At 43.9% G+C, this 72,089-nt stretch overlaps 1 protein-coding gene across 1 annotated transcript; it reads right to left on the bottom strand.

The window, feature by feature from the left end:
* Window positions 1-37,793: 37,793 nt before the first annotated feature.
* Window positions 37,794-68,204, bottom strand: DCPS (decapping enzyme, scavenger). Its single transcript, XM_077457818.1, has 6 exons — window positions 67,987-68,204; window positions 61,010-61,178; window positions 54,207-54,352; window positions 50,583-50,696; window positions 45,951-46,061; window positions 37,794-41,368 (listed from the first exon to the last, which is right to left on the bottom strand). The coding sequence occupies exons 1-6, from the start codon at window positions 68,167-68,169 to the stop codon at window positions 41,102-41,104; spliced, it is 990 nt and encodes a 329-aa protein (XP_077313944.1). The 5' UTR covers window positions 68,170-68,204; the 3' UTR covers window positions 37,794-41,101.
* Between the last annotated feature and the right edge of the window lie 3,885 nt (window positions 68,205-72,089).

The raw sequence follows: 72,089 nt of genomic DNA, 5'->3' as shown, positions 1-72,089 counted from the left end.
GAGGGTAAAGGTGATGGACTGGCCCAGCATGTCTTCAGACCTAAACCCTATTGAGCATCTTCTCAAATGGAAGGTGGAGGAGCACAAGGTCTCTAACATCTAACATCCACCAACTCTGTGATGTCCTGATGAGTGGAAGAGAACTCCAGTTGCAACCTTTTAAGCTCTCGTGAACTCCATGGGCAAGAGGGTTAAGGCAGTGCTGGAAAATAATGGTGGCCACACAAAATATTGGGCGCATTAATGGCTGTTTGTTGAGTTATTTTGAGGGGATAGCAAATTTACACTGTTATACAAGTTGTACACTCACTACTTTACATTGTAGCAAAGTATAATTTCTTCAGTGTTGTCACATGAAAAGATATAATAAAATATTTACAAAAATGTGAGGGGTGTACTCACTTGTGTGAGATACCGTATATCTTTTACATATATTTTTCAACAAGCCCTTACGGTTATTAGTGGTTGTCATGTTTTCTGCAAACTCTGTTTGTATGTATACCACAGTGGACATATTTAAACTAGCAATCATGTTGATAATAATTCATTATAAATATTTTTTTCTTTTTGATTTTATTCTATAATTTTTTTCACTTTTTATATTCCTCAATTTGATCCCTATATAATTATCCTACTAATGGACTTAAGCATGCTAACAGCGTGTAACAGTACCATTAATGCTAGCACTATCACCCAATTATCCCCACATCCAGCAACAAGTGACCAGCAGAAGATCCAGCGCTGACATTGGTCAGCTGCAAGCTGTAGTCACAAGTATCGCCCCCTCTCCAACCCCCATAAAACCCACACCTAAGATGGCTGCTCCATATGCCTGATGAAGGAACAGACATGCTCCGAAAGCGAGCTCGACCATGCCACCAGTCCATCACTGCTGACACACTTTTTGTGTGACCCTCTTCAGCCTTGGGTATCACCGAAGCCGACAGGAACTGTTGACCACCACCGCTGCCCAGCTGGACCTCAGGAACCCAAGCTACTTATGCCATGCACAATTTATCTCACCAAAATATGAGTTGATATTACTGTGGTGCCCCTCCTCTCTCTCTCATACAATTTTGTTTACATCTTCTTATTTTGTATTCTAAAATTTTAAAACAAACATATTGAACAAGAAAAAAGTATGCATTTTTTTAGAAAAGCTGCAGATTTTTAAATATTGAATATAAACATTTTTATTCACCCAAAAAGTTTAATTTAGCTTTTTCCACATTTTTAAAAACTTCTTTAGCAGTGGTTCATCCTCCCGTAGTGGGTAGATCAGAATTTGGGTTTAATAATAGTAAGAGTCCCTCTCTAGATTCTGGATCGCAAGTAATTGAGCATTTCCCACAGAGATTCCAGGTGTATCGTAGCTCAGCGTGGTGAAATGTAAGTGCAGGGGGTAGCATTTGGAATGAAAGTGCAGAAATATCCAGAGCTGGTTTCCCTGGAGACTAAAAAAACTTCAGAACAGCTTCCTAAAATGCAAAGGCTCTTCTTTTTCACATACCAATGATCAACCATTTGTTAAATACCAATTAAGATCAATGTATTTAATAACAAAATTGTGTAAGATTACAAGAAAATACTATAATACAGAATATAAAACAGTATTGAAGAGTATAATTATGTCCTTGAAATAAAAATAATATATTTGTGTAGGAATAGGAGCATGTATGCATGATTTTCGTGAGTCTTTGTGTAAGTGTCCTTCTTAGCTTGCAAAAGTTTTTCTTTTGTCTCTATCACGAACAGCTTCTTGTTTTATATTTTAATACAAATCCAAAAGTTAAAAATTATACATCAAATTAATCCCTTAAAAACAGACTTTAGCTCAACAGGATGAGCAAATTGTACAAGTGAAGAAAACTGGGTACTCAGAGAAGTCTATCAGTCAACGCAAAAACAAGGGACTCTTTTGATGTACAATTTTTAACTTTTGGATTTGTAATAAAATAGAAAATTTTATTTTATTTGTGTTTGTTGCTATTGAATATTTGTATAACACTGATTGGGCATATATTAAGTCCCATGTGTTGGATAGTATTTTTCTCAATTTTTGCTAGTCCTGCGACCTCCCCCTCCCTCTCCCAGGTGCTGGCTTTGCAGTCTTAGAAAACTGATTATATCCTAGAGTATAATTACCTTGAAGTGTCTAGTAATGCTAAGGAAGATGGAAGTTAATCTATATGCTTGCTTAAAACCACAATGCAAGCATATAAAGTACTCAAAAAGTTTATATACCAACACATGCATACCCAATGCAAAATTCTTTCTCGTATTAATATCTTAATCAAGAAATATTAAAGTATAAACCTCATATGCTTAACTTATATATTTTCACATAAACTTTAAAGTCTATTTATTTTGCTTTGCCCAATTTAGAACAAATAAAAATAGAACGCAAAATATCTTTTTAGGTCAACACATTCACACATTTGAGTATTGTTAATAAGCTGATATTATATATAAGAATAAGAAGGCTTCTAAGATTTTCTTCTTAAAATGATTGATTCAACTAATTTTAATAATTTTATTATCCTAATATATTTTACCTCAATGACAATGTCACAAATATATCGCATTTATTCACATTTGATTTGGATAGATTTTCAATCTTGATTCCATATAGGGAAAAGTAAACTTGATAAACGTATTTTTTGTTTCGTATACCATAAAATATTTTTATATTATTATATTATTATTTTTTCTCCTTTCACCAAATAATCAACCCCCACCCCCTTAATGTACATTAATACCTTAATATACACTAATACATGTAAAAATTTTGTTTTCACAAACAAAGATTTTGAATCACTCCCAGCAGTTTTCAATGGACTTACTTCTGTAAAATTAGAGACATGTGTATCTGTTTTCTCTACTGAGGCCTTTGTCATATCAGACTGTAATACTGTAGCTGATTCAAACATGTGCCATTGAATTTTCCATGGTCAATTCATGATTGTCCTTCTTGGTTGGATTTAAATAAACAATTACATTTCTACAATGACTGTAAGATGCTGTTTCAAAGATTACTTCAATAATCCTGAAGATGCCCCATTGGGTTAAACATGTCGAGCTGGGTACATGGACGCTGACGTCCTGTCTGGTGACATCACGTCCAGTTAGTGGAACGCATTCTGGTTCCAGGGGACCAGCACAGCGGCACCCCTTATGAATTTGTGTTCTGGAAATACTGAGTCCTGACTGAAGGCACAAATATATGTGAGTGCATATATGTGGGGAATATTTTTTAAAGGGGGCAAATAGTTTTAATTAAGATTGGTGCACAATGAATTTGTTGTAGTGCCCTTGCATATACCATTGAGGTACCTTTGGCTCTGGGGACTGGACTTGAGGAGGCTGGTACTGTACTTTCTTGGAGGAAGGTTGGTGATATTCAATATAAGAGCGAGTACGGCAGTGTTAATTCTAGAGACCACAGGTTCTACTGAGTGCGTTTGATGTTTGTCGTTTCACACAAAGAAGATTTATCTTAACATTGGAGGACTCTATATGTTCCTTTTGGATAGGAATTGTATTATTTTATGTCTAGTGAATGTATTGGACAAATCACAAAATATTGCACTAATAAGAATTACACTTTTGTTATTATTCAAAAAGTTAGCATTAATTTATATGTATTTTTCAATTTTTTTATTAATTTATTTATTTAAAATATACTTTTAGGAGCAATGTTTCCATAGCACTCTGGCCTAGAATATTTTGATAAAATCATAATTATAGACTCATGGGGGGAATTGTACTAAAACTGCGCACACAGAATCTGGTGCAGTTGTGCATAGTAACAAACCAGCTTCTAGATTGTTATATCAAAGCTTACTCTAACTGAACAAACTGAAGTTATAAGCTGATCGGTTACTGTGCACAGCTGCACCAAAGTCTGTGTGCACCAGCTTTAGTAAGATTACCCCATGGACTACACCAGGGATATGCAATTAGGGGACCTCCAGCTGTTGCAAAACTACAAGTACCATCATGTCTCTGCCTATCGGTGTCATGCTTATGGCTGAAAGAGTCTTGCTATGTCTCATGGGACTTGTAGTCTTGCAACAACTGGAGGTGCGATAATTGCATATCCCTTGACTACACTATAACCGATATCCAAACCGGGGGTAATTTGGTAAACATATAGGTGTCTTGCTGAAAAGGTAAAAGCAAATTTGTACTGACAACATCTAGCTAATGTTATAGAAGGATGACTATAAGAGATCTCCAGTACAAATGTGACTTGATGTCAGGATAATTAGAAACAACTGGGTAGTTGTTTGTCATGCATTTACTCAGTGTTCTGAAATTAAACTGATAAAGAAATGATCAGCTTTTTTGATAGGCCAAATTCTGTTATTTACTACTAATTTTGTTTTTCTCAAAAATCCCTGCAGTAAGAACTCCTGTATAATGGTTGAAACTGGACCAAATGATTATAATAGTAACCCATATTGGCCCTTCAATTTAGGATCCCTGACTTAAGTGTCAACTTCAATATCTTTAAACAAAACTGCCTAATTTTTGCTTTGACAATTCAAAATTGTCATCAATATCTGGCCAATTTTGGGTTAAGTATTTTTCAGTAATTGTACACATACTTCCAACATTAGTGTACATAGAATGATCAAAATACACTAATTTGGGGCTGGGTGGGTCTTTCTAAAAAAATTTATTTCCCAAATCAATAATCCAATTTAGTTTACTATTTACATCTATGCCAAAAATATTCTCTAAGCCATGACAAAACCAGATGTCAGTGTCAGCTTTCATAAGCCCGGGTATCTCAAACATCACATTTGAAAACCTTTCTAGCAGTAGAATTACCTTTCTCATTAAAACCAATTATATTGCACTTAGGAGAATTAGGATTCACAGGTAATTTTTGTTTCGGTAAACTCAACTCTGCTCCCATATCTATTATACATTTTATTTTTCTACTGTTGATCTGCTGATTGGCTAGTTTAATTTGCAGTCTAACTGTATCAATAAAATATGCAGCATCTTCAAAGCTTTACTTCTGAACAGCCATTGCAAGAGAAGTTGGGTCTAAAATGTTATATTTCTTTACAAACCTGTAATCATGGCAGATGGATTTTCTGAAACTCCCATAATCATTCTTTATTCCTATTCAAACTTTTTTCATAAACACACTTGAAATTTTTAAATGATTGGGAATATCTGGAGTGATATTTTTTTCTCCAGTATGAAAATTGATTAACTCATTTAATCTATCTGACTCTGTGAAATGTATTGTCTGTCCTTCATTAGTTACTATTGGTGATTTGAATTGCTGGCAGTATTGACATGGCCGCCATGCCTTAAAGCATACATTTTTCTGCTAATTTATCAAGTTGAACGTATCTGTATGCGATTCAAACTCTTCTGCATTATGAAAAACATTCTCACTCTCATCATAAGGGGGAATCTCTTTACCAATTCTCATGAGCCGATCAAGAATTTTAAGATTAAGTTCTACTGATATGTTGATTAATTTTTTCTTAAGCGTATTCTCATCCTGCAAATTATCTTCTGTGAACTGAATGATTGGTACAAAAGCCTTTTGTTTAATCGACCCTGGCTAGTTGCTTCTTTAGAGTCAACAGAAATTCCCTTTACATAATTCTATAATTCAGACAACTGAATATTTTTTATTTGAATTTACTGGAACTCTGTCTTACTACACAAGCAGTATTCTTAGTAGGAATCTCAAAAATCATAGAGTTAAAATCCTTAACTAACTACATCACATTCTTTTTGTTAAAGTTTGGTAACGTAAACCTAGATTTTTCTATCTTAATATTACCCTGTAAGCATTCATTATACATGTATCGCCAAAGCTAACCATCCTTTGCATAACTAGACAGATTTTTTAATTCTTATTGACATTCTCTAGACCAGCCTTTTTCAAGCAGGGTGCCTTGGCAAAATGCCTAAAAATTGCCAAAAAATGTATACAAGACAGCAGGTGTCTTTTAGTTACACAAAGCACAGGTTTTTAGTGTGCACCATTTCAACCTTCCAGCCACCAGCGTCCTAACAACCAGCGATGTCATCAGTGTTGATAAAAAGGGTGTTGATCACTTGCATATCATCGTTTGTTTGCTCCTCTCCGTCAACACTGGGGTCACATTAGCTGAGTGATAGAGAGAAACCGAGGGAGAGGAGAAACACTGAAATAATAGTCAGTACCAGTGTGCAAAACTGTATTTGCTTTGGAAGAATAAATTACCTCTAATGTTGGGTGTCCTGCAAGTGTCAATGCTGCTGCATTATGTAAAACTATTAGAATAGTTTTTTTACACTTTATAAAATATGGTTGTAAAGACCCAAAATTGTTTACCTTCATGCATAGAATGCATGAAGGTAAAAAATTCTTCTGTGTGCAGCAGCCCCTTCCAGCACCCCTTATACTCACCTGAGCCCCATCTTGATCCAATCATGTGCAGGAGAGAAGCGGATCTCCTGGGTCTCTTCCTCCTCATTGGCTGAGACAGCAACAGGAGCCATTGAGGAGAAAGCAGGGGCAGGGGTTAGCCAAATGTGAATTGACACACAGAACAGAGGTTTGGGAGCGAGTCTGCTTAGGTGCTGAACTGCCTGACACCCTGACTAGGTATCTCCACCAAACTACAGCTTCATCCACTCCGGAACCAGAATATAGAAAATTTACCCCAAGCATCAAACAGAGCAAATGTAAGAGTAAAACATAAAACTATATAAATACCTGAATGGGACTTATACCTTTAACCTATCGGATATATACCATTTTATTTTAAATTCTAGCCAAATCTTCCATTTTTGCGTGATATAATTATTACTCCTCTCTTCCAACCTACAACCTAGGCACTCCATCCTGTACGTCTCTTCAACAGCATCCACCCATTCCCATATTGCGGGTGCTTCTGTCTCCTGCCAGTTTTTAGGAATTCATTTTTTTTTGGCATTTGATAAATGCGGGACTAACGACGCCTTATACTGTTTTACCCTACCCTGTATACCATGGAACAGTACTACCCAAGGATCTGCAGCCACCTCAATTTTAGTTATCTCTTTAATGTGCAATAAAATTTTAATCCGATACTTTTTAATCTTCGGGCATCCCCACCACAGGTGGGCCATAGTACCCGTCTCCTTACAACTGCGCCAGCGATCCCCTGCGCTATCTGGGTAGAATTTACGCTTCCGGTCTGGCGTATACCACTTTGCCATGCATTAATAATTCATCTCTGCCGTCTTGGAGTCTAATGCCAACCCATGGACCAATTTGAACATTTTACCTAACGTTAAATTATCTTTGTGTGTATCCAATTCCCTTTCCCATCTTTTGACGAATGGTGGGACACCTAGCCCCTCCCCCGACAGCAGCAACTTATACCACCTTGAGACGATCCCCTTAGAATTTTCAGTTGTACATAGTTGTTCTAGGGGTGTTAATTCTCCCCCCGTTCGGATCGGCTGTGGAAGTTTTTTTACAAAGAGGGATAGCTGGGTGTATCTCCACCCGTCAATCACCATCATGTCTGTTTTTTTTGTTTTTTCGTGCAATGGTGCTAAACCTACCTCAGTAATTACATCTTTTAACTGTGCTTCTGTCTTCACCCAATTGCCTCCTATCTCCTTACAACCTATTAAAAAATATTCATTTTCCTTTAGTGCTATAAGAGGCAAATTATATTTCCCATTTATTTGCTTATATACCTTATCCCATATCTTAAGTGTATTACGTGTTATATTATTTCCATCTAGGACCACTGTCCTCTTGTGGGGGATTCCAAACTTGCTTTCCTAATCGTGCCTTACAACTAACGTGTTCTAAATTTACCCACCCTTTTTCCGTGTTATCCCTTTTAGTCCATTCAGTCGTTCTTGACAAGACGACTGCATTATAATATAATTGAACGTCTGGCAACGCCAACCCACCCCTTATTTTTGGTTGTCGCATGGTGGCTAGTGCTAATCTGGGTTTTTTATTCTTCCATATAAATTTCGTTAGTATCGATTTCAATTTCGCGAGGTAGACCTGCGGAAGTGCTATCGGCAACATCTGAAACTTATACTGGATTTTCGGAAATATTATCATCTTTACCGTATTTATGCGTCCTAGCCACGATAGTGGTCTATTTCCACATCTTTTGCATTCCGTTTGGATTTCATGTAGTAGTGGTGTATAATTGATTCTATACAATTTCTTCTCGGATTTGGCCAATTTAATACCCAAATACTTAAGTTCCTTCCGCCATTTCCTCTGAAGCATTTGTTCTTCGACTGGTGTTAATATTTAATATCTCGGATTTGAGCCGATTTATTTAAATATTTGAAAGGTCGCCATACTGTTCTAGCATCTTAACTAAATTGGGCATACTGTTCTTTGGATTACTAATATAAAATAATATATCGCCCGCAAATGCTGCGAGTTTGTGTTCCTTCATCCCAGTTTTCACCCCTAATATGTCTGGGTTTTCCGGGATAGATGCAAGGAGAGGTTCCAGTGACAGTACAAACAGGAGGGGTGGCAACGGATACCCCTGTCTTGTTCCCCTTTTCATTTCGAAATAGGTCGATTCCAACCCGTTAACTTTTATCCGTGCCATTGGTTGTTGATATAAGATTTTCATCCTCTGCAACATTTTCGGGCCTATTCCCATACTCTCTATCGTCTGAAACATGAACCCCTAGTCTACTCTGTCGAAGGCCTTTTCGGCATCTGTCGACAGAAGCAGACTGGGGATCCCCTCCCCCTCCCATCCTCTGGTGAAGGAAAAGTGTTCTTAACCCATTATCTCTTCCTTCCCTGCCTGGGACAAATCCTACCTGGTCTGGATGAATCAGAGTCGTCATCAAATCCCTAATGCGCCCGGGTAAGACCTTTGCATAGAGTTTTGTATCCACATTAAGCAGGGAGATCGGCCTAAAACTCGAGCATTGTGTTGGATCTTTCCCCTCTTTCTGGATTAGGGTAATTGTAGCTAGTAAGGCTTCTCTGCTCATTTTATACTCTTCCCCCAACCCGTTCATGTATCGACATATTTTTGGGATCAAGCTTTCTTTAAATCTTTTATAGTAGAACATTGTAAACCCATCTGGTCCGGGAGATTTTCCCGGAGTTGATGCAAGCAGTGCCCTATTAATTTCTTCTTCCGTTATAGGCTGCTCGAGAGTCTCCCTATCTTGGATACTTATTTTGGGAAGTCTAGCTTTTTTTTAGAAAAGTACAGATGTTCTTTTCTCTAAATTTGTCTTGTATCCCTGGGGGTCTATCTGCGTAAATCCCCTCAAAGTATTTCCTAAATGTCTCCGCTATTTCTTGTCTTGTATAGACCATAGTACCTTCCTTATTTAACATTTTTCCAATAAAATTTGTAGGTTTTTTTTTGTGGAGCATCTTAGCTAGGAATTTGCTCGTCTTATCCCACCATCGGTATCGCTCCCGAGCCACCCCTTTAAAAGCCCTATTAGTTTCTTGTTCCAGCAGGCCCTTCAGTTCTTCCCTCTACTCCGCTAGTTTGTTATATAGCGCCTCTTTTTGATTCTGACCTTTTTTATGTTCTTGCTCTAGTTTATGGATCTCCTCCATTAATACTTTAATGTTCTCAGCCTGCGCTTTTTTTCTTTTTGCCCCTAAGGAAATCAAAATTCCCCTAATATAAGCTTTATGTGCATCCCATAATGTATGCCCTGCTATCCCCGTCGTTTCATTTATTGCAAAGTACTGATCGATTTCTCTACCTATTTTGGCCTTGCCTTCGTTGTCTCGGATCAAATCTTCATTGATCCACCACGGCCCCGGTCTAATCCTGCTCCCCGGAATTTTTATTTTCATTTTAACTGGGGCGTGGTCCGAAAGAGTGATCACTCCTATAGCAGCTTCCAACACACAATCTAGTATTCCATGATCTATAAAAATATAATCGATACGTGAGTAGGTTCCGTGAACTGTAAAGTAGAACGAGTAGTCTAGGGCCTTTGGGTTCATAATCCTCCAACCGTCCACCAGTTGGCTAGCGTATAATTTTTTCTCAATTTTTTTCAGCTGTTCATTTCTAACCCTCTGTGCCCCATTGTCCATTCTCGGGTTCAGACAGAAATTTATGTCTCCCATCATAATCACGTATCCATTTTTGAACTCCATCAAATTTTTTATTATTTCATTTAGGTAGCCGATGGGATTACTGTTGGGGGCATAAATATTGGCTATTGTACAATCCATCTCATCTAATTTACCTTTTAGAAACAGATATCTCCTTTCTGCATCACTCGTTCTATCTACTAGTTGGAACCTAATTTTTTTCGAGAATCCTATTGCTACCCCTCTACTTCTTGTAGATATCGTATCGCTATAATACCAGGTCGGGAAATTCTTGGAATATAGTCGAATGTTTGATGCCAGGGAGATATGTGTCTCTTGCAATGCAACAACATCTGCGTCGTATCTTTTTAACTCCGCAAGGATCTTGTGCCTCTTTGTTGGCATATTAAATCCTTTTACATTGTATGTAATAAACATGATCCCTGTCATTTAGATTTTTTTTTGTACCCTACTCGGCTAAGGCGGTTTCCTCTCACATCCAGGTACTTTCCTAAGTTACTAATGTGGTCTACAATTAATCCCTTTAACTCCTTCCTCTCCCTCCCTCTATCCCCCCCTCAATTCCACCCTCCTTCCCTCACCTCTCCCCCCCCAATCCCACCACCCCTTCCCTGTGGTCCAATCTCGACCCTTGATTGGGTAAAGGTTTTGTATTCCCATACCATCCTCCTAATCTATTTGTTTTGGGGTCCTGAGCTACTTTACCAGTGCCTCTACTCATTCCCCCCGAAGGGGGGAGAGTGAACACTTATCCTGTCTCCACTGCGATCTCCAATTTCCCTCCGGCCGCCATCCCTCCCCCTCCCCCACTCCTCCCTTGCCCAAGCCCACCCTCTACTAACTGTATTACTCTCCTTCTTTGCTAGTCCAACCCGGAAGAACCAGTATACGCAAGGCAAGCTTATTGCAAAAATCCACTAGATCTTCCTGAAATATCAGCCTTGCCGTTCTGCTGTCTTTAGCCCCTAATAGACAAGCCGGGAACCCCCAATTATATTTCACATTCCGGGCTCTCATCTCCGTCAGCAGAGGTTGTAATAATCACCTCCTAGCTAACGTCTTGGCCGATATATCACAGAAGATTTGCACCTCTATTCCGTTGTACTGTAGAGGATTTCTCCCCCTTAGCTTTTTCCATAACACAGCTTTTTCTCCGTAAAAGGTGAAACTCACAATTATATCCCGTGGTCTTTCTGCGCCTGGGGGTCTTGCTTTACCCATTCTGTGTATCCTGTCGATTTTTGGGGCTTCTTCCATCTCCTCGCACCAGCACTGAGAAAATATGGTTTCAAAAATTTTCTAAGATCTTCCCCTTTTGCCTCCGGTATCGACCTGATCCTTAGATTTTTTTCTTCTATTCGGGTTCTCCTGGTCTTGTTTCATCTATTTTACTACTTTCCATCTCACTATCTGTTGTTATATCAGCACTAGATTGGTGGGCCACCCCCTCTTTATATCTATCCGAGCCTTTTTTCTTTGCCAATGCTGGCTGATGTTTCTTCCCTACTCCAGGATTTTTAGGGCTTACTCCTTGTGTCATATATTATTGGATCGCGCTATCCGTTACTTTCTCCTTCTGATTTTTTGGGGCCCCACTTTTAGTGGTTTTATTTGTTGATTTGCTCATGATGTTCTTACCAGAAAGTTTTTTATGTCTCCCCAGTTTTTTTTCCTTTTTCTTCCTCAAAATTATATTGTAAGCCGGCCCCCACTCTCCGTCTCGGGGCTTCTTCACACAAAATAGGTAATCCCCAGCTCCAAGACTATTAGAGATTTATTTCGCTCACCACTCCTAGAAGGGTAGGTCTATTACCATTCAATCCGGCTGCTCACTATTCGTCTCACACACATTAGGGAAAAGTTTTTTTTCTCTATGGGTGTCTTCCTGTCATAAAATGCTGCCTTTTCCCGGTGGTACCAATCTAAGGCGAGGCTATCTCATCTCAATTCTCCTATGAGAACTCCTATACCTATAAATTTGATTATTCCAGTATGACGTAACCATATATAGGAGTTACTTAATGTTACAAACGTCCAGCCCTTTAGGAGACCTGTGTGAGCCCTTTACATTTATATAAAGTAGATTCCCATACCGCCCCGCTTTGTGAGCTTTGCAAATGCCTTACTTTTAAAATATTTCACCAAAATCTGGCTGAATTCATTCCCGTATTGACTTCCTGTAGCAATATCAGCCAGAAATGGTATTTAAATGCACCGCATTTTTAAGAAGATTAGCAAGAGAATTACCCTATAGATATAGGACAAAACAATTCCCATCCAGCAGGACTGGTAAGCACTTTCAACAGTTACAGCACTAAGCCATTCCTATATTTATGCCTTGGATTGCACTTGTAGTTGTATGGGTAGGTATTACCAGCGAGATTCGGTCATCATAGACCTGTCTGTAGCTTTTCCCCAGTATATTTCACCCAGGTGTCAAGACAGTCTAATTTAGCTCTTATGAATATTACCAAACAGTACAGCCTACCCTTATCTATTTTTCAAGCAATGATGTTCATTTACATTTCTGTCAAAATATAATATTTCCTGTTAGGGATACTCTCCAGCCGCAAATTAGATATACAAGCACTTCTTCCCTGCTAGAGGGTCCCTATATGCATAGATGACATAGTCCCAATACAGCAGCCAAGGTATTATAGCTCAGGCACTTAGCAGATAATTGTTACCCTCCTTCAGCGTGTTCACCCTTGTTCAGCCACCTCGTGCAGTCTCACCAGGATTCCAATACAATTCCTTAGTTTAAAGCCATGTTTTGTAGTCAGGATCCCTGAACCGAGATCGGCATTTAGATTTTACACCTGGAGTTCCTTTAATCAATTCTTGCCGGTCTCGATCTTGTGCTATTTTTCTTGCTCTGGAAATATTCCATTCTCTATATTCTCTCTTTCTCAGCCTATCCAATATCACTCCACACTCATGGTCAAAAGCCACAGGTGTGGAACAATTTCTCTATGCTCTCAAACTCTTCTAATGGAATGGATCTAATTGCATGCATAGGATGACAACTAGAGATTTACTGTAATTAACCTCTAGCTGAGATCATTTGCCAGAGCATTGAAATATTTGAACTCCCACCATAATAAATAAATGTGGTTGTGCATATGGCACCAATAATAACCAATATTAGAAACTAGGAGAGGAAAAGGAACATAAAGATAATAGAGTACATAGAAGAAAGAGAAAAGATGCTCTAGAAGAGGGCAGTGAAAACATTCCAACCAAGAATGAGAGAGTCTAGAGGAGGAGGAGCCACATCAAGCAGCTAAGACCTGCTTGAATGCATCACATTTTGGACAATACTGCGCACCTGCATTCAAAAAGGTTGACTGGACATGTCCAGAAGATGTGCAGATAACATCCAGGTGTTCCAGCATATTTCCAACAAGTTGCAGGGATAGTGGAATATACAGTAGATTAGAGAGGGTACGATAGCATCTTGTATCAATTATGTATCCTGGCTCTTGATACTTATTGCTAATGGAAGACTTATATGACAGTGTGGGTATCTTGAAACATTCTCCTAGTGTTAATGTGACTTGGAGATCTGTCTCCAATTTATGCAAAAAGGGAAGGGTGGTCTTTGAGGATACCTGCAAAAGAAGTTGGTACGTCCATGAAAGAGTGTGGAGTCACAGCCCAGACCAGTTACATTGTTGTTTAAAGGCTATCAGATCTCACTCAAATCAGTTCTCCTCAGGTAGGTAATTTGCAAGGGACGCAAGGAGGTAAACGTTGCTGCAGAAGACATGTGCAATGGGTTATACCATTTGCAAGCAAATATATAATAATAGGCGCTGTATGTGCAGAACTGAAAAATTTGTTTCAGGTCGTTTCGGAAAGATTAAAATATATATACAGTATATTTAAAGGGTTAGTTCATCTTCATTGAAAAATGTATAGTGCATCCATGCTGGCTTCAGTACACTCTAGGTCAAGGTTTCTCAATCAGGGTTCCGTGGAACCCAAGGTTTCCTCCAATGGTTGCTAGGGGTTCCTCAAACAATAACCATTTTTTTCCTCTCAGATAAGTTTCCAGTGATACCAATGATCTTTTTAGCTACCTGTAGGGGGAAATTCTTCCCCAAGACCACAAATGTAAGGAGCACACTTCCACTGACCATCCCACTGATGTATCATGAGTTGTAGATATAGCAATTTTTAGCAGGGGTTCCCTGACAACGAAAGGTTATTTCAAGGGTTCCTCCGTGTTGAAAAAGTTGAGAAAGTCTGCTCTAGGTTGATGTTCAGTGAAGCAGAATTTTTACACAAGAAAATCCTATATCTGTAGGCTGTGACTCAAAATGGAACGTTACCCAATAGGGGAAGTTCCACTTGTTTGCCTCCCCCCAAACCCCCCTCCACATTTGGCATTTTTTTGGGGGAGTGGGCCTTGGCTTTGACACGTACCCATTCCCACATCTGGTCAGATGTGCCGCACCGATCTGAGGTGGAAGGCCGGTCTCCCCTCTTTCCCTCTGCAGTCTTATGGGACACATCACAGGTCCCAGAAGATTGATCGTTCAAAAGGCACAGCACGATTTGCGCATACTCAGTAGGAAACCAGCTGTAAAGCCACAAGGCCTCACTGCCCATTTCCCTTACTTGAAATGCCATTGCCTACACCCAAAGCAGACTGAAAAATCGGTTTGGGTGAGGACATCTCTGGATCCCTGGACAGGTAGGTATGCTTATATTAAAAGTCAGCAGCTACAGTATTTGTAGCTGCTGATTGTACATTTTTTGGGGGGAGCCAATAGCTCCTCTTTAAGTAGTGTTGGGCTTTAAAACCTCTAGCTTGTGGAATCATTGTAGTCCTCTATATAATTCAGGAAGGATGGATAATTGAGGTGCTCACACGAGCAAGATACATGACTACACGTGAGCAAGATACATGAGCATTCCAGGTCATACGAGCATCCAACCATGGAATGCACACGCTTTCCTCAGCCTTTTAGCACCCCCACCACACCCACGCAGGCATGCTATTGGGCACATTATATTAAAGTGACATTAAAGCTTTATTTTTCTTTTGTTTATTAAAATAACAAACATGCTATACTTGACTGCTCTATGCAATGGTTTTGCACAGAGCAGCTCCCGTCCCCTTTCTCCAGGGCCCCCCGCTGATGCTTCTGGCTTCTCCTCCCCACCCAAGGCCCCCTTGGTAAGACACTTTTCATGGGGTCACCTGTGTGTGCTTGCTCTCAAGCCACCCTGTCTGCATCTATTGACACAGAGTGGGTGGCTTGGCCCTGACGCCTGATCGCTCTTCACAGCATTTGATTGACAGCATTAGGAGCCAATGGCTCCAGTTGCTATCAATCTGCCCAATGAGGAGGGAGAGGGAGAAGTTGCTGCTCTCATGCACATCACTGGATTAGATTGGGCTCAGGTAAGAAAAAGGGGAAGGGGGTTAGAGGGATCCTGCAGCATATAAGGTTCTTCACCTTAATAGATAGAATGCATTAAAGCGATAGTAAACTGTTTGTCTGTAAGACAAATGCATAATGTGCTAGTATGCATTGCATGCTAGCACATTATGTGAGACGGCACGCTGTGACCTCTGACAGGGCTTCCATATTCATCCAGTCTTCCTTCTGGGTTCAAGGCCTTGCGGGAGCCCTAATTTACAGCATGAGCTCTGAAGGTCCAGCACAGTATATCGGACCTTAATGCCCCATACACACCATCAGATTTTCTGCAGATTTTTTCCTTCAGGTTTACCAAAACCATGTAGTACAAGGGCCTGCTTGATTGCATACAAATTGAAGCTCCTAAGGTTTGACCTCATATTATATGGTTTTGGTAAATCTGAAGGAAAAACTCAGCAGAAAATGAAAACTGATAGTGTGTATGGGGCTTTAGAGTACATGTGTCGGTGACGTCACCGGCTGCATGCAGTGTGAATTTCTCCTACACAGTGCAAATTTAGGAGATATTCACTGTACCTACAGGTAAGCTTTATTATAGCATATGTCTTGCATTTATAATCAGTTTAATTGCTTCAAAAGTTTTCTTTTTGGATTAACCCTTTAGCACAGATAGTAATAAAAACTGACAAGCATTCTAATCCCTCTATCCAGGGCCATCTTTAATATTGATTGGACCCTGGGCAAAACTTTTCTTGGGCCCCCCCCCCCAATGCAATTTCACTCTCCACCTGCTCTGAAACATACAATAATTAACAGCTAGACTTAAAATCAGTTTACTGTATCAGATCAGACAGCAATTGTGATTGGTTGCTGGGGGGACAGCATATCATTACTGTTTACTGACTGGTTGCTAGAGGTTACAGCACACATTATGGCTCACTGATTAGTTGCCAGAGGTTACAGCAAATGATTTATGCTTGTTAACTGGTTGCTAGAAATTACTGTACAGTAATACTGCTCACTGATTGGTTGCTAGAGATTACAGCCCAGCTGCCCCTTTTACCCTGCCTTAAAGACGGCCCTGCCTCTATCCAAAACGTAAAAAAAAAAGTTTTGCCTTTAGTTAAGTCTTTTACTGTCTTCGAAGTATGTCATATGTCAGAAGCAGTGGGTTTACACATGGCATCCAGTTGGATGGAATCCGGTAGCTGTACATCCATTCAATGACCGCCCCAAGAAAAATTTAAAGTCAGCAGCTACAAATACTGCAGCTGATGACTTTTAATATTAGGACACTTACAAGTCCAGGGAGCCATTGAAGTCGGCACTACAGCTGATCTTTGGATCGGCTGTCAGGGAACCCGACAGTGATGCCTTTCGGCTTCACAGCCGGCTCTGTACTGCACAAAGCGCACTGCTCTTTCTAGTTGGTCTGGCTGCAGAGGCGGGAAGTGGGGAACGGTACCTGTCAAAAACAGGTACCTGTTCCCCCCTCCCCCCTGAAAGGTGCCAAATGTGGCATCAAGGGGGGGGGGGAGATGGTTAAGCGGAAGTTACACCTTTGAGTGGAACTCTGCTTTAAAGTGGTGTTGCCACCAAAAAATAAAAAGCTGCTTAAAATTCGTTTAAAAAAATAAATAAAAAATAATTGGCAAAAAAACAATTTTTACTCACCTCTAAATACCTGTTGCTAGGAGGTCCCTCGTAGTCTGCCTTCTTCCTTTCCCGGGCTGGTGACATCACTTCCCCTCGCGCCGCACATTCACCTGGGACCTGTCACGTGTCCCAGGTGACTGTACGGTGTATCACGGCGCCCTGCGCCGCTCGCGCATGCGCAGTGGGTGCACGGCTGTGAAGACACAGCCGGGTGCCCACAGTATGCATGACGGCGCCGTGAGCGGAGCGGGGAACGAGGGGGGGCTTCGTTCCCCCGCATCGCTGGACCCTGGGACAGGTAAGTGTCCGATTATTAAAAGTCAGCAGCTGCAGTATTTGTAACTGCTGACTTAATTTTTTTTTTAGGGGGTACCCCAATTTAACTATTAAGAACCTGTAAGTGAGAAGGATTTCCTCACTTTTGGTTTCTACTGTCACTTTCCCAGGTAAGATAATGAAGCGCAATCTGCGGTCTAATAGACCCCTGATGTCCCATTGAAGAGAACCAGTAAAAAAAGAGTGACAGCAATAGTTCTAGGTGCATTATTCATAGTTAATTCTAAATTGTTGACCTGTTGGGGCTTTTATAGCAGGGTCTTTGGAAAACTGTGTGTACCAAAGTTTGTTTCTGTTTAATGTGGGCATACAATTTTATGGCAAGACATTGGGTATCTATTTACTTGGCACAACTTCATCTTTTATTATTTAAAAATTGGGTAAAGTTTGCATTTGTGTGCACTGATGCTAACGCTACTACATTTTTTTTTCCAGTAAACCATTGCGCTAATTTCATGGATCATAAAAAATTTAAATTACCACCATTTTATTCTCTAGGGTATGTGCCTTCAGAAAATGTTTACTGTTTGGGGGTTTTAACTAATCCTCAGGCCTAAAATAATTTTTTTAAACGTGTGCAAAAACTTAGAAGCTGAGAAGATGATTTTGGCTCTGAGAGTTTGAGAACACTGAGCCGCTGGCACAAATCTTTATGGCGATATGCATGGAGGGGACGGGGGAGGGGTTGGGGAACGGGGACAGTGACAATCTGTCACCTTGTGAAGATCTTCAAAGGTAACCACTCTAAAGAAATGTTAGGTAATTGAACAGGAGAGAAAAATGAAAGCGCAGCACACATAATAATACCTCTCTGTGTGTGATCTTTGCTAGCTTCTACGGAGGTTCATCAATCTGCATCTTCAGAAGTCTCCCATCTTTGGCTCTTTGTTCAGGCAGAAAATCTGATCCTGCTATTAGTGAACAGATCATCATAAGTAGCTGATAAGGACAAACCCAGCAGTTCCAAGCAACACAAACATCCAGGATAAAACAGAAGAACCATTTAACCTCTCCAAGAAAGTCTGGTGATTACATGAGTTCACAGACGTTCTCCATAGAGCTGAAAAAAAAAGACCCAGCAGACCATTAGTATCAAATGTACCAAATAATTATTGTGAAGTTAAAGGTTTAATATTTTTATGCATCAACAGTAGTAATTTTTCTGTGCAAAAGCAGATCTTTTACCTCTTTTGTTCATTTTTATGCAACAAGACGCTTGCCTTTTGCTACATGAAAGCGCATTTTACTTATTAATCCAATTCTTTCCTTGGGTGGTTAGTTCACATTTACACTTTGCAGTTTAATGAGGGATAGATGAAGGGAAACTCTGTTCACTCATATACACTATGCATCTACACGTGTGCATTACTATTGGCACTGCATGCACACAATTGTAAATCCAGCTGATGAACTTCAGCTTCATTAAAGCTAAAGCTTAGGTATGGCAGTTTTTAGTGTTACATTTTGAACTAATGTAAATATGTATATTGTATACCTGTGCGATCCTTGTGGAAGGTACAAATCATTTTAGTTGGCACCACTATTACAGCTATTGTCACTAGCTTCTGCTTCCTTCGCTGTGACCTCAGTGCCCTGTCTCTCCATCTTGTACAATCAGAAAACATTGCAGTTTTTCCTGAATAACACCCGTAGTAAGTGAGTGAGCTCCTGTGTTCAAAATGCAGCAGGGCAGCTACACAGTACTGGGCACAGACGCTAGCAGCAATTACTGTAGTAGCAGTGCCTACTATATGAATTTCCAGCTTCCACTGGGATGCCACAGGTATGGCACATAAATACAGTACTTACATCCAAACTGGAAAATGTACCTATGTAAAGATTGCCATACCTAAACGTCGGTTTTAAAACCCCTTGCAGCCTGAAGGTCTCCCCGCCAGCATTTAAAATATATATACCTTTTGCAGCAGTCTTCTTGTCTTTCTCTTCTTTTTGGCAGTGAAGGGTTCCCACTTAGTCCAGGTCTATTGAGAGTACAAGTTTTGTGATGACATCACACTCATAGGCAGTTTGGGCTCCTAGGAAGTGGGATGAATGACACAGGCTGTCATTTAACAAGAAAGAAGTTAAAAATTGGTAGTAAACCGCCACAAGAATAAAAAAAAAAAATTGGGCCCCCTGTAGGTTTAAGTCATGATGTATAATGCACTGCACATTATGACAGACTTCCCTGCACATGGAACCCTTCAGCGCATTACTGTCATGGCTCCCAGGTGCTTCCATCTTCAGCTGGTCTTCCTTTCAAGTTTGCAGGATCTGGCTCTGTGAATTGCACAGCACTCTGCATTCTATGGCATACTGTATGCTCTGAGTGGCACTTCACAAGTGCGGGTGATGTCATTGGCTATTACCGATGTGAATATTTCCTAAATCATACACGTTTAGGAGATATTTACCTACAGATAAGCCTTACTGTAAACTTACTTCTAGGTACAACTTAAAAAAATAGGGTTTACTACCATTGTTCCCTAATGGGACTTGCCTACGGTCCTTGAAGCTCTATCAAAGCCTCCTTTCAATCCTACAGAATTGGCTACGCTCTGGAATCTAACGCTGTAGCCAGTATATATGGTTGCCACAACCTCTGCGCAAAGGGTATCAGAGCTTCAGACTTTTGTACATGAGGAGCCTCACCAAACATTCTACACTGACATAGTAGTTCTAAAACATTCAGATCACTATATTCCTAAGGTGCCCTTCCTTCCCCTTTAACTAGGAAGTCAGTTTACTATTTTTCTTTGGTGAAGTGGGAGAAACGTATCCCCTGGATGTTGGCCTAACTCTGAAGGCCTACTTGGCAGCCACCTCGTCATTTAGACAAGATGAAATCTGTGCTTGGTCCCGCGTAGCTTAAAGTGGTTGTAAACCCTTTACAACTACTTTAACCTACAAGTAAGCCTAGATTAAGGCTTACCTGTTGGTGCAAGAAATATCTCCCAAACCTAAAAGGTTTAGGAGATATTTGCAGAAATAGCCGCAGTGATGTCTACGGCACATGCGCCGTAGACATCGTGCGCAGGCACACTGAGCATGCTGCTTCTAACACCCATAATGCTGTTAGTGGTGGCACCAGCGTGCATGCGCGGGACTGATGTCATTGTGGCTCCGGCCAGTCACAGCGCCGGAGCCGTGATACCCAGAAGTCACTCCAGGATAGATGGCGGCATCGGAGGAGGCGAACGAGGGTCGCTTCGGGGGCTTCGATCTCAGGTAAGTTATTCATAATGAGCTAGTATGTTATGCATACTAGCTCATTATGCATTTGCCTTGCAGAGTGTATTTTTTATTTTTTTTCCCCAAGGCTTTACTTCATCTTTAAGGCAGGGACATTCAGCATCAACATGTACAATTGTGTCCTGGATTAAGACAATTAAAAGAGCCTACTCTTCACTCTTTCGAAAGACTTGGAGCACATTCAACCAGGGCAATGGCAACTCCGTGGACAGCACAGTGCTGAGTGTACCCTGAAGCTATCTGGAAATCAGCAAAATGGCCCTCCTGGAAAACCTTCATTATACTTTATTAGGTAGACCTGGCTCAACTCAGGACAGTAGAATTAGGAAAATATATTGCGCAGGCGCATACTTACGCTTCTAATTATTACAAATTTTTTCTTGTGCTTTCCCATCCGGTGAGTTAGTTCCCAGTGTATGCTGCCATGATGTGCCAGGAAAATGGAGAATAGTATGCTCACCTTTCCATATTTTTCCTTTCCTGGTGCATCTTCATGGCAGCATACAGATTCTTACCCAAATGGTGAGAGTCGGTGAATGCTGCGAGCTGGGTCTGTCTTTGATTTATACACCAGCCATATCAGGTTGGAGCCACAACCCAGTGTATGCTGCCATGAAGATGCACCAGGAAATAAAAATTATTGAAATGTGAGCTTACAATTTTCAATTCTGTACACATATCAATACAGTACCAGGAAAACCAAACAACAAAACAATAAAAGGGGTTGAGTGTCCTAGAGAGGGATGGAGAGAGAAAACTTTAAGGGACACTATCCCTTACCTCAGTCAAGATTCTTCTACTGCAACAAGATCTGCCATCAGGTAAGGGTGGAGCAATTGGGTATGCGCAGACATTGCCACTGTGGGCATGTCTAGACCATTGTGCTGCATCCCCACACATAGAATAATATCAAGTATGTTATGTGCAATGCCCACCTTTAAAGGGTTAGTTAACGCGTTAAAAAAAATACTCTGCAACTACTCATGCAATCCATGAACACTGTTCCATAATTTTAAACTAATCAGATTTAAAAAATATCAATTTTTGTTTCTTCCATGCTTGGAGTTTTATGAGTGGAGTGAAGCCTTCCCAAGTTGTACAAAAGCTTCTGAGCCCCGCAGCACCATCTCATGTTGTTGCAGAAGACCTCTCAGCATCTACAACACTCTCCCATCTCTCAAATTATGAAATAGAGTTTGTGGACTGTATATGTGTTTAAAGGTGAACTAACCCCTTAATCCGACATACCAAGTACCTTGTGAAGAGCATTTTTTTGATGCTGAATGTGAATGATCTGAAGCTGAAGTTTGGGTATGAACTATTTTCCATAGTTACATCGGACCAAGCATGCATTTGGAAACCTGGCCAATCACCCTGGAAGCTGGAAATCATTGGTACTACAGCAATATTCACTATGCAGGTGACCAAGAAGAGGAAATCCCCCTACATTGTATACAATCAAAGAGCAATGCTTGTAAACAGCGCCATCTTGTGGATAAAAACTCGAATGCACAATTATTTTTGGGTTGGGGAGCTTATTATTGTTTACAAGATCATGGTGATTCGATAATTGTGAAACTCACACCCAATATGGACAGCTTATTTATGGCCAAATGGGAGAAGGACGTCATCTTTAACCACTTCAGCCCCGGTAGAATTTACCCCCTTCCTGACCTGCTATAATAAATATCCCCCAAAAATATATAAAAGAACATATTTTTTCCTCAGTTTAGGCTGATATATATTCTACATATTTTTGGTAAAAAAAATTGCAATAAGCGATTATTGATTGCTTTACGCAAAAGTTATAGCTTTAACAAAATAGGGGATAGTTTTATGCCATTTTTAATAATATATATATTTTTTTTAAATGGTGGCGATCAGCGATTTTTATTGTGACTGAGACATTATGGACACATCGGATATTTTTGAGACCATTGTCATTTATACAGCAATCAGTGCTATACAAATGCACCAATTCCTGTGAATGAATGAATGAAAGACTTCAGAGCTGCAACTGCAAACTGAATCGTGAACTGAATCGCCTCGAGGCGCTTGATCCGTTCTGTGCTTCCTGCTTGTTAGAAGAGGTGGGTCTTGAGTTTTTTCCTGAAGGCCCAATGGTTTTGTTCCATGCTGATGTCAGTGGGTAGAGCGTTCCATAGCCGAGGTCCTTGGACTGCGAATCTTCGTTCTCCCTTGGATTTGTAACGGGATTTAGGGATGAGGAGGAGGTTTTGTCTAGTTGGTCGAAGTCTGTAGATGGATGTGTAGTGATTTATTTTCTCACATAGGTATTGAGGAGTGTTTCCTTGTGTGCATTTGTGGGTGAGGAAGAGGGACTTGAAAGTGATCCGATCCTTGACAGTTAGCCAATGAATGGTCCTTAGGGCTGTGGAGATGGATTCCCAGTTTTTTTTTTTTCCAGTGTCTAGTCTTGCTGCCGTGTTTTGGATGACTTGTAGGCGTGCAATCTGGTATTTGGGTAGTCCTATGTAGAGGGAGTTAGCATAGTTGAGTCGGGAACTGATGATTGTTCCAACTACTACTGCTTTCTCTTTTTGTGGAATGTAGGGGATGAGTCTACGTAGCGGACGGAGAAGATGGTGCGAGCCACTGACTACTGATCCTATTTGAGCATCCATTGACATCTCTGAGTCGAAGATGACTCAGAGACTTTTAGCTTTGGTGCTAGGGGAGATGGTCTGTCCAAGGATGGTGGGCGGTGTCCAAAGGGTCTTTGTTTTAATATTTCTGTTTGCATTGAGGAGCAGAAGCTCTGTTTTGGATCCATTGAGTTTGAGGGAGCATGTGGTCATCCAGTCCTCCATCAATGTGAGGCATTTTTAAATAACACTGGCAGTGAAGGGGTTAACCACTAGGTGGCAGTGTAGGGCTTAAGTGTGTCCTAGGGAGCAGAGATCAGTGTCACTTGTTGCTAGGCAGAACGGGGAGATGCTGTTTACAACTGCCTCTCCCCGTTCTTCCTCTCTGTGAGGCAATCCCGGGTATCCCCGCAGCGATCGAATCTGCGGGACCTGCAACCGGACTCACGTAGTTTCCCGCAAGCGTGTGCGCCGCCGCCTCTTAAAGGGCAATGTACAGGTACGTGATTTTGCCTGTATGTGCCCTTCTGCTGACGTATATCAGGCGCGAGGCGGTCGGGAAGCGGGTAAGAATCATAGATCTGAGCTGGGTCCTGTGGAATGGCAACATGCAATCCTTCAATTTCTTCATTTACAATTTGAACAAGGACCGAGGTATCATTTTACGGCATGAGGCAAGCCAACAAGAAGTTCACTTTCTCTGATTTTATTTATACTACTACTTATAGTATTTGAAGAAAACTGACAAACAGTTGCATGTCATTAGACAGCTGCCACCATCCTTCATGGCTCAAATCAATGCCTAATGTCACGTACACATGATCGGAATTCTCGTCGGAAAAAGCTCTGATGGTTTTCTCATTGGAATTCCTCTCAAACTCTCTTGCCTACACACGGTCACACCAAATTCCGACCGTCAAGAACGCGATGATGTATAACACGTATGAAGGGACTAGAAAAAGTTCAATACCTAGTAGCCAATAGCTTCCATCTCGTAGTTGAATCTGAGCATGCACAAGTTTTTGCGCATCGAAATTGCATACACCCGATCAGAATTTCCGATAGAAAGTTTTTCCATCGGGGAAAGTTGAGAACATGTTATCAAATTTTTGCTGGCGGGAATTCGGACAGCTAACTTCTGATGGAGCATACACATGGTCGCATTTTCCGAAGAAAAGTTCTCATCGGTCTTTTAATGGCCGAAATTCCGATCGTGTGTAAGAACCAATTTATTAGACTGAAGTGAAACTGTACCTCCTCTGAGGATTTTTTTCAACAAGCCTATAAATGATCTTTGTTTTTGGAAAAGGGATATGATAGTGATAAATTAGATCAACTCATCAGTTAGTTGCACATAATACAGATAGAATGCGGAGTGGTAAAATGGGTAGAATCAACAATTCAGAGATACAAATCTGGTCAATGTAAGGCTAAGAAGCATTTGAGCTTTCAATCACAATACACTTCCAAAGTTTATGATATTAGTTCTTTTATTGCTCATCTAAAAATGTTGTCTATAGGCTCCATTGCCCAAGAGGCCTGCAATATGTGGTCTGCACTACATGCACTTTACAAACATACCAAAGAGAGCATGTAGGGAACATTAAACCTGTTTTTTTGGGCATGTGTCTAAGCACTATCCCACCCATCATAGGAAGAACCCTGAGGACATATATTTTTCATGAGCATTGATATAACTTTACCTCCAGTTGGGGGTAAGTGTCAGAGAAATACTTACCGAGGCCGAGATGCAGAGAACGGTTCACCCTTTGCGGCTAAGCACAGTTTGCCCCCTGGAGGTGGTACAGGAAGTGAATGGCACAAAGAGGCACAGTCTACCCAGGTGGCAGGAGAAGCCTTGTGCGAATGTCCTTGTAGAGGTGAGTGCCTGTGCAAGGGCTGGCAGGGTGGCAAGTGCAGCAGACAGGAAGTCCCGAAACAGGCTGAGGGTCAAACACTGACAGTCTATGATGTAAACACAGGCAGAGGTGTAGTGTCTTTGAGAGACACAAGGCAAGTCCCGGTCACAGGCCGAGGGTCAAGGCAAGGAGATAGGAGGCAGGTCCGGGTCACAAGCAGAGGGTCAAACACTGGAGAGAAGAGGAGTCTGTTTAAACAAGACAGGGGTCAAGGTCCAGGAGATAAGCAGCAGCGTCAAAGAACAATCCGGGTCACAATGGGTAAACAGATGCAAGGAACAGGATCAAATTAGCAGGAGCTGAAGGCAAGCCAGGAATTTGTCTGTGCACCAGAACAGCTTTATACAGGCCACAAAGGGGACGCTAAGTGGGCGCCAGTGCGCACAAGCATGCCGGGCCCCAAATGCACCGTGCATGCGCACAGGAACGTGGCTAAGGCACCTGGAATGTCTATTCCCCTGACAGTAAGCTTATTAGACAATGGATATCCAAGTTGGATTATTTATTATTATATTGAACAAGGGACCTGCATTATACTTTTTATGCACAAGGTGTGCTGTTGAGGATTTCTGGATATTACTTTTCTTTGATGGCGTACAGTATAGTGGGAATTCCTCTTCTTGGTCACCTGTATTTTTATTCCATGATGGTCATCACTAATCCATGCAACGATTATGTTGTGTGCCAAAACGCATAGGAAGAAGCCTGACATGACATGAGAGATCAACACCCAAAGCGGCCGACTATGGTGACACTTAACCACTCTGATGAAAGTATCTAAAACAATGTTTAAGGGAAAAGGCCAAAGCTTTTTTTTGCACTCCTGTGACCTGTTTTTAGTCAACAGCACGCTAAGTCCACTATCAGCTGACATCACTCAGTTGGTCCAGGCTGGGGAAAAATCTCGACTGACAGTCACCACTCTCTGGTATTTGATCACTTAGTTCTCAGTGCAGAGGCGATGGGGGATTGATGCTGCATCCACCTAGGTGAGTATAATGTGTTTTTTTAAAAACTCATGATTCTTGTAAAAACTTGCATAAAAATAGGATTTTTTATATACAGCTTACCTGTAAAATCCTTTTCTTGAGAGTACATCACGGGACACAGGAGCTCATTACATAGTGGGTTATATAGGCACCTCTGGTGATTGGACACTGGTTAACCCCAATTAAGGAGAATTCCTCCCCTATATAACGCCTCCCATATGGGAGGCACCTCAGTTTTGTAGCAAAGCAATAGGAAACCACGTAAAACCCAAGAGGGGCGGGAGCCCTGTGTCCCGTGATGTACTCTCAAGAAAAGGATTTTACAGGTAAGCTGTATATAAAAATCCTATTTTCTTGATCATACATCACGGGACACAGGTGCTCATTGCATAGTGGGATGTCCCAAAGCAATGCTCAGATTGAGGGGAGGGAGACACAGATCATAATTATAGACCACCATTGGCCCGGAGGACCTATACTGCAGCCTGCAGTACACTGCGCCCAAAGGCGATATCCTCTTGCCCTCTGACATCCACCTGATAGAATCTGGTGAATGTGTGGACTGATGACCAAGTTGCAGCCTTACAGACCTGAGCCAGGGAGGCCTGGTGATGCACTTCCCAAGAAGCACTTACAGCCCTAGTAGAGTGCGCCTTCACTTGAAAAGGAGGGATTTTCCCTTTAACACTATAGGCCTGAGAAATAGTCTGTCTAATCCACCTTGAGAGAGTGGATTTTGATGCCGCCTGGCCCTTCCGGCAAAATAAATAAGCAATCAGTTTTCCTTATCTGAGTAGTTGCTTGAAGATAGATACTGATTGCCCTAACCACATCCAAAGTGTGCAAAGATTCTTCTTCTGTGGACTGTGGGTCCGGAAAAAAGGATGGTAGGATTACATCTTGATTCAAATGGAATCCTGAAACCACCTTAGGTAGAAAGGACCTGTTGGGGCGCATGGCCACCCTGTCCTTATGAACAACTAGATACGGCTCTTTGCTGGAGAGAGCTGCTAGTTCTGACACTCTTCTAGCCATGGATATGGCTACCAAGAAAACCAATTTTTTGGTCAAAAGAACCAATGAAGCCAGATGAAAAGGTTCAAAAGGTTGCCCCTGCAAAGCCGAGAGAACCAAATTCAGATCCCATGGGCATACCGGAGGTTTGACTGGCGGCCTTATCTGCATAGCCCCCTGGATGAAAACCCGTACCAGGGAATGCGATGCAAGTGGCTTCTGAAAAAACACTGACAAGGCCGAAATCTGCACCTTGATAGTGCTTACGGCCAAATTCATTTCTAGGCCTGACTGGAGGAAGGCCAAGATCCTGCTAATGACATACTTTCTAGGATGCCATTTCCTGAGTTCACACCAGGAAACATATGCCCTCCAGATTTTGTAGTAAATAAGCCTGGAGGCCAGCTTTCTGGCATTGACCAGAGTAGAAAGGACTGGCCCCGAAAGCCCACGGTCTCTCAGAATGTGGGTCTCAACAGCCAAACCGTCAAATTCAGACTGTGTAAGCCCCTGTACACACGGTCGGAGATTCTGCCAACCAAATCTGTCAGATTTTGTCCGACGGATTGTGTCCGAAACTCTTGCATACACACGGTCGGACTAAGTTGTCGAAAAATCCGATCTTTCAGAACGTGATGACGTAATTTTCGTTACGATGGGACTACATTCAGGCTAGTAGCCAATAGCTTTGATGTAGGAATTTGATCTGAGCATGCGTGGCACTTGGTCCGATCAAAATTCGCTACACATGATCGGAGTATGTCCGATCGAACCAGTTGGTCGGGAAATATTTCCAACATGTTGGAAAATTGGGTCCGACGGATATTCGGACGGAATCAGTTCCGATGCATACCACACACAGTCGGATTATCCGACGACGCGGTCCGATAGAACACATTCCGACGGATTCTCCGACCGTGTGTACAAGGGCTAAAGCAGGATGGTAAATCGGACCCTGTGAGAGCAGATCTGGCCAGAGAGGGAGGATCCATGGCCTGACTACTGCTAACTTTATGATCTCCGCATACCATGGTCGCCTGGGCCAAGCCGGGGCTACCAAAAGAACCGATTTTGTCTCCCTCTTGACTCTTCCCAGGAACCGCGACAGAAGCGGGCACGGGGGGAAGGCATAAATCAGATTGTACTGATCCCAGGGAACTGTCAGAGCATAGTAAGCGTATCTCTTGTTCTTGACACGAATTTGTTCAGTTTTCTGTTGAACCTGGACGCAAACAGATCTACGTCTGGAGTACCCCACCTGCGACATATGTCCAAAAACACGTCGGGGTGCAGAGCCCATTCTCCTGGGCACAACCGCTGGCGGCTCAAAAAATCCACCTGCCAATTTTCCACTCCTGAAATGAAGACTGCAGAAAGGCATGGAACATGCTTTTCTGCCCAGACAAGTATGCGAGTCACCTCTTTTTGCGCAACCAGACTCCTGTTACCGCCCTGGTGATTGATATAGGCCACTGCTGTGGCATTGTCGGACTGAACCCAAACAGGGAGACCCCGTAGTCTGGAAGACCACATTATGAGAGCCATGTAAACTGCCCGGATCTCCAAGACATTTATGGGCAATAGCTTCTCGATCGCAGACCATCTCCTCTGCGAGCACGTCTCCTCTAACACTGCTCCCCAGCCTGTCAGGCTGGCATCTGTCGTAATAACCTTCCATGGAAGAGGAAGAAACGTTTTGCCTTTCAGCAAATTCTCGGTTTGTAACCACCAGATAAGACTCTTGCGTGTCCCTGGGGATAGACGCATAGGAAGATCCAAGGATTAGGGCTTCGTGTTCCAAGCCGCAAGGATGCATCTTTGCAGAGGCCTTGAGTGGAACTGGGCAAATGGAACAGCCTCGAAGGAGGCGACCATTTTCCCTAACAGTCTCATGCACAAGCGAATGGGGGAAGATCTCCTGCCCAGAATTAGGAGCACCAGATCTCTGATGGCCAAGGCTTTTGGCCTTGGAAGAAACACCTTGCCCTGAGTGGTGTCGATAAACATACCCAGGTATTCCAACCTGGTAGCAGGCTGTAGGGACGACTTTTCTAGGTTTATAATCCAACCTAAGTGCTGTAGGTGTTCTAGCGTTCTGGAAACACTGTGGTTCAGGAACGCTACTGTTTTCGAGATTCAAGTAAAACCCTGAACCCTGTTCTTTTGGGTCCACTTCTACTATCACTCCCTGGGATAGTAAATGATCTAAGGCCAGAAATAACGGTTTTTGCTTTACTGGGACCCTGGGGATCCTTGACCTTAGAAAGCGAGAAGGTGGATTCTCCTGAAACTCCAGCTTGTAGCCCAGAGATACCGAAGAGATCACCCACTTGTCCCTGATCTCTTCCCGCCAGGCTTCTGCAAACTGCCGAAGCATTCCCCCCACTTGGCCAAGCCGGGGCATCCCTTCACAAGGAAGCTTTTGGGCTCTGCTTGGCAGGCTTTCGCCCCCAAGTCTTTTTCTGCCCCTGGGCTCGGCCCTGAACCTTTCTTGTAGAGGAGGGTTGAGAAGGCCGTCACCACTGCTTAGAGCTTGATGCTCTGGGAGAGAGAGAACGCCTAAAAGATGGACGTTTGTTCCTTTTAACTGGAAGGAGAGTAGATTTACCCCCAGAAATTTTTTGAATGAATTTGTCTAATTCTTCTCCAAACAAACGTTCCCCTTTAAACGGGAACCCAATCAAATGCTTCTTGCATGATAGCTCAGCTGCCCAATTCTTTAGCCATAAGGCCCTTCGCATGTGTACCAACAGGAGAGACAAACGAGATGCTTGTTGGACAGAATCCAAAATCGCATCAATCATAAAACACAGAATTTGAGGTATTTCTGCATAATTCTCCACTTCCTCACTGGGAAGGAGGCCAAGCATCTGCTTAACCTGTTCCTTGAGGAACTGACACAACCCCACGGCTGCGACTGTAGGTTGCACTACAGCGCCAGTCATGGAAACGGAGGCTTTTAATAATGTTTCCAACCTCTTATCAGTTGGATCTTTAAATACCTGAGCATTATCTAGCGGACAGGTCAGGTTTTTATTCACGCAAGAAACAGCCGCATCGACAGATGGGACCCCCCATTTCTTGGTGAAACTTTCCTCCAGAGGATAATGCATAGAAAACCTTTTAGGAGGAGCAAACAGTTTATCGGGATGTCCCCAATCCTCATACATCAATTTATCCATTAAGAGATGAATTGGAAAGGAAAAAGCAGTCTGTGGGATTTTCCCGACTCCCAGGGAAGAAACAGAGGATGTAGCGACTTCAGCAGCAGGCATTCTGAATGTGGTACGCACCAATTCAGTATAATACTGCACCTGCTTTCTGAGCGCCTGGGAGGAGGGGACTCTCTCCTCTTCCTCTGATTCCTTCGACTGCTCAAGATCCCTGTCCCAAGATAGGGATCTCTCCTCATTGTCAGAAGAATCATCTGAAAGAGGAATCTCAGCAGAGGGAGGGGATATACCCCTTTTCCTGCTATCTTTCAGGGAAGCAGAAATAAAATGCATGATTCTCCCTTCAAAACCCTCCAATGTAGCCCTAAGGGAGTCCTCAGTGACATATACCGGGGCTGAGACATTAGAAAAGGCTGCAAAACCTGACAGGGGCACTGACTCATCCTGTGAGGCTGGCTCCAGTCTTGCAGGGGGGGATGGTAACTTACAGGCATTTTTAGAACCCCTGGACCTAGGCAGTGATTTACCAGTGCCCTTGTTACCTCCCCCTGAGACCCTCTTATGAGGAGACATAGTCCTAAGCTACAAAGCAGAGGTACTAATACAAAGTGCAATCACTGTTGTGCTAAAAGTCTCACAATAAAATATATATGCTTAATGCTGCACAACCTGATGCTGAGTAGGTGTTTAAGGTTTGCCTGGATCCAATCCCCTGGGATGCTTACTGCCCACACTCCTGTGTCTCTCACTTACAGCCCCCTGACGCTCTGGGCTTTTAAAACTGCTGCCTGGCGCCTGCGCAGTACAGCGCAGTGCACACCAACGTGCACGGCTCACAACCACACTCCCCCCTCCTCCATTAGCCCGGGAGCACGCTCGCACGCATGCACGAGGACCACCGGAATCCGGGGGGGGGGGGGGGGGGAGGAATCCCATCAGAGCTGCGTGGGACTCCTGTATTACCTTATTGTGGCAGGGACTGCAGTGGAGACGTGAGACCTCTGGAGACCCAGGCTTCACTGAGCGTGTGTACTGAAAGGCATGCAAGTATGCATCAGGCTGCTCTTACTCCCTCTAGTGGTGGAAAACCAGGTAAGACATACAACTACTCAAATGAAGAAATCCATCATATAATTATATATAGGATTAACTTCACTTACCTGTCCTCGCCGCAGGAATTGCTAAAAACAGACAGATTCCAGCCTTCACCCATCACGGCGGGCAGAGTTTGCCAACCTTCAGGTTTTTCTGGGGTTCTTTCTCAGAAGAACCTCCTACCTGGACCTTGTAAAAGACTCTGTCAGAAACTTTCGTGCCACATGTGTAAACAGTACACCAAGTCTGGTTTTCCCAGAGCCCAGTCTTCCAATAGGAGAGGACTTACAGGCCAAACCTCGTTTCTTCGGATGACGAGGCCCGGGTACCATACCATCTTGGGAGTCAAATATCGGCCCGAGATATGGATCCGGTTTGTTGCAGCCGTCCCGTGATGTATGATCAAGAAAACTATTTTTATCTGTTTATTTTTTTAACATACTCTCACCAGTCAGTATTCCTGATCAATGCCACACCAATCATATGATGATACTGTACTGCACTGGTGAAAGTATGGAACAAAAAATAAAATAAATTTGATTCAATGAAATTTTCGCCAAAATTATGAAAAAAAAAAGATAACTTCAAAACACTCACCTTGCCTCTAACTACCTCAGACTGGTTATTTTCTAAAATGGGTAATTTGAAGAATATTTGTACTGTCCTGGCATTTTAAGGGCCTCAAGAAATGAGATAGGCCGTCAGTACATCAAGATTGATACATTTTCAAAAATATATATATATATACACGCCATAGTGTGCAGATGCTTTCACACAGACTAATTAATATACATTTATTGGGATTTTTTAACCATAGACATGTAGCAAAATACATTTTAGCCCAAGTTTATTAAGAAATTAGATTTTATTGGATGTTGTAAAACCACCAAAATAAAGCTCTATTTGTTTGAAAAAAAAAATTATATAAATGTATTATTATTTATGTATATAAATTTATTTGGGTATGACAGGTCACCTAAGGCCAGCTGACAGATGCACACTGTTGGAGTCAAGTAGTGGACCCTATGACTGACTGCTGTGTATGGAACTCTGGGTGGTTCAGGAACGCAGGTCCACTGGAGCAACAAACAAGGATCCCACTGGGAACTACAGCATATGATTCCCCAGGGCACGGAGTCCAAGAGCCAGCATGTGTTCACAAGAGCCTCTAGTGGTGAGCATGGACTGGGCTGCAACTGGCTCCAGGTCACGGCCCCCAGGGTCTCCCAGCTCACGCTCATGGTAGGCTACTGGAGGATAGAGAGGAAGCAGCAGTGCAAAGCAAGGGATAGTCAGGAGATAAGCCAAAGGTCAGGGCAACTAGCAGGCAAGGATAGACAGAGAACATGCCAAAAGGTCAGGGTATCAAGCAGGCAGGGATAGTCAAAGAACAAGCCAAGATCATTAAACAGACGTAGAGCACACAGGAAACCAAAACACACATTATTGCTCGGCGTTAAATAGTGGTTCCTGTTGGAGGCTAGGGTGGAGCCACACTGCGGGAAGATTACTTAACCATGCAGGTGTGTGTGAGAGTGCAGGCCCTAAGGCTGATAAACAGAGCAGAGATAAGCAGACAGACGGGACATGAATGTATTACTGCAGATTGATGACAGGGTACAGTGCTGCATGAAAGAGCAATTGGTAGTTAAAATAGCACAGTAAAGAATAGTAAAAAAAGGCCTGTTCATGAAGGGGCTAAAAAAATCTTTGAAGGTCAAGTGGTTAAGCCTTCAAAGTTTATGCTAATAATTCCTACAGGTGTCTCAACCTTTGTTGATTGCATGTTGACATGCAATACTCTCTGAAATACACCTGGTTGCTCAGGGGGTTCATCCTACAAGAGAATGGACCAAAACATATCTCTAGGCTGTGTCACAAGTACCTTAATAGAAAAGAATAAGTCTGTAGGCTTCAAAACATGGAAGGACCAGCACAGTCTCCAGACTTAAACCCCACCAAGCTGTATTGGAATGAACTGGACAGCAGGGTCAAAGCAAAACAACCTACAAGTGCAACACATTTGTGGGAACTTCTGCTACACTGTTGGGAAGAACTTTCTGAACAACATTTGATTTATGTTGTAAAAGGTGTGTTCAGCTGTTATATCTGCAAAAGATGGAGTCAAACATTTAGATTACGTTTTGTTAAAGAAAATTATTGCATCATTTCTTTTTTATGTCCAATTATGTATTTTATCTATGGGAGTACATTAAGATATTAAACTACTTAAATAAAAAAAAACTCAAAAATGGGTGTGTTCTAAAACGTTTGACCAGTAGTGTATATATGGGAGGGTACTTAAGTTCCACCTTTGCTATTGTATACTGTTCGCCATGCTGCTGCTTGACTCTGTTGCTATTAACTCTTACACCCCTTTCACACCAGGGCGTTTTGAGGCGCTATAGCGTTAGAAATAACGCCTGCAATCCGCCCTAAAGAAGCTGCACCATTGTGTGTAGTGTGAAAGCCCCGACGGCTTTCACACTACAGCGGGGCGCTGGCAGGACGTCAGGAAAAATGGAATTACGTACCGGTAATGTCCTTTTCCAGGAGTCTTTCAGGACAGCCACCTTAGAGAGACACCGGCTCCTCCCCTCTGAGGAAACACCGCCTTCATTTTCATGATTTAAGCCTCCTCCTCCCTTCGTTCCTCAGTTCTTCCAGAGTACCTCCGGCCAAACTGGGGAGACACAAGAACACGTCAAACAAATAAACTTTTTAAGTCTTACCTGACGGCCTCATGTAATGAGTTCCCGATGATCTGCAAACAATTTGGGTGGGAACCGGTGCTGTCCTGAAAGACTCCTGGAAAAGGACATTACCGGTACGTAATTCCATTTTTCCCCAATCGTCTTTCAGGACAGCCACCTTAGAGAGGATAAGCGAGTACATTACCTTAGGGTGGGACCACTGCCTGCAGTACTATACGGCCAAAGGCTTGTTCTTTAGCTGACAGAAGATCCAGTCTATAATGTTTCACAACCGTAGAAACACTGGACTACGTTGCAGCACTACAGATCTGTGCAGGAGATGCCCCAGCCCACTCTGCCTGAGAAGTTGCCACTGCCCCGGCTGAGTGTGCTCTAACCCCAACTGGAGGACCTAACCTCCCTGTCACGTACGCCTGTCCAATGGCTAACTTAACCATCTAGCTATCGTACGTTTAGAGGCTTTGGAACCCTTCCTAGCCCCAGAAAACAACACAAAAAATGAATCAGATTTCTTGAACTGACCTTGTGCAATCCAAATAATGAAGAACACATCTTTTAGCATCTTAATCTGTGAAACATGTGTTCCTGTTCTCCTACTGGACTCGAACAGAAAGTAGGTAGCACAATCTCCTGTATTCTTATGGAAACTAGAGGCTACCTTAGGTAAAAAAGGTGCCCTAATAGAAAGGGCTTCGAGTCACTTACTCTCCCTGCTGTAGTGATTGCCACCAAAAATACAGTTTTGGGAGTGATCAATCTTAACGAGCAAGGTTCTAACGGCTCAAAAGGTTCCCTTGTGAGAACCTGTAAAACTAAAGCAAGATCCCGACTGGGAAGGGGGCGACCAAAGGCTTGGTCTTCACCTACTTAAGGCTCTGAAGAACCTTACTATCCCAAGGTCTGACATTAGAAGTCTATTCAGAAACACGCTTGAAACGGATACCTGACTCTCCAATGTTTCGGGGCTAACCTTTTATCTGCCCCTGACTGCCGGACCTCTAGAACGGCCCCCGAGCTGTGCTCCTTGAAGGAGTTCTCTGAGCACCAGCTATTGAACCGCCTCTATACCCTCAAAAAAATGGTCTGAGCTTCCATTTACCTGCCATTCAAAAGAGTGGCTACTAACAGTCTGAGACCCCTTTGCCATTCGGAACTTCCTCAGTAGCCAAGCTGCAAGGTTCCACCTGGGGGCAGCAGATTGGACACTGGGAAAAAACCCAGGGGAGTTCCACCGACAGGCCCTTAAGAATGGAGACCCACGGCCTCCTGGGCCAATGAGGTGTGATTAGAAAGAGTCACCAGAACTTCCTCAACTCTGCAGGAATCAAGACGGGAATCAGGACGGGAAGGGGGAAAGCATAGCACCTAGAGAAATCCTAAGTCTGTGCTTAGTGCGTCTGCTTCCGACATCCCATCTCCCCTGTTCATAGAACAGGAGATGGCTTCTTTCGCGTTTTCCCTTGGGGCAAAAGAAGTCTATCGAGGGCATCCCCCTCCCCCGGGTGATCATTTCGAAAACGTCCTGTTTGAGAACCTGGTTGCTCTCTCCCCGCGTTCTCCTGCTGAGGCATCTAATACCTGAATTTGCTCTCCTTTCCACCGGATCACTGGCAGGACAGGAATTTAACATTTGGCCCATCTGAGGGTGGCTTTTCGCTAAGGTCCTTAAGGCTCTGCTCCAGAAGCCCCCGTTTTATTGACGTAAGCCACTGCCAAGGGATTGTCTCCATGACTGCTACCTAATGTCCCCAGAGCACTCTCTACGGGGTCCTGAGAACCAGATCTACTGCTCTCAACTCCCTCCAATTTTGAGGGTCTCTTTGACTCCCTCCTTCTTGGATATTGGCCAAATCCACTCTAGGCCTTGTGACAAACATGCTCCGCTATCCCACCAAAGGGACTTTAAAATACAGGCTATGTAGTATTATCTCAATGCTCTAAGTCGGTTACTCACTGCTACCTTGCCAGCACGGGACTGTCAGCTGTGACCTTTGCCATTCGGTGATCAGTCATGAGCTACCGTGCTAAAGCTAGCAACAGAGACCCTCGTGATTTGACACAGGGTGGACTAGAACTCAGACATACGCAATCCAACCGCAGACTGCGCCTTTGGGAGACGGCGCGCATTGTCACACGCCACCGCTCCTGGCTTCTTTACCTGAGTTAGAACCGAAAACAAAGAGTCCTAAGGCCCTCTACTGTGGCCCCAAACCTTCAAGATGAATAGCTTGCAGACGACAGTAACGTAACCCCGTCCACTGAACAGCTAGGAGCGTGGATGTCAGTAAGCTCAACCTGACCCTCTTTACTCAGGAAGGTGACCCCCTTGGGAAGAAGTTTAAGATGAGTTTCCGTAGGTTCAGAGGCCAACCCAGGCTCCCTAATAGGTCCCTTATAAGCTGTGGATCCCCGTTCAACTGCGCCAGAGAAGGGACAAACAGGAGAAGATCGTTAAGATACACGATCACAGAGACTACCCTGAGACGCAGGAAGGACAGGACCTCTACCATCGCAGGAAGGTGACCCCCTTTGGTGAAGATACTAGGGAGAAGGGGATAGCCCAAAGGGGAGTGCTTTAAACTGAAGGTGTAGCACCCCTACCGAGGTTATCCCTGCCAGCATGAGGAAACGCTGGTGGCTTTCTGCGTTGGAAATATGCAGGTATGCATCCTTTACTATCGATGCCCTGAAACAGTTTTGGTGGAAGAGGTGCCCTCACCCCGTGGTTAAAACCAACCAAAAACTTCTGTAGGTGACCAAGACACCCAGACGATTCAGGCTCAGGATGAGCCTGAACTTTTCCACAGGCTTGCGAACCCCAAATGAGAGAATAGAAGCCTTGCCTATTTAATCTGCTGGGACCTTTATTACCACTTCCTATTCCTCTAACTCCTGCAGAGGAAAGAAAGGCACCTTTTGTCAGCTCAGTGACAAGGAGTCTCAAAGGGGGAAGCTCTGAAAATTCCACACGGTAACCTCTTTTGATGATCCCCAACACAAACTGATTGGAGGTGATCATCTCCCACTGGGGGAAGAAGGACCCTTTTTAACTGCTCCCCCTATTTTTTTCTTAAGGGGAAAGGCCTCTTTCTTATAAGCCATGCGATAGCACTGCTTCAAGACCTGGCCCAAACAGCAGGTCTCCTCTAAAGAGGGATTCCACCGAGCTTTGATTTGGACGCCCTGTCCCTCTGCCATGTCTACAGCCTTAAGGCCCTCCAGGCTGAGTTGGTCAGAGCCGAGGACCTTGCATACCATCGAATGAATTAAGCCGAAGCATCCGCAGAGTATGCCAATGCCTAAAGCAGCACGGGAAAAGGAGGATAGAAAAAAGACTCCTCTGCCGTCATTGCTTCATCTGGCTAAGCCAATACTTTGTACTACGAGCCACCACTGTGGCTGCTATGGTAGGCTTAGAGATTTCCTTATGGTAAAACCCAGGCATCTTCAAACCATAGGGTCTAAAAGTGCCCCCATGTCCCCAAGGACAGGTCAGTATGCCTGGACATCTGAGAAAAGGCCGCATCTAACCCGGGGGATTTTATTCCAGATGAGAGCCTCCTCTTCCGCCCAAGGAAACCTTTGCTTTAATGCACCAGAAAAGAAAAGTTTTCCTTCGGGATCCTGCCATCCTTGATGGCATCAATCAAGACGTCATGACCCGGGAACACCCGCTCCCCCTAGGCCCTAGTACATCTGATCGTGGGGTGACAGTGCCTCCTAAGTGATTTGGACAGCTCTCAGGAGCCTTTCCATCTCATCCAGGGGAAGTTTATACCGTGAGGTTCTTTTGGGTTCCCCATCCAAGTCCTCACCCTCAGTCTCCCTTTGGGAGTCTGAGACGGCACTGTCCACTTCTTCCTCAACTTCCCTCTGGAACCCTCTGGATTCTCCCTAACCTGTGGGAGGAACAACCATTGGGTTAGGTGGAACACTCTGCTGTGCTGGTGAAAAGAGTGCTCTGGAGCTGAGGGCATTGAAACCTTTACAGAAGCCGCCAGATCTGCACCCTGTTCTGCTGCCTGCTCTCTAATGGCACCCAAACAGAGCTACGGACTGAGCTATCCAGGCCTTTAAAACACTCCTTACAAAGTGCCTTGAACCAGGAATTCCCCAAAGAGGCTCTACATGAAGGACACTTCCTCCAAGAGCCAAGGGGGGACCTGCTTAAGTCTTTCTGAGATACCTGAAGCAAAAGAGAGAGAGCAGCATAAACTTTAAAAAGAAAAGAAAAGAAAAGAAACACCAGCACTACTTAAGAGAACCACCGGGAGTGCCCCCTCCTAGGATCAATCTCCACCTGGATCCCAGATGCACTGCCCTTCCCCCCGACCACCTAGGGGGAAAACACACCAGTGGAGCTACTGGTTATAAGGTAAGGGAACCCCTCTCCAGGGCTATTACCTTTGAGTGGCTGGTGCTGTTATCTCCAGGAGTTCTTGAAGCCTCTGCTTCGGACATTCTCCCGTTGAGGAAGCGTGGTACGAACGTGCCTCCAACAGCTACCTGTGCAGACTGTAGAAAGAGAGGCTGCACCAGCCGAACGCTAGGTTCCCCTTCACGTGCCGCGTCCGGAACCGGAAGACGCGGATTGAACGAAGGGGTCCGCCCCCACCGGAACTGACGTCGCCCGCCTACCGGTCCGGCTTCCAGCTCCCAGCCGGCTGCATACACAGGGGGGCCCTGGACGCCTTCGTTCAGTACCCCACTGGGCGAAACGCAGGGATGAACCTCTCCAAAGACTTCCTGCTTTCCCCAAGCGAAGATTGGAGTGCGTGTAAAGGTCAGTCGAGTATTCAGCTTCCCCAGCCGACTGGACTGTTTGTTCCGTTGAAACACCCACGGGTGAACGAACAGACGACCCCATAAACTTCCTGCTTCCCCAAGCGAAGTTTAGGGTATATGGACAGTACGAACACTTCAGCTCCCCGCTGATAGGACTGTCCGGGACCGACCGATAAATGGTCGGATAGCCGAACGAGGCCGGGGCTCCGCTCGGATAGCTTTCAGATTCACCAACCGAATTCAGCCTTCAGGTTCCTTGGCGATGTCTCCCCGCCGGAGGAAACACCATAACTGAGGAACGAAGGGAGGAGGAGGCTTAAATCATGAAAATGAAGGCGGTGTTTCCTCAGAGGGGAGGAGCCGGTGTCTCTCTAAGGTGGCTGTCCTGAAAGACGATTGGGGAAAAAGTCCTGCCAGCAGCTTCTTTGGAGCGGTGTGTTTACCGCTCCTCCACCGCTGCTCCCCATTGAAATCAATGGGGTAGCGCTGTAATGCCGCTGGCAAAACGCTGCTATTGCGGCGTATTGCCGGCGGTTTTAACCGTTTCGCGGCCGCTAGCGGGGGTAAAAGCACCCCGCTAGCGGCTGAAATGCGCCGCAAATCCGGCGGTAAAACGCCGCTAAAAATGGCGGCATTTTACCGCCGACGCAAAGGGCAGTATGGTGTGAAAGGGGTCTTAAACTTGCTCCTGCCCTGTATCCTGCTACATTGTTCCCTGTTCATTTCTCATTTTTTTCCCCTCCTTCCCATCTGCTCCTCCAGTTTCCCCTTGCCTTGCACATTTGTGTGTGTGTAATATATATATTTATATTTATATGTGTATATTTATATGTGTATATAATATAAACATACAGAGATCAGCGCCACAGTCTATAGACTTCAGGGCTGATTAATCGTAAATTTTCCAACAGGGCGCTTGAACACAAGTCAGTGGTCATACATAAACTGAAATTTGGACGGTCCCTGCTAAACTTTGATCCATGTATGGGCAGGTTATTGTGATAGATACACAGCAGTGCGATCCATGACCAGGATGTTGCGGTCGCTGTGACCAACGGTAGTAAACAAAAGCTTCATGAATGAAAGCCTTTATTTACTACTAATATTGTGATCACTATGATCTGTCACAGTGATCACATCATCCAGATTATGCAGCTGTACATCCCCAAGTGAGTGCAAGTGGGAGGACAAACAGTATGGCTACATCCCCTTAAGCAGTACTTGTCCTGCTCGGCCATTTATCTGTAGTGTTCAGGCGGGAAACGGTTAAATGAGATTTTGTGATTGTGTTTAAGGGTCCTTTCACACGGGGCGGATCAGTTCTGATCCGCCCCGTGGATGTCCGTTTGCTCAGCGGGGATCACTCCGCCGATCCCCGCTGAGCAGGGAGATGACAGCTCCGTCTCTGCACACTGCGCAGGGACGGACCTGTCACAGCGCCGCTCTCCCCTATGGGAGATCGGATGACGACGGACCGCAGTGCCCGTCGTCATCCGATCCGATCCGCAGACGGATGGAAAAATAGCTTTTTCCTCCGTTACACTTTTTCGGATCGGAGCGGGTCGGATGTCAGCGGACATGTCACCGCTGACATCCGACGCTCCATAGACCTCTATGGAGCACCCGTTCAGGTCCGCCTAAAAAACTGACAGGCGGGCCTGAACGGGACGTCGGTGTGAAAGAGGCCTAAAAGTATATCATTGTCTTTTTGTTTACAAAGATAATTGCACTATATACAAACATACATAGGTTCATAAACAAACAAATATACTGAACAAGGAAAACATTTATAAAATTACATTTTTATAAAAACTGCATATCAAATATAAGATCCCAAGTTTCCCAATGTGGACTGTAATGTAATCATATTCTGAGCTTGTTTCCTTGGAGGTAAATTTTATTAATAAAAACACTGAACAAGAAAAAAAGTGAAACAAAATGATGATCAACATCAAAATGTATTGAAATGAAATAGAAAACTGAAGAGGGGGGAGGGGGGAGGGGCAGGGGGGATCTTACAGAAAACGCTTTTTTATAAAAACATATTGAACGTTGTTGGTACACATTCATTTAGCATTTTCCAGAATCCTTAAAACACTTCAGCAGTGCTTCATCTTCCCGTAGAGCGTAGGTTAGCGTTCGGGTCTCATAATATCGAGAGTTCATCTCTAGGTTCTGGATAACATCGGAAAGTAAGTGGGCCCGTTCCACAGTAATCCCAGGTGCATCATGTCCCAACGCAGTGAAATGTACATGCAGGTGGTAGTATGACGGCTGGTAGTGCAGATATATCCTGAGCTGGTTTGCCTGGAGTTTAAAACGCTTCAGAATAGCTTCCTGAAAATATAGAAGCATCCCTGAAATTCAGATCAACCCTTCCACAAGTATATGCAAGTGTGAAAATCAGCAACGTCTTTAATCAGTTTTCTTTTTAAAGAATTATCAAATATAAAATTGTTTTTAACACACAAAAATTTTTTCTGATGATTTTACCTCAACCACTTCAAGACCATGCCTATTTCTGATATTTGTTGCTTACAAGTTAAAATCTGTATTTTTTGCTAGAGACCCCTACAGAATAAAATGGCGGTCGTTGCAAACTTTTATGTCACACTGTATTTGCACAGCAGCCTTTCAAAAGCTGTTTTTGGAGAAAACAAATACACTTCAATGAATTAAACAGACCCTAAACATTAAAGGTGGCCCAATTTCTTGTATAATGTGAAAAATGATGTTACGCCAAGTAAATAGATACCCAACATGTCACGCTTTAAAATTGCACACACTCGTGGAATGGTGACGTGTGATTTGAACACTGTTTACATTTGCAGGAGCGACTTATGTATTCGTTTTGTTTTTTTTGGCGCACGATCACAAAAAGATGGGGCACTTTAACCACTTCAACCCCGGAAGGATTTACCCCTTAATGACCAGGCCATTTTTTGTGATACATCACAGAGTTACTTTAACTGACAATTGCGCAGTCGTGCGACGCTGTACCCAAATAAAATTGATGTCCTATTTTTCCCACAAATAGAGCTTTCTTTTGGTGGTATTTGATCACATCTGTGTGTTTTTTTGTGTTTTTAAACAAAAAAAAAGACGGACAATTTTGAAAAAAAAAATGTTTTACATTCTGCTTTAATACATATCCACAAGAAAGAAAATTGGAATTTTTTTTCTTCATACTTACCTGTACAATCCATTTCTTTGAGTACATCACAGGACACCCCCCCAGGAGCCCCCCCCCCTTTCTTTTTGAGAGTTCATTGCTTGCTAAAAAAACTGGATTACTTCCTGTATGTGAGGGGTTATAAAGGGCTCACTTCCTGTTTTTGGTGATTCTACCAGTGTTCATTCACCTATAGGTGGCACATAACCCAAGAAGTAATGTATATGCCACCCCTGGTAGAATGAGCTCTAACCCCAGAGGGAGGAGCTTTACCTTTCAGGCCATAGGCCAGAGTGATTTTTTGGCAAATCCAAAGTGAAATGGACGCCTTAGAAGCCGCCTAACCCCTCTTGGGGCCTTACGGCAAAACAAAAAACGCATCAGAACTTCTGATGCTTGCAGACCTTTCCATGTAGGCTCTAACCACCCGCACCACATCCAAAAGGTGCAACTGCTTCTCTTCTGGCAAACCAGGCTGAGAGAAAAAAATAAGGTAGAACAATGTCCTGATGTAAATGAAATTCACAAAACTACCTTTGGCAAAGGACAGAACAGGACGTAGCACCACTTTATCATGGAGCAAAACCAAATATGGCTCCTTACAGGAAAAGGCTGCCAATTCAGAGACCCTTCTAGCCAAAGTAATTGCAAAAAGAAAAGCCAACTTCTGTGTCAAAATAACTAACAGAATTTTGTTGATTGGTTCAAAAGGCTGCTCCTGTAGCACCGACAAAACCAAATGTAAATCCCAAGGGCAAAGTGGTGATTTAACAGGAGACAATAACTTTGTCAGTAACTGTAACTTTGACGTCCAATGATTCAGCGTTGAGAGTATTGCCCGCAGCTCTAGCACATTGACAGGTAATCTGTTCCTTCAGAGTCCATTCCCTTGGACTGTGGAACTTTCCAGGACTGCAACCCAGCCGGAAAGACTGACATCTATAGTCACTACTTTTCACGACAGTGGAAGAAAAAGATCTTCCCTATACCAGATTCTGATCTATTAACCACCAGGCGAGACTTCCTCAAGCCTTGGGGGTTATGATCATGCTGGAATCCAAAGCCTGCATCTTCCTGCTCCATGCAGACAGAATGTTCTGCAGCAATGCCCTGGAATGGAACTGGTCTTACAGAATTGCCTTGATTTAGGAAACCATCCTTCCCAGAAGACTCATACAGAGTTGGATGGGCAGATGGGCCTCTTTCTTCTTACTTGACGAACCTGATCATTTAGGGCCTCGACCTTTCTTGGAGGCAAAAACACTCTTGTCTGGACTGTGTCCATGATAAGGCCTAAGTATTCCAGACTTAGGGCCGATTTCTCTTAATTTATTATCCATCCGAGATGTTACAAGAATTGGACCGTAAAGCTCACGTTTCTTATCCAAACTTGCAGGGATCGATCCCTGAGTAGGGTATCATCTAAGTAGGATGCAATCAACATCCCTTGAGAATGAGATCTTTTTGAAGACCCAGTACGGGTGCTAGGATCTTTTTGAAGACCGTTGGTGCGGTTGCGAGCCCAAAGGGTAGAGCCACAAACTGAAAATGTTGTTCCTCTATGACAAAGCGCAAAAGCATTGAGGAGGTTGAAAAATTGGCATTTGCAGGTATGCATCCCTGGTGTCTATGGATGCCAGAAAATCTCCTTCTTGGAGAGAGGTCATGACAGAGCAGACTGATTCCATTTGAAAGGGTCACACTGAGAGATAACAGTTCAGTGCTCTTATGCCGCGTACACACGACCGGACTTTTTGACAGCAAAGGTCCGACGGAATGAGTCCGTCGGACAATTCGATCTTGTGTGGGCTCCATCGGACCTTTGCTTGCCAAAAATCCGGGTGACTTTAGAAATAGAACATGTTTTAAATTTTTTCACTGGAACTACGCCGGATCGAGAAATCCGTTCGTGTATGCTAGTCTGACTGACAAAAACCGACCCTAGGGCAGCTATTGCTATGAACTTCCTTATTCTAGTCCAGTCGTACGTCATCACGTTTCGAATCCCTCAGACTTTGGTGTAATTGTGTGCGGCCAAGTCCGTTCATTCGGATAGTCCGTCGGAACTCCGCCGAAAGTCTGTCGGACCTAGTCCCTCGAAAAGTCCGGTCGTGTGTACACGGCATTCGATTCAGAATTGGTCTTATGTTGCCATTTGGCTTTGGAACTGTGAACACATTCAAATAAAACCCCGTTTCCCTTTTGGGAACTGGAACCTCCATGATCACTCCCTGCCGCCTTAAACGGTCTAGTGCTTGGAGTAATAAGCACTTTCTTGAAAGGTCTGTGGAAAAGCTGGACCTCACAAATCTTTGAGGAGGGTAACAGTGTAATTCCAGCCTGTACCCCTGAGACACTGTGGAGATGACCCACCTGTGCTGAATTAACGTTTCCCACAATCCCACAAACTACAGCAACCCCCCCCCCCATCGCAGGAGTGGGGGCGTCCCTTCACAAGGAAGGTTTGGTGCCAACATTAGCAGATTTTTGGACCCACGGCCTCAAAACCAGCCTATTCTGTAAGGCCCCTTTCAGACCAGCAGATCCGTATTTAGCCATTCGCTTGCTCAGTGGGGATCGCTCCGTTGATCCCCGCTGAGCCAATGGATGACAAGTCCGTCTCTGCAGACTGGGCAGGGATGGGCCCATCAGAGACTGCACTCCTCTATGGGGGAAGGGGGTCCGTTTTCAATCAAAAGAATGGAAAATAGGACATCCATCCATCTGGATTTGCGGCGCAGATCGGATTGGGGCAGATCATACATCAGGGGACATGTCACCGCTGACATCTGTCGCTCCATAGAGCTGTATGGAGCAACTGTTCAGTTTCACCTGAACAAAATGTCAGGCGGATCTCAGTAAGAATCTTCCAAAAGTGCATGGCATTGCTCGAACTCGCATACTATTTCTGGTGAAGTGAAACACAACCTATTAAACCTCATTGTAAGGCAGGCCATACATAAATTATATTTCATTGAATCAACAGGTTGGGGAAAAAAAAAAAAAGGATCCGATTCCCCTATCCACACATTCGATGTGGATTGGGAATCACTCCTGCTGAGCCATTGTAATCTGCCAGCAGAACCAATGGCACTGTTTTTATGGGAAATACCCAAACAAGCTGGTTTCACACAAATTGATCGATAAATCAACTTGTGTACAACCAGCTAGCACATACAAGGATCTAAATTTGGCTGGTCCCCGCTGAACCGGCCGAATTTCGATTCATGCATGGCTGGCTTAAGTGAAGTTCTGCCCGCCCTTTTGAAAATTAAAAGTCAGCAGTTACCCATACTGTAGCTGCTGACTTTTAACATTATGACACTTACCTGTCCTGGAGTCCAGCGATGTCGGCATCACAGCTGATGTTTCCATCAACTGGTCGGGTGCTGCCGCCTACATTGGAGGTAAGGGAACCTGGCAGTGTAGCCTTTTGGCTTCACGGCTGGGTTCCTGCTGCACTCTCTCACTAGCCCGGCAGAAGGGGACGAGGAGGGTGACCGAGCTCCTGATGTAATTTGCCTCGGCCCAGTCTCCCGAAATTGGGGACAGGGTACCTGTAAAAAAAAGGGACCCCCCCCCCTCAAAAGGTGCCAAATGTGGTACCGGAGGGGGGGGGAATCAGATAAGCGGAAGTTGCATTTTTGGGTGGAACTCCACTTTAAGTGACATCACTGCCCACAGCACCCCGAAAGTCAGACAACAGATACTTTATTTGATAAATAAGAGTCTTATTCTTTTCCTTACTGATCCTTCCTGCAAGATGTTTCTGAGCAATGGTAGATGGTCAGCGGTGAGATCCCGCAAAGACTTTATCCCTCTCTTCTGAGAAATAGCAATAAGATACAAATCTTCAACCTGGAAAAATAGCACAAAATTAAAGTCTTATATACCTGTGGTATTTTTTAAAGCTCTTATTCCTAAGGCTGGCCATACTTTATGCTATTTTCTTTCCTTCAATTAATTCTGAAGGAAAAAAAAAATAAAAAATCATTCAAAACAGACAGTGTTGATCGGGGGAATCCCTCATGCTTCTCTATTGTATCCTGACAGCTGGAGGTTTCCCAGCATCCTCAGAATACAATGACCACTGCTGCCGCTATAGCCAGTGGCAGTGATCATGCAAACAAAACCAGATACACTGGTTGTAGTAAGGTTGATCGAAGCTCACCTTTTCCATTTTTCCAACACTATTCCATAATTTTAAACTAATTATTGACTTATGCTCCTCTCATACCTGTAGGCCTTTTGTTAAAACGGTGAAGCCTGCCCCAGTGGTACAGAATTGAGCACTATCCATCTGAGCCCCGCACATGTACATCGATATTTCTTTTTACCGTAGATGATCTCAGCAGCTGCAAAGCTCTCTCCTGTCACAGCCACTGACTCATCTGCTTAACGGAGAGCATAATGTGTACATGTGGGGCTCATCAGGACAGTGTTCTCTCTTGAACTGCTAGGAGTCGCGTCACCTAAATGCTAGTCCATCCTAGGGAAGAGGAAAAAAACAGATGTGAAAAAATAGGATTTTTGTACTCACCGTAAAATCCTTTTCTCTAAAGTTCATTGACGGACACAGCATCTTCATCTTGACCTTAGGGTTATATTGCCCCTTTAGGAGAGGACTAGGCAGAACATGTTAAAAACACCAAAATTGCACATTACCGTCCAGGGGTCGGTCCTACTGGCTATAACCCCTCACACTGCATCCAGCAGCTCAGTTCGTCAAAAGCAGTACAAAAATAAGAGGGGTGGGTGCTGTGTCCGTCAATGAACTTCAGAGAAAAGGATTTTACGGTGAGTACAAAAATCCTATTTTCTCTTTTGTTCACTGAAGGACACAGCATCTTCATCTTGATTTTAGGGACGTCCCCAAGCAGTGTTAAAAAACGAGGGGTGGGTTAGCATTCAAGGACGGATCCAGAAAGAAGTATTTAAATAATTGGTCCGCTTGGAATGTCTCTTTAGGGAGCCGGGTTATGAAACACACGGTCCCTTGATATCTTGTCTTATCTTTGCATCATTTTAGTACCCTCGAACCCATACTTTAGAGATTCATATCTTGCACCCCAACCTTTCATCCTTCGCTATTTCTTTTCTTTTCTTACCTTTTTCGTATTTCTTTCCAATTCTCTAATTCCCTTTCTTTTATATATTAGTTTTGACATTCTTCCAATGTAGAAGAATTTAAAGTTGTTCCTCAACAATCAGGGTCAGTTAATGCTTTTCTTGATGTGGTATAATAGTCATATTTCGTTATATCTGACTATTGTGGTGGTTCTGTAGTAATACGTTTTATGTTTGTAATAAGTTTTGGACAAGGATATGTTCAGATTGTACCCATCTATGTAACAATTCTCAAAGCATTGTAACCCGGATTGACTTTGTATGTGTTTCTTTTCTATTGTTATTCTCAATAAAAAAAACATTTGAATTAAAAAACGAGGGGTGGGAACAGCAAGAAAATAACTCCAGGGCCTTGAGATCCAGGACCGGACGGACCCCTTCATTCCTTGGGACTACAATCAGATTGGAGTAGAATCCATTAAACCTTTGCGGTGTCGGTACTGCCCCGAACAGGGCTTTCCGGTGGGCCGGAAGAAGATGAAGGTTGGAGGGAAAAGAATCTATCTTGTATCCTGATGAAACCAGTTCGCAGACCGACTGGTCGGAAAGTAGGGAGGTCCACCGAGCTGCAAACTCCCGAACGCGAACCCCCCACCCAAGAGTCGGGTGGGGGCAAACCTTCATGCGGTAACAGATTTGCTCACACGCTTGTTCGGCTTGCGAAACCAGGGATGCTTTTGTCCCTCAGCGGGCACCTTGTCGGACTGGGAACCCTTACCTGCCGACCCCGGGTGAACGAAACACACCAGCATTTCAGCCAAATCAGGCGATGTAGCACTACTGCCAATACTGAGGCTCTAGAGAGCAAGGGGGCCATATCTAAGGCGGCATCACAGACATACTTAAGGCCCTGCACCAACTGGTCCACCAGCTCCATGCAAACAGGGGAAGCCTGTTGCATGGCCAACTCACGGTGCAACAATTTACCCCATTCAGTAAGCGTCTGTGACACCAGGGCCGTGGCCAACACTGGCCGCAATGCTGACTCCACCACTGTAAACATAGACCGGGCAACCACCTCAGCCCTCCTGTTGGCAGGGTCCTTGAAAGCAGGGCCCCTTCCACCGGAATCGTGGTTACCTTATTTAACCTGGATACCGGGGGGTCAGCAATCGAAGGCGATGTCCATTTCTTCAGGAAACTCTCCTCAAAAAGGGGTAACGCACCGCCATGCGTTTCGGGACTGAAAAGGCCCACTGTGGTCTTCCCCACCCCTTGTAAATAAACGTATCAAAATAAAGTTGGGTAAGAAAACATCTTAGCCGTGCGGGCTGGCTTGTGGGACCCAAAAAGGTAGATGCCCCCACCATATCCTCCATCTTTAGGGTATCCCTCACCGCTGTGATAAGTGCTCCTACAAGGGCTTTTTCCTGCGCTGACCTGGACACGGAGTCATTCTCGCTGTCCGAACGGTCATGGTCCGCATCCTCTGACATGTCAGAACAGGGACCGCCTGCCATAGCGGGACTTGAGTCTGAATCAGAGCTTTCCCCAGAAGGCAGCGAGGGGAAGGGGCATTTTTTTTACCCCTCTTGCACCCACACACCGCTTCCACAATGGCAACAAAGGCCTCCAGGACCACCGACAGTGCGTCCATAAGCACTGCAGGTGCAGGGGAACCGGTTGCCATAACAGGGATGTCTGGGGAAGAAGCGCCAGCTTCTGACGCCATGCTGACCCACACTCGCCTGTCACCACTCAGGGACCTAAGGCAAGTCACAAAAAATGTCCACCCTCCTAGCTGCCACAGACTGAGGGGCAGGACTCGCCATCCTGACCTAGGTACTGCGCTGTGCTGTCCGCTCTCCCCTGTGTCAGCCACGAGGAGTTCTATGTAAAAAATGCACTGTTCTAGAAGGAAACAAGCACCCAGCGCTAGAGGAAAAACAAGCTGAGGCTACTAGAAAATGGCTGCCAGCTGCCTCAGCAAAAACCACCTGAGGGCGCCGGGAAAATGGCTGCCGGACCTCCAGAAAATGGCCAAAAGGAAATAACTGTCTGTAGCTACAGAAAATGGCCGCGGTCCACTCAGCGGCCTCCCCACATGGCATACACATCAAAACACCCCAACATGGCCCAAAAACAGGGAAGAGGATGAGCGAACCCCCAACACTGCGCTGCCCCCTGCCAGGACCCGGAGCACCCCCCCGGAGGACCCCCGGCCAGGTATGTGCTCTGAACCCCCATGTGCCCAGTCACACAGCGGCCCATAGCATGGGGAGGAGGGAAGGGACAGGGAGAGAAGAAAGGGAGAGAGAGACCCCCTAGTCGACCTGCCAGAGAATGCCCAGCTGCTCCATCCTGCCGAGACAGGTGGAACCATACTTACCCCTCCTGTAGGGACTGACGGACGCATTCCCCGGACAGACCCATCACCCGAGCAGTACGAGGTGGCTGTCGGCCATGGCACACTGTGAAACGGACAGCAGTAGCCCAGTCATACTTGTGCCCCGGAGCATACAGCTCTCCGGCCGCCCCTGGATCAGACGGGGCATGTCGTGGCTGACCCAGCGCATAGCTAAGGTCTGCTCACGCATGATGGCCAGGCTGGAGAGACTACCAGGATCTATATTATCCAGCCTGTCACCCAGCCCGGCTGTTGATTGTAGATCACAGGATTCAAAAATGCAGAAAAAAGAAAAAAAAATCCCAGGACCAATGGTCACACCGGCAGCCAGGCCTTTCTCCTACAGTAGGCAGAAAAAAACTGAGCTGCTGGATGCAGTGTGAGGGGTTATAGCCAGTAGGACAGCCCCCTGGGCAGTACTGTGCAGTTTTGCTGCCTAGTCCTCTCCTAAAGGGGAGATATAACCAATATATAAGCAATAAAGATCAAAATGAAGATGATGTGTCCATCAATGAACGAAAGAGAAATATCAGGAGGTTCTTGGAGCAGGCTTCACTTAAAGCTTAAAAAAAAATAAAAATAAAATATAGGGGTCTACAGGTATTGATAGGCTGGGTACACCTGACTGTGTCCAGGCTCGGACAGCTGTTCCTAACCGACTGCAGCTAACCGCTCTGTGTGTGGCTATATGCAAACTGTCATTCGTTTAAATGGGCTGAGCGGCCGCTGCTGATTGCATGAACCTGTCATTCCAGCAGGAAGAATCTGACAATTCTTGCCACAAGAATCCAGCGGCCACATGTAACCAGCCAAGTGAAAGAGGCTTATATGTCACACTTGTATAATAACATCTGCTGAAATGAAAAGAGACACTGCAAACAGATCACTCTATTAAGGTCACATACCTGCTTCTGATTCCACTTGAAATCGGGGAGGAGGATGAAGCCGCTCTCTGGATCAGAGTTCTCATATACAATGCGGTCAGCCTCTGCCTTCTTCTCCAGAATGTTATAGACCCACTGTAGGACAAAGGCCAGAAAGGAGAACCAGTTATATTAAACTATTAGTGCAAACTCCCTCAAAAAGTGAGAGGCAATCTCCCCAAAATTATGGTCATTTCCATCATAGACAGCGGTCACCCAAACAATTATCCCTCGTTGGATGATGTACCACGTATTCCTGTTCTGGTGACAAATCAAAAATTTAGCATTTCCCATCACTTTCTGTCTTCGCGACAATGGTCACCAGTAGAACATTGCATCATTACTGGCAACAGATAAGATGGGTCCTTAGGGGAAACCAATTCAATCTGATGATCCACATGGACTCTCGCATGTCAGAACTGTTCTGGCATACTGGGGACCTTCTGAAGAGTAATCTTGACTCTGCATGTGAATAACTAAAGACATTTGTCTTAACACAACATACTATCATCTATTACTTGTTTCAAGAAATATGTTGGATGAAAAATCAGCCCATCCCAATATTTTGCATTTTCTTAAAACGTTTTCTGATTGGATGAAGTGGAGAGTTTGGGCTATGACCTGGTCTAATCAGACAAGTCTTTGCATTCATTTAGAAAAACGCAATGTTCTCTGAACATTGCCAAGCAAGCAAACTCCTTTGCTCACTAAGTAGCAGGGCAGTCACTTAGTACAGGATCTGGAAGCTAGCAGCAACCACTGTTGTAACAAGGCCTAGATAGTGATTTATAATTTCCATAAGGATTGGCCAGGTATGGTATATATATATATATATAATCACATTGGTCCAAGCTGGCAAAATTAAACTCTGCCATTTTCTAAAACATTTTCTTTTAAATAGGCTCCCAGGAGCTTTGTGTAATAATGTGCTAGTGTGCATTGCAAATGATGCCCTCCACTGTCAGGAAAGTTTCCATCTTCTCCTGGTCTCCCTTCTGGGTACAGTCTGGTTTGCCACTATAATGGTTGGCCCGCGCTGATGTCACCCCTGCACATATGCATAGGAATTTACATTGTCACAGCACAGAGGGGGGTGGCATACATGTACGCAATGTGCAGCTCAGTGTAAATTACTGCAGGGATACTTATTTATAACAGAACAGACCAACAGGGGCTCTATCATAAAAACACTACCTTGCTTTTTTCCCCCCCAATTCCACTTTAAGAACTCCTTTTTTTGTGAAAAATATAAAAAAAAATATTATTTTATTCATGTGTTAATTTAAAATATTTGCATACCACAAATATACTCCTTGTCTGTTTCTAGATTTTTTTTAAAAATCTTAATTTCTCTTGGACAGTTGTCACCAGAACAGGTGTCCCCATTGGAAGAGTTCCCCTCCATTAAGCAAGCCAGAAATTATGTAACTTTTTTCCTACAATTGAAAATCACTTGATTCCCCCATTAACACAGTCAGTGTTAATAGGGGAATCCCTCCCACAGAGCTATTGCATTCTGCAGGGGGGAACCTTCTCTGCTGGCAGAAAACAATGAGCCGCCAGCAGTAAATTGCATGCAAATAATTGGATAGGCTTGTTTTACTGAAGTTGATCAATAGAACAACTTTAATATAACCAGGCGGCCCATAGATGGACCAAATCTTGGCTGGTCCCTACTCAACCGGCCTAGATTTGATTCACCTATGGCAGTGGTCTCCGAAATGTGGCCCGGGGGCTGGATGCGGCCCTTTGCTTGCCTTTATCCGGCCCTTGAGGCACTATACCTCCCACCGCTGACACCAATGATGGGGCACTATACCTTCCACTGACACCAATGATGGGGCACTATACCTTCCACTGACACCAATGATGGGGCACTATACCTTCCACTGACACCAATGATGGGGCACTATACCTTCCACTGACACCAATGATGGGGCACTATACCTTCCACTGACACCAATGATGGGGCACGATTCCTTCCACTGACACCAATGATGGGGCACGATTCCTTCCACTGACACCAATGATGGGGCACGATTCCTTCCACTGACACCAATGATGGGGCACGATTCCTTCCACTGACACCAATGATGGGGCACGATTCCTTCCACTGACACCAATGATGGGGCACGATTCCTTCCACTGACACCAATGATGGGGCACGATTCCTTCCACTGACACCAATGATGGGGCACGATTCCTTCCACTGACACCAATGTTGGGGCACGATTCCTTCCACTGACACCAATGTTGGGGCACGATTCCTTCCACTGACACCAATGTTGGGGCACGATTCCTTCCACTGACACCAATGTTGGGGCACGATTCCTTCCACTGACACCAATGTTGGGGCACGATTCCTTCCACTGACACCAATGTTGGGGCACGATTCCTTCCACTGACACCAATGTTGGGGCACGATTCCTTCCACTGACACCAATGTTGGGGCACGATTCCTTCCACTGACACCAATGTTGGGGCACGATTCCTTCCACTGACACCAATGTTGGGGCACGATTCCTTCCACTGACACCAATGTTGGGGCACGATTCCTTCCACTGACACCAATGTTGGGGCACGATTCCTTCCACTGACACCAATGTTGGGGCACGATTCCTTCCACTGACACCAATGTTGGGGCACGATTCCTTCCACTGACACCAATGTTGGGGCACGATTCCTTCCACTGACACCAATGTTGGGGCACAATTCCTTCCACTGACACCAATGTTGGGGCATTATTTCTCCCACTGACACCAATGATGGGGCATTATTTCTCCCACTGACACCAATAAATGGGCACTATTCCTTCCACTGATAACAATGATGGGGCACTATTCCTTCCACTGACGCCAACGATGGGGCACTATTCCTCCCACTGACTCCAACGATGGGGCACTATTCCTTCTACTGACACCAATCATTGGGTTCCTTATTCCTCCCACTGACTCCAATGATGGGGCAATATAGCTTCCACTGACACCAACGATGGGGCACTATTCCTTCTACTGACACCAATCAAGTGGCACTATTCCTCCCCCTGAAACCAATGATACCAACAATGGGGCACTTTACTTCCCACTAACACCAATGATAAAGCACCATTTCTCCCAATGACATCAACAATGGCGTACTATTCTTCCCACTGATGCCAACAATGGGCCACTATTCCTCCCAACTATTTATCCCGCTAATATCAATGATGGGGTTTGTTTACACCCCCTGGGCACAGTCCGGCCCCTTTAAAGTCTGAAGTTCAGTAAATTGGCCCTTTGTTCAGAAAGTTTGGAGACCCCTGACCCATGGCTAGCTTTACTGTTCTGGTGACAACTAATGTTAGACTTCCCATCACTTTCTGCCTCTGTAATAATGGTCATCAGGATAAATAGACACAGACAGCAAAAAAAAAAAACCGACCTAATCCTTCCCGACTCCACTGTATGACTATACTGTACATACACTTTAATATTCTATTACATCCAGCATCTTGCCTTTTTTTGTCCTAGCCTATTTTTGCCCAAGCAGCTGTTAGTGAATTCCCAGACCCCACATACCCCAGACAATTGCAGTACTATACAGATGCCGACTTCAGCCCCTACTCACCTGGATGCTAAAGCTCTGAGACTCTATGAAAGGTAATGTGATGTTCTTATAATCCTCCCCTTTTTCCTGGATCAAGTAGACCTCCTGGTGGAGGTATTTCTTAATGTGCTTTTCTGTGGCCGGTCTGATAACGGTGGTTTTTATCTCTGGATAAAAGAAATAAAAAGCAGAACTTACAACAAAACCTTACACAATCGACCAGTCACTAAAACAAAAAAACAAACAAACAAAATAAAGACAACTTTAAACGTCAGTAGAGACGGTCTGCAGAGATGTGAGCTCTGTATTTAATAATAGTGTAAGCACATGGCTTTGATATTGTATCAGCCATCTGTACAGCAGAGCTAAGACTTTCAAAAAGGGAGAAACAGCACAAAAGGTTGAGCTGACATGCAAGGAGGATGCTGAAAGGAGGAGGAGAGATGAGATCAGTCTGCTGTTTTACTGTCCAGTCACAGGGTGGGTGAGGGACAAGACCTGTAAGAGTCATTGTTTGCCCTTTTAATGCAATTAACCAACCCTATCCCATCTCTGCAGACTTAGAGGGGCATCATAGATATCTATGGGGCTTTACTGCACCGTTGCAGCCAGTAGACAGAGGACTAGCAGTACAGGATATAGAAAATCCCCTATGGCTGCATCTGTCTGATCGGGGTAAGCATGCATCTTTGGAGGAGGCGTAGGATAGGTTAGGTCACCTTAAAGAGGCAAACAGGATAAATGTACTTATCCTTTAACTGAAGCAGAGATACAGTGCTTGAAAAAGTATTCACACCCCTTGAAATGATGCACATTTTGTCATGTTACAACCAAAAACTTAAGTGTATTTTATGTTATTGAGTAACATAAAGTGGCACATAATTGTAAAGTGAAAGAAAAATGATAAATGGTTTTCAAATTTTCTTTACAAATAAATATATGAAAAAAGTGTGGCGTGCATTTGTATTCAGCCCCCCCTGACTCAATACTTTGTAGAACCACCTTTCACTGCAATTACAGCTGACCTAAGTCTTTTTGGGGATGTCTCTACCAGCTTTGCACATCTAAAAAGTGGAATTTTTGCCCATTCTCCTTTGCAAAATATCTCAAGTTTGGATGGAGAGCGTCTGTGAACAGCAATTTTCAAGTCTTGCCACAGATTCTCAATTGGATTTAGGTATGGACTTTGGGCCATTCTAACACATGAATATGCTTTGATCTAAACCATTTCATTGTAGTTCTGGCTGTAAGTTTAGGGGCGTTGTCCTGCTGGAAGGTGAACCTCCACCCCAGTCTCAAGTCTTTTGCAGACTCTAATGCCCTGTACACATGGTCGGAAATTCCGACGGAAAAGGTCCGGATTGGATTATGTTGTCGGAAAATCCGATCGTGTGTGGGCTCTATCGGACTTTTTATTTTACATTGGAAATTCCGACAGAAAATGTTTGAGAGCTGGATCTAAAATTTTCCAACAACAATATCCGATCAGAATTTTTCCGATTGTTTGTAGAGAGTTCTGACCGACAAAGTGCCACGCATGCTCACATTAAATTACGAGACCAGAGCTATTGGCTACTAGCCTCTACGTAGTCCCGTCGTACGCATTGAACGTCACCTCGTTCCAAACAATCGGATTTTCCAACAACTTTATCCGACCGTGTGTATGCAACACAAGTTTCAGCCAAAATCTGTCAGAAAAAATAAATCAGATGGATTTTGTGGTGGGAATGTCTGACCATGTGTCCAGGGAATAACACACTCTTAGAAGAAAACAGATTCTGTTTTCTTCTAAGATTGACCTGTATTTGGCTCCATCCATCTTCCCATCAACTCTAACCAGCTTCCCTGTACCTGCTGAAGAAAAGCATCCCTACATGATACTGCCACCACATTTCATGGTGGGGATGGTGTGTTCAGGGTGATGTGCAGTGTTAGTTTTCTGCCACACATAGAGTTTTGATTTTAAGGAAAAAATTAACATTTTTGTCTGATCTGACCAGAGCACCTTCTTCCACGCGTTTATGTGTCCCTCACATGGCTCTTCACAAGTTGCAAATGGGACTTCTTATGGCTTTCTTTCAAAAATGGTTTTCTTCTTGCCACTCTTCCATAAAGGGCAGATTTGTGGAGTGCACGACTAATAGTTGTCCTGTGGACAGATTCTGCCACCTAAGCTGTGGATCTCTGCAGCTCCTCCAGTTACCATGGGCCTCTTAGCTGCTTCTATGGTTAAAGCTTTCCTTGCCCAGCCTGTCAGTTTAGGTGGACGGCCATATCTTGGTAGGTTTCCAGTTGTGCCATACTCTTTCCAATTTTGGATGATGGATTGAACAGTGGTCCGTGAGATGTTCAAAGCTTGGATTTTTATTTTTAATAACCTAACCCCGCTTTAAACTTCTCCACAATTTTATCCCTGACCTGTCTGGTGTGTTCCTTGGCCTTTATAATACGTTTTGTTCCCCTAGGTTCTCTAACAAACCTCTGAGGGCTTCACAGAACATCTCTATTTATACTGAGATTAAATCACACACAGGTGGACTCTATTTACTAATTAGGTCACTTCTGAAGGCAATTGGGTCCACTAAGTTTTATTTAGAGGTATCAGAGTAAAGGGGGCTGAATGCAAATCACACTTTTCAGATATTTATTTGTAAAAAAAATTGAAAACCATTTATTGTTTTCCTTCCACGTCACAATTATGTGCCACTTTGTGTTGGTCTATCACATACAATCCCAATAAAATACATTTATATTTTTGGTTTTAACATGACAAAATGTGGAAAATTTCGAGGGGCATGAATACTTTTTCTTTTTTTTTTCAATATAATTTTTTTTTTTATTGTTTTTAGAAACAAGTCAGGGACGGTACAGTTCAGTGGCAACCATAACAGAAGAACCGTAGATGAGTAATTACTTTGAAAACAGCAGGCTTTATGTCTAGCTTGACAAACACCTATCAGTAATAGCAATGTGATCTGTGATATCATTGTTCATGACATTGTGTGGCACATAACACTGGCATTGTAAATCCTAGAGTGGGTATGATCACAACATCCCCATCAACAAAAACTCCAGTGAACTGGCCGAGCCCCAAGGGTCGTTGGGGGGGGGGGGGGGGGGGGAGGACAGAAGGGATAAAAAAAGGGAAGGACATGATTCCAGAGGGAACAAAAAGGAGAAAGAAAGGAACAGTATAGTGGGGAGGTGAGGTAAAGAAAGGTTGGGGTGTAGGCCTGAAGGCAGTGAATTAGTAGCCACTCTGAATTGCTGTCGGACCTGTAGTGATTTGTTCCTCATGACCCAAGCTGGGATGCACCTTCATTGGAGAGAATAAAGATGTTCCAGATCTTTCATGCCTTAGAATCTTTTTCCTGTTTATTTTGGGCTCTAAGGACCAACTCTTCTATTTTTTTTTTTAATTTCCTCCACTCTGTGCAACCACTTCCTAACAGACGGAGGTGTGCTTTTTTTCCACATAAAGGGAATGCAGGACTTAGCGGTAGAGCTGCACGATTAATCGTTATCGCAATTTTTTTCCCCCCTTGCGATCTTGACAAATATTTCCCAGATTCTTTCAATGCAGGGAATTCTCTCTGCTCTGCTGAAGCCGACAGCCATCAAAGGAAAGGGAAAAGAGAAAAAAACCAGGCAAGAATCACAACATTCTTTAACAGTAGAACTTAAGTATAAACATTGTAACGATTTGTCCTTTAGATCAAAGGAATATACTTTGGTGTGAAATGAGGGAAGTTTAACCACTTAAATGCTTAACCTCTAAAGCCAGCCCAATTTTTTTTGCAGTTGTCATTGGTGGTTGGGAAATACTTGTGTATTAACTGAGGGATATAGTTCCATCTAGTCAGAATCTTATAGCTGGATTCTTGTATTTTCGTACAAATAGATGTTTTTAGGGAGAACCTGATTATAGTTTGTTTTTTGGCGTCTGTGAAGGGGCGTTGTAAGTCAAGCTCCCACTTCTGTAGCAAAGACAAGTCAGGTGGTTCTGATGGGGATTTAAGTAAAACATAGGTTTTAGATGGCACTTGGGGGGTAGAGCCTCTTCGTTCTTACAGTAATCCTCAAAGGTCGTCAGGGTCCGATTAAGTCGAGCCGGAATAGCGGTCGAATGCAGGAAGTGGTGTAGTCGTATTGCTTTCCTGAATGGTGGCTGGTGTCACTCATCAGTGATTGAATGAAAGGCCACTTGATTGACATCTAAAAAAGGCCCGATCCCGACCCGCCAATAGGAGCGCCTCATATTCTGATTGTGCAAGTCCGGGGGGGGGGGGGGGGGGTCTTGGGGACGACGCTGGGTTGCCGAGTAATGGGAAAAAAGGGGAGTCTCTAGTGAAAAGGGAGGTTGTCAGTATAATTGTCCAGCCTGTGCAGAGGGTAATGCCTATTATCGGTTGGGATTTCAGAGCAGAAGGAAACGGTTAAAACACCACACGGCCCCTTTCAATGGAACCTCAGTCTGGGCTTGTTCCTGTTGCGTCCAAAGTTTTGTCTTACAGTGCTGGTTCCAGTCAATAATTCTCCCTAGGTGTACCGCCAAAATAGTCATTTCGTATGTCAGGGAGAGCTAGACCTCCGTAATGCTTGGGTAGAGTAAGGTAGCTTCTGCGTAAGCAAGGTTTCGAGTGGCACAATCTTGATCAGTAGTGTTTGAAATAGAAAAAGAAACTTTGGGAGTATACACATCTTGAGGAGGTTGCATCTGCCAAACCAAGTGTTTAGGCCTTTGTTCCACTCCTAACAACAAGAGGGTCTTGATTAACACAGGCAGAAAGTTAAGTTCAAAGATGCGTGTCAAATCATTAGGAATGAGGGTTCCCAGATATCTGAGGGTGCAGTCTGACCACTGAATTGTGTTTGTAAGGATTTCTGTCTATTTGGTGCTACATTAATCCCCACTGCTGCGGACTTATCAAAGTAAATTTTTTGATTAGACAATGTACCATATCTATCGAACTCTCTGAGGAGGTTCGGGAGGGCCACTACGGGGTTAGTTATTGAAAAGAGGAGGCCATCTGCATAAGGCAAATATTTTGTATTGGGTGTTACCTAATGTTATTCCTGATATGTCTACTGTAGGTTGGAGCATATGGTGCACAAAAAGGGTTCCAGCGATAGAGCAAAGAGAAGGGGAGAGAGAGTGGACACCTCTGTCTGGTGCCATTTGTGATGGGGAAAGTATCCGGGAGGACACCATTGGCTTTAACCTGAGCTGTTGGTGTGGAATAGATATTTGAAATCCAATGCAGCATTTTCTGTCCCAATCCAATGTGTTTAAGGACAGAGGACATGAACGTCAAGTTGACGTGGTCAAATGCTTTTTCAGCATCTGTGCTCAGGAAGATGCACCGCATTTTAGTCACAGAGGCTATATGAATGAGGTTGAGCACAATGGTGGCATTATCTCTAGCCTCTTGTGTAGGGATAAAACCCACCTGGTCTAGATGAAGTATATCCTGTACGTGTTGGGTTAATCTGTTGGCTAGTATCTTTGTAAAAAGCTTGAGGTCTATATTCAGAGGGGAGATGGGTCTTTACCGAACTTATGTATAAAGGATATGTGTGCCTTCAGCGTATCTCTGGGAAAAGGCACCCCCCCCCCCCTCACTGAGTGCGTTGAATAGCTTCACCATGTAAGGGCCTAGAGGTGGTAGAAGGGATTGATAATACTGTAAGTGAAACCATCTGGGCCTGGGGCTTTGCCCAGTTTCATCACTGCCACTGCTCTTTGCAATTTGTCTAGGGTGATGGGGGAATCTAACTCCACACCCACCTCAGCAGAGAGCTGGGGGAGTTTGGATGAGGTAATATAGTCCTCCATTACTGCTTCGTTGGATAATCAAAATGGTATTTTGTATCAGGATGAGTAGTAATCCCTTTGCAATCTAGAGAGGCGTGACTCTTTTCTGGATGAATACTTTTTCAAGGTACCGTATATCAGGTATCCTATCCTGCCAGAGTTGTGCTGTGTAGCAGAACTGTGTAAATCTCAGGACTTCATGGACAGAAACACAAATCCATCCACAACAGCCTTCATATACGGTATTTATTTCATCTGTGTATTTAGCCGTTTGCCTTGAGTTGAGCTTTAATATTTGCAGCTCATAAAATGGTTCACAGTGAGAAGACACTGAGGAAAGGAGGACAGCAGAGTCCTTTAAAAGAGAAGTATGGGAATAAAAAAAAAAAAAAAAAAAGCAGGCTCATACTCACATATGTGTATGCAGCATCAATCCAATGCTGTAGCTGTCTGCAGCTGCCTCTAAAATCGAAAACTGAGCAATCCCATGACCGCTGATCGCTTGGTTCTCTGTCTTCAGTGAGCAGAGCACTGCAACTGTCAGTCAGACGCAGCCAAGAATTGCACAGGCCCCAGGATTTACACAATTGTGCCATCTCTGAGCTGGAATCAGTCCAGGAAGTAGTTAGTGATCCTGGATGATGCCAGAACAAGGATGACACCATTCTTCTGGAAACAAAAAAGTGGACAAAGACATTGTCAGGAAGGAATACTGTGATCTCTGTGATTGGTAACAAATATGTGGTAGGGTTGCACTCTTGCAGAAACCATGTAATGTTATTTCTTCTGCAGTGCCAGCTCCTACGTCACTACAGAACACAGCAGGGGCACAACAGTCAGTAAGTGGAACCAGGTAACTTATGGTGTTTGTGGAGTCAAGCTGATGCTGTGAGTGAAGTCTCTGCTCCCAGAAACAATGTACACCCTGGAAGAAAGCAGCCTCCATCTCCATCCACAAATTTGTCTATGAGAACCGGTCACTATTTTATGAGGGGAAGTTTCCACTCACCGTTTAGCTCCGCAGGAGGACTAAGGTGGTAAACTCCATAGATGTCGTTCTTCAGCTGCACTGTCATTGCTGGGTTGTTGCCGAGAAGATTAGACACAGATTCAGCCTGGAAGGGCGCCCTCTCCATGATGACAACGGCATCTTCTGTGGCCTCACCATCACCACTCACCTGGAAGCAGAAATGGCACGGTTCAGGAACAAGGACCTAATTTAGATCTAGGTTTTCTGTTTAGATGGTGCACCTCCAAGCTTCTGCAGGCTGCAGTTTAGATGCCTCAAACCAAATTCCTACTATTCCCCCAACCTGTGCCCCCCTCCCCTGACTTCTCCATCAAGATCAATATTACAACTATTAGTACATCCCCTCATGCCAGCGTACTAGATGTAATCCTAGACTCTGACCTGTCCTTTTCGGCCCCAAGTCCAATCGTTGTCCAAATCTGGCTGTTCTTTTTTGCTCCTTTTCCCTTTGGTTTTTCTGTTTTTATATCTATTGCTGGCTCTTGGTCCCCTGGATCAGTATTTGTTTCCAACCACATCTCTCTTACTTTGGTCCCACATCCCCGTCCTGCATGCACTGGGTGGGTACAGGAAACTGGTACTTTCACCATTTTATAGGTTTGTTGGGATTTAGCATACTTTCCCCAACTTTTACTACCCATCTGTAGATGTGATTTTTTTTTGGCCGTATGTGGCTTTATACATGCCCAGAGTAGGTACAGGTAACTGATATATTTACCACCTTATGGAGTTGATGGGACCCAATTTTTACTGCCCACTGATGGATGTGACATTTCTGTCCATGTGTGATTTTATATGTGACAACACTGAAGAAATGACACTTTGCTACAATGTAAAGTAGCGAGTGTATAGCTTGTATAACAGTGTAAATTTTGTGTCCCCTCAAATTAACTCAACACACAGCCATTAATGTCTAAACCGCTGGTAACAAAAGTAAGTACACCCCTAAGTGAAAATGTCCAAATTGGTTCCAAAGTGTCAATATTTTGTGTGGCCACAGTTATTTTCCAGCACTGCCTCAATCCTCTTTGGGCATGGAGTTCACCAGCACTTCACAAGTTGCCACTGAAGTCATCTTCCACTCCTCCATGATATCACAGAGTTAGTGGATGTTGGTGACCTTGCACTCCTCCACATTTCATTTGACGATGCCCCACAGATGGTCAATGGGGTTTAGGTCTGGAGACATGCTTGGCTTGTGCATCACCTTTACCCTCAGCTTCTTTAGCAAGGCAGTGGTCATCTTGGAGGTGTGTTTGGGGTCGTTATGATGCTGGAATACTGCCCGGTGGCCCAGTCTCTGAAGGGAGGGGATCATGCTCTGCTTCAGTATGTCACAGTAAATGTTGGCATTCATGGTTCCCTCAATGAACTGTAGCTCCCCAGTGCCAGCACTCAGGCAGCCCCAGACCATGACACTCCCACCACCATGCTTGACTGTAGGCAAGACACACTTGTCTTTGTACTCCTCACCTTGTTGCCACCACACACGCTTGACACCATCTGAATCAAATAAGTTTATCTTGGTCTCATCAGACCACAGGATATGATTTCAGTAATCCATATCCTTAGTCTGCTTGTCTTCAGCAAACTGCTTGTGGACTTTGTGCATCATCTTTAGAAGAGGCAGATCCTCAGAGAGTTCTTTGCCATGAGGTGCCATGTTGAACTTCCAGTGACCAGTATCAGAGTGAGAACGATAACACCAAATTTAACACACCTGCTCCCCATTCACACCTGAGACCTTGTAACACGAATGAGTCACATGAGTCAAATGATGGGGAGGTGGTGAAGGTATTGAATTTATTGTTCTCCTCAGTCTTCATGAGGGAATCAGGGGGGGGGGGGGTTCAGTAACCAAAACTGCAGTGTTTATCCTCATGACACATCACAGGAAGAACCTTCATGGTTAACAGAGGACAGAATTAAAATTAGACTTGGGAAACTTAACATTAATAAATCCCCAAGACCAGTTGGCTTGCACCCATGGGTACTTAGGGAACTCAGTCAAGTAAATTGCCAGATCATTATTCCTAATTTTTTACTGACAGTCTGACTGGAATGGTACTAGCTGATTGGAAAAAAGCCAGTGTAGCACCATATTTAGTCGACTAAACTCTCCAGTACATTTTAGTCAACTAAAATCTAATGTGCTAAGCCCTTGTACACACGATCAGAGATTCTGACGGAATGTGTCTGATCGGAGCATTTTGTCGGATATTCCGACTGTGTGTGGTCTGCTTCGGACTGTTTCCGTCGGAATATCCGTCCGACCAAATTTTCCAACTTGCCGGAAATATTTTCCGACAAAATGCTCCGATCGGACATACTCCGATCATGTGTAGAGAATTCCGATCGGACAAAGTGCCACGCATGCTCAGATCAAATTCCTACATCAAAGCTATTGGCTACTAGCCTGAACGTAGTCCCGTCATAACGAAATAACGTCATCACGTTCTGAACGATCGGATTTTCCGACAACTTCGTCCGACCGTGTGTATAACAACAGTTTCGGACAAAATCCGACGGATTTGGTTGTCGGAATCTCCGACCGTGTGTACAAGGGCTAAGAGTTATAAACAGGCAATAGGAGGAATATGGTGGCAGCATTTAAACAAACCACAGCAGCAGCAACAGAACCATCCAGCTCTAGTGAGGAAAATTCCCCCATGACGGAAAAGGACTGTGAGACTGAGTCCAAAATCAATGACCTGCGGGGAGGCATTTTTATTATTCTTTTACATGATGACAGTCAATTATCAATAGGCTATGAGATGATTGATATTGGGGCTATCTGCTCTACTGGTGTATCTTTGTTATTTTTCCACTTTATTTGTATCTCATGTAAAACTACCATTTGGTCTTGCCTGGTGCACACCTTGTAGTCCACATGATGCAGCAGAAAGAGGCAAGTGTCAAAGTGATTGTAAACCCATTAACCCCCCCCCCCCCCCCCAAAAAAAAAAAGAAAAAAAAAAGGAAGCTTGGAAAGCAAAGGCATAATGAGTTAGCATGCATAGCATACTAGCTTATTATGAATTACTTACCCTAGATCAAAGCCCTCACATCACTCCTCGTACACCACTCCGACCGGTGACGCTTTACTTCCGGGTATCGCGGGCTCTGCCGCTGTGATTGGCTGGAACCACAATGACGTCACTCCCACACATGCACACGGGAGCTCCCGATAATGGCACACTAACTGAAACAAACGGCACGTACATGCTGTTTAGGGATGAGCTTCGAGTTCGAGTCAAACTCATGTTCGACTCGAACATTGCCTGTTCAGTGAACAATTTGGGCTGTTCGCGGCAAATTCGAAAAGCCGGAACACCCTATACAAGTCTATGGGAGAAATCTAAAGTGCTAATTTTAAAGGCCAATATGCAAGTTACTGTCCTAAAAAGTGTTTGGAGACCCGGGTCCTGCCACAGGGGACATGGATCAATGCAAAAAAAAGTTTTAAAAAATGTCAGTTTTTTCAGGAACAGTGATTTTAATAATGATTAAAATGAAACAATAAAAGTGTAATATTCCTTTAAATTTCGTACCTGGGGGGTGTCTATAGTATGCCTGTGAATGGGTGCATGTTTCCCGTGCTTAGAACTGTTTCTACACAAAGTGTCATTTCGCAAGGAAAAAAAAAAGTCTTTTAAAATCACTTTCCATTGTCGACTCCAGTAATACAGAGAACACTCAATGAGTGTTCTCTGTATTAGCCGACAATTCATTCAATGATAAAAAAAAAAAAAAAAAAAAAAAAAAAAAAAAAGCGTGGGGTTCCCCTAAATTCAATTACCAGGCTCTTCAGGTCTGGTATGGATATTAAGGGGAACCCCCTGTCAAATTAAAAAAAAAAATTTGACATGGGGGGTCCCCCTAACAATCCATACCAGACCCTTTATCCGAGCACACGAGAGAGCGCCACCCCCCCCCCCCTCCTGAACCATACCAGGCCTAAAGGGTCTGGTATGGATATTTAGGGGGGCCCCACGTAAAAAAAAAAAAAAAATTGACACGGGGTTCCCCTTAATATCCATACCAGACCTGAAGGGCCTGGTAATTGAATTTAGGGGAACCCAAAGCTTTTTTAAAAAAATATATATATTTTTATCAATGAATGAATTGTTGGCTAACACAGATAACACTCATTGAGTGTTTTCTGTATTACGGGAGCCGACAATGGAAAGTGATTTTAAAAGACTTTTTTTCCTTGCGAAATGACACTTTGTGCAGGGACAGTTCTAAGCATGGGAAACATGTGCCTCTTCACAAACATACTATAGGCACCCCCCGACAACGGCAGTTTTTAAAACTTTTTTTTGCATTAATCCATGTCCCCTGGGGCAGGACCCGGGTCCCCAAACACTTTTTAGGACAGTAACTTGCATATTAGCCTTTAAAATTAGCACTTTAGATTGTGAACGTTCGAGTCCCATAGACTTTAATAGGGTTCTAAAGTTCACACAAAGTTTAGGTCTGTTCGCAGGTTCTGGTGCGAACCGAACAGGGGGGTGTTCGGCTCATCCTTAGTGATGTTGCTTCAGTGCCGAAGACGTCGGCACATGCAGATACAGGGGATATCTCCTAAATCGTGCAGGTAGCTACATGTATACCTTAATATAGGCTTAGTTGTAGTAAAAAGTGGTTGTAAAGGGTTTACAACCACTTTACGACCGGCGCACGCCCATGTACTGCCATTTTTTGAAGAGGGATATCTCGGTAACGGCAGCAGCTGCTCCCACAACCAAGATATCCATCTCTTCCTGTGCCCTCCGCCGCGTATCGGAGCCGTCGGTAGCGGCGGAGGCGATCGGGTCCTTTCCTGTGCTGGGTATAGAGACGAATGAGGCTAAGATGGCCCCCACTCGTCTCTATATCATAGGAGGGCGTAAATTAGGTCAAACTGTCACTTCCGCCCATACCTCTTAAAGGCACATTTTTTCAAATGACATTTTTTTTTTTATTGCATTTAAGTCCAAAATATGAGATCTGAGGACTTTTTTGACCCCAGATCTCATATTTAAGAGAACCTGTCATGCTTTTTTCTATTACAAGGGATGTTTACATTTCTTGTAATAGGAATAAAAGTGATACATTTTTTTTTTTTAAACAGTGTAAAAATAAATAAAATTAAATAAGAAAAAATAAAAAAGGTTTTTAAAAACACCCCGTCCCGACGAGCTCGAGGGCAGAAGCGAGCACATAGGAAAATGGTAGTCAAACCACACATGTGAGGTATCGCTGCGATCGGTAGATCGATGGCAATAATTCTAGCCCTAGAACTTCTCTGTAACGCAAAAAATCCAACCTGTAGAATTTTTTAAATGTCTCTTATGGAGATTTCTGATGCTAAAAGTTTGACGTCATTCCACGAGCGGGGGCAATTTTTAAGCGTGACATGTTGGGTATCAATTTACTCGGCGTAACATTATCTTTAACAATATAAAAAAAATTGGGCTAATTTTACTGTTGTCTTATTTTTTTATTCAAAAAAGTGATATTTTTTTTCCAAAAAAAGTGCACTTGTAAGACCGCTGCGCAAATAAGGTGTGAAAAAAAGTATTGCAATGACCGCTATTTTATTCTCTAGGGTGTAAAAAAACCCAATATAAAATGTTTGGGGGTTCTAAGTAATTTTCTAGCAAAAAAAAATGTTTTAAACATGTAAACACAGAGTCTGAAAAAGAGGCCTGGTCCTTAAGTGGTTAAGAGAATCTTTGATAAAGCAAGTTCAATAGTGAACGTCTTCAAGTCTTCCATCGTAACACGGAAGATATTGGAGCAGTGTGGCCTTACTCTTTTAAATGACTGTCCCACACGCTGGTCAAGTACTACTAGTATATTCAACATGACCGCAAGGCTCCTCAAACTGAAAGAGTCAGTCTGCCAAATCGCAAACATGGGATAGGACAGCTTGCTCCCTAGTAAACCGGCAAAAGCTCACATCATTGCATGACCTATTGCTGCCTTTTGTGGAGTGAAACATACTAAAATCCTCCAGAGTGACACTATGGGGGGTTATTTACTAAAGGCAAATCCACTTTGCATTACAACTGCACTTGAAAGTAAAGTCGCTGTAGATCTGGGGGGGGGAACATGCATGGAAAATAAAAAAACAGCATTTTAGCTTGCACATGATTGGGTGATAAAATTAGTAGAGCTTCCCCTCATTTCAGATCTGCCCCTTAGATTTAGAGCAACTGCACTACCAAGTGCACTTTCAGTGCAAAGTGGATAGGTGGGTGTATATATATATATATATATATATATATATATATATATATATATATATATATACATATACATACACACGTAAACAACAAGTTTGAAAAATAGACTCAGTCCCTAAGTGGTTAAATTATTTTTATTTTTTTCTGGTACTGTAGTCTGTCACAATTTCACAGGTGCGCACAATTTAAAATCTTGATGTGTTTAGCATCTATTTACTCGGTGTAACATCATCTTTTACATTTTACAAAATAATTGGGTATTATATTAGGTTTGTGTGCACTAAAATGAAAGTGTATTTTTCCTGAACATTTGATTAATTGCTGCACAAATATATTGTGTAGCATTAAAAAAAAAATGCAACAAACAATTTTATTTACCAAGGCTTTTAGAAAATGTACAACGTTTTACAGAATTTACTAGCAAAAAAAATAAATGCAGATTTTTACATGTGCCCTGGGCTGGAGGTGGTTAAATGCACTCGACTGCTATCAACCTGGTTTTCAGCGCACTGATATGAAGGGAATCTAACACAACCTTCTTGAGCTTTTCCTCTACCCACTAAAAGTGTATTATTGTTGTAACTAAAATTCAGAAGAAAAGAATAATCAATCTTTTCTCTCTCCCCCTGCAGAGTGGAGCAATGGTACAGTCCAAATGCCCCCCCTCTGCTTTTCGCAGCAGTGGAACAGTCCCCCGATGGTGAGGTTTTCCCGCTCTGGTACCTTTCCGTGAAGAAAAATCGTTTTGTCTCGCGCAGACTCCTTTAGGACGGCGCTCAGACGGAAACCGGGAAGAGGGTGTTCTCCACCCGCTGAGGTCTCCTTCTTTGCGGGGCCGTTGTTGTCGGCTTCATCATCCCGCTTCCTCTTCTCTCCCTTCTCCGCCATTGTGTTACTGTGCTCCATTGTGTGCAGGACGGTCGGAGCTTAGCGCCACCTGCGTCCCCACTTGGTATACTACAGCTGCACCATGTTATCGCTGTCATCGTTGGTATTGAAGAGCGCCACCTAGCGCGTAACATGTTATCTGCACTATAATAATGATTATATTTATAACGATTACTGTTATTATTAATGATCATAACTAATGTTTTATATTAACTGAACAGATGCTTAAAAGTAAAGTAAAACTAAAGCCAAAGCTTTTTTTTCTTTTTTTTTTTTTTTAGTTTGGATAGAACATTTTGGGTACAACATGTTCTGATAGTAAAAGTCTATGGGGCCAATGGTGCACTATTCTTCACCAAAGCTCCTGCATGGCATTGTCATAAAATGCGTGGAGAAGTCTACAGAAAAAAAATCACACAAAAAAAGCCGGTAAAATCACCTGAATACGCTACGCTCAGGTGTGAATGCAGCCTTTACAATGGTTGTGCCTTTTTTTTTTGGTCCCTGTAGATTTCAATGGGAGCGCCTGAAAATGTGTTCATTTTTTTCCCCCACGTGATATCCAGTGTTGATTTTGACAGCAAATTTTGATTTAGTCTTAAAGCTAAAAAGACATTTTAGTCTTCTGCAAGTGTTTTTTTAGTTTTTGTCATAGGTTTTGACTAAAATGCCATTTTAGTTTTAGTCCCATTTTAGTCATCGTATTTTAGTCAACTAAAATCTCCAGTACATTTTAACCACTTCCCGACCAGCGCACGACGATGTACGTCGACAGAATGGCACGGGCAGGCATATTGGCGTACAGGTACATCCAATATTCAATGCCGCCCTGCCATCGGGAGCGTGCCGCCGGAGGCGCGCTCCCGTGCTGGTCGGGACCCCCGTGAGTCCGGTCGCGGGACCCGCGGACTCGATCGCCGCGGGCATCCCCGCGATCGTCTCACGGAGCGGCCGAATGGAGGAAATGCTGTGTAAACAACATTTCTCCATTCTGCCTAGCAACTAGTGACGCTGATCTCTGCTCCATGTGATTGGAGCAGAGATCAGTGTTCACTAAATGAAAGCCCAACCCCCCCACAGTTAGTAACACACCCCTAGGAACACTTAACCCCCTACACTGCCACCCACTGGTTAAACCTTTCACTGCCAGTGTCATTTACACAGGAATCACTGCATTTATATAGCAGTGATTACTGTATAAATGACAATGGTCCCAAAAATGTGTCAAATATGTCCGATGGGTCCCCCACAATGTCACAGTCACAATAAAAATCGCTGATCGCCGCCATTACTAGTAAAAAAAAAATAATAAAAAATTAATAAAAATGCTATAAAACTATCCCTATTTTGTAAACGCTATAACTTTTGCGCAAACCAATCAATAATCGCTTATTGCGATTTTTTTTACCAAAAATATGTAGAAGAATACGTATCGGCCTAAACTGAGGGAAAAAAATGTTTTTTTATATATTTTTGGGGGATATTTATTATAACAAAAAGTAAAAAATAATGCTCTATTTTTGTTTATAGCGCAAAAAAATAAAAACAGCAGGGGTGATCAGATACCACCAAAAGAAAGCTCTATTTGTGGGAAAAAAAGGACGTCAATTTTGTTTGGGAGCCACGTCGCACGACCGCGCAATTGTCAGTTAAAGCGACGCAGAGCCGAATCGCAAAAAGTGGTCTGGTCTTTGACCAGCAAAATGGTCCGGTCTGCAAGTGGTTAATCTAATAATATAATTTTAGTCAACTAAAATCAAATGTGTTTAGTTCAATTGTAATGCATTATTAAAACATTTCTCTAGAACATTGGTCTTCAAACTATGGCCCTCCAGTTGTTCAGGAACTACAATTCCCATCATGCCTAGTCATGTCTGTAAATGTCAGAGTTTTACAATGCCTCATGGGATGTGTAGTTTCACAACAGCTGGAGGGCCGTAGTTTGAGGATCCCTGCTCTAGAATGTCCAAACTCATTATATACTATCCTGGAGTAAAAATAAAATATAATATCATGTTATTTCTGGTATTAAGATTTGAACAAACTCACAGATACAGATTTAGATGGTCTGAGGAATCCTGTAATGCTGCCCAGTCTGGACGTGGATGAGGATCTGAGGAGGAAGCCAGAAATGCTGCACAGTGCTCTAGACGTTGGTCTGAGGAGGAGGCCTCCTGTAATGCTGCACAGTGCTCTGGACGGTGGTCTGAGGAGGAGGCCAGTAATGCTGCACAGTGCTCTAGACGTTGGTCTGAGGAGGAGGCCTCCTGTAATGCTGCACAGTGCTCTTGACGGTGGTCTGAGGAGGAGGCCAGTAATGCTGCACAGTGCTCTAGACGTTGGTCTGAGGAGGCCGCCTTTAATGTCCTGCTCCTGGACTACTTTGAGGAGGAGGCCAGTAATACTGCACAGTGCTCTGGATGGAGGTCTGAGGAGGAGGCCAGTAATGCTGCAAAGTGATCTGGATGGTTATATGAGGAGGAGGCCTGTAATGCTGCCCAGTGCTCTAGACGGTGGTCTGAGGAGGAGGCCTGTAATGCTGCCCAGTGCTCTGGATGGTGGTCTGAGGAGAAGGCCAGTAATGCTGCCCAGTGCTCTGGATGAAGGTCCTGGGACTCCTGTTATGCTGACCAGTGCTCTGGACTGTGGTCTTAGGAGGAGGCCAGTAATGCTGCACAGTGCTCTGAATGGTGGTCTGAGGAGGCCAGTAATGCTGCACAGTAGTCTGAGGAGGAGGCCTGTAATGCTGCACAATGCTCTGGTTGGTGGTCTGAGGAGGAGGCCTGTAATGCTGCACAGTGCTCTGGACGGTGGTCTGAGGAGGAGGCCTGTAATTCTGCAGAGTGCTCTGGTCGGTGGTCTGAGGAGGAGGCCTGTAATGCTGCACAGTGCTCTGGTCGGTGGTCTGAGGAGGAGGCATGTAATGCTGAACAGGGCTCTGGACGGTGGTCTTAGGAGGAGGCCAGTAGTGCTGCACAGTGCTCTGAATGGTGGTCTGAGGAGGAGGTGAGTAATGCTGTACAGTGATCCGAGGAGGAGGCCAGTAATGCTGCACAGTGCTCTGGATGGTGGTCTGAGGAGGAGGCCAGTAATGCTGCACAGTGCTCTGGTTGGTGGTCTGAGGAGGAGGCCTGTAATGCTGCACAGTGCTCTGGTCGGTGGTCTGAGGAGGAGGCATGTAATTATGCACAGTGCTCTGGGCGTTGGTCTGAGGAGGAGGCCTGTAATGCTGCACAGTGCTCTGGACGGTGGTCTGAGGAGGCCAGTAATTCTGCACAGTGCTCTGGTCGGTGGTCTGAGGAGGAGGCCTGTAATGCTGCACAGTGCTCTGGTCGGTGGTCTGAGGAGGAGGCATGTAATGATGCACAGTGCTCTGGGCGTTGGTCTGAGGAGGAGGCCTGTAATGCTGCCCAGTGCTCTGGACGGTGGTCTGAGGAGGAGGTCAGTAATGCTGAACAGTGCTCTGGACATTGGTCTAAAGAGAAGGCCTGTAATGCTGCATAGTGCTCTGGATGGTGATCTGAGGGATGACCTGTAATGCCCAGTGCTCTCGATGCAACTACTCAGGAGGCCTGCCTGGCCTGTAGTGCATAGTGCTGCACTGATTTCACTCTCGGGTCTCTGGCACTGGCAGTCGTCGCGTCACGGTACACTTGCTTGCTGGGAACAGATTGTGGAAGTAGGTGGACCTCCGTGAAAAAACGGAAATTAGTTCAAGAGGGTAAACGTTCCTGCCTCACATTTTTGTCCCCTTTTCGTTCATTAACGAAAGCGGATGTGATTTTCGTCATAGTTTTTGTCAGTGGCTGAAAATGCGCTGTACTTTTCTTTTCGTCACTGTAAAAATGCTGCTGACAAAATCTTTGTCAAACGTATTCATTGACGAAATTAACACTGGTGATTTCTTGCCTCTACTTTTAGTAACTAGCTTTCCATTG

Source organism: Lithobates pipiens, unplaced genomic scaffold, assembly GCF_037356315.1.
Source record: "Lithobates pipiens isolate NorthernLeopardFrog02 unplaced genomic scaffold, aLitPip1_a1.2 Scaffold_27, whole genome shotgun sequence".
Lineage (NCBI taxonomy): Eukaryota > Metazoa > Chordata > Amphibia > Anura > Ranidae > Lithobates > Lithobates pipiens.
Note: the sequence above shows the minus strand (reverse complement) of the source record. Positions and strands in the feature narration are given on the sequence as shown.

Coding starts and splice junctions, on each gene's coding strand:
- DCPS (XM_077457818.1), bottom strand. CDS start 68,169: ATGGAGCACAGTAACACAATGGCGGAGAAGGGAGAGAAGAGGAAGCGG. Junction 61,179..67,986: donor CGATTTTTCTTCACGGAAAG/GTACCAGAGCGG, acceptor TTCTGCTTCCAG/GTGAGTGGTGATGGTGAGGC. Junction 54,353..61,009: donor TCCTCCTGCGGAGCTAAACG/GTGAGTGGAAAC, acceptor TCTTTTATCCAG/AGATAAAAACCACCGTTATC.